Consider the following 72,089-nt stretch of genomic DNA (forward strand, 5'->3'; position numbering starts at 1 on the left):
AAAAGCATCAGTTCTTCGGTGCTCGACTTTCTTTATAGTCCAACTCTCACATCCACACATGACTATTAAGATGGAGATTTGTTGGCAAAGTAATGCCTCTGCTTTTTAATATGCTGTCTAGGTTTGTCATAACTTTTCTTCGAAGGAGCAAGTGTCTTTTAATTTCATGGCTGCAGTCACCATCTGTAGTGATTTTGGAGCCCAGAAAGTAAAGTCTCTCACTGTTTCCATTGTTTCCTCATCTATTTGCCATGAAGTTAATGGGACCGGATGCCATTCACACAGGAGATGCTAAATGGATGAAATGAGAAACTACAACAGAGCTGAATCAAACAATCGCTTCTTACACTTCAGCTTGTTCATATGCATTACCTGAACAAATTGTCAATATCATTTGTTTGTCAGATGTTAAGAGTATAACTTTCTAGTTCTTCATACAAGCACTGCTGCTGCTGCTGCTGCTGCTGCTGCTAAGTCGCTTCAGTCGTGTCCAACTCCGTGCGACCCCATAGACGGCAGCCCACCAGGCTCCCCCGTCCCTGGGATTCTCCAGGCAAGAACACTGGAGTGGGTCATACAAGCACTGAAACTGCTAATTACAGGATTTTCACATTTTTGAGGGAAATGCTATAATATGCAACATTTGTTGCATACAGCACAAACTCCAGATAGTCAGAGTGTCAACTTTGTATTTATGTAGCACCATTGTTGTTGTCCAGTCACTAAGTCATATCCAACTGTTTGTGACCCCATGGACTGCAGCACGCCAGGCTTCCCTGTCCTTCACTACTTCCCAGAGTTTGCTCAAACTCATGTTCATTGAGTCAGTGATGCCATCCAACCCAGAAGTAAAATTTCCACTGGTGAGAACTCAGTCACCAGGCCATACCTATCTGAAAGCAACTGGAAACTGAGGTTTTTAGCTGGGTAACTATGTCACCCAGGCAGAGGGAAAATTAATTTTGGAACACTGTGAGATGGAGAGAAAGTATTTTTGTATTTCTGCACTGTTCGGGTTTTCCAGGCAAATATTATGGCAACTTGAGATCCCAGACTCAAAGGAAGCTGTAGAAGATATTTTCCCACTACATAAGTAATAAGAGTTCAAAAGAGTTATCTAACTTTAGAGATAGATGTTAACATTTTAAGTTGGGGTGCCTCACCCCAACTGGGATTTGGAGACGTGTTTTGTAAAGCTGGAGACACTGAAATTACCTAATCCCCCGAGAGATTTACATTATAAAAGGCTTAAGAGTGAGAACCCAGTATCCAGAGGGTTTTTTTCCTCTCTCCTCTTAGAGGGGGAGAAAACAGCTGTCTTTTTTTTTTTCTGCATAAAAGCCTGGATTTCTTCTCTCATCTTTCCTCCCCCACATTACAGGCCCCAGTGCTAGGGTGACATCTGGTTCTCATTTCTCTCCAGGGGTAAGAATTGGAGCAAGAGGAACTAGCACAATTATGATTGATGTAAGTAATAATCATCTGTCTCTGATTCAAGAACCTCATGTGTCCATTCAGGATAAAATAGAGATGAATACTAAACTCCAATAAAGTCGATCAGAATCTCCACCACAGGTCCTATTATAAATGAAGCATAGGGCATGAGAAATTTTCACATATTGGAAATACAAAAAATGTAATTTGAAATATTGCTTCCTACTCCATAAAAGTTTTTTTTTTTCCCCTCCTGTCTAGAATATGTATCATGTTATAAATAACCTAACAGAGGAAATTTTCCTATTACAGCCCTTAGTAAAAGAAAATGATTTCCAGTTAAACAGTATTGAGGTACCAAAAGAATCACTTTTTTTTTTTTTCCTTTTGCCCTTCCCTCTAATGGAAACTACCATCCACTCTATTCTATTTTCCAGCCATCTTGGTTAATAAAACACTGTGCAGTTCTGCTATACTTTATCAAACATGTGGTACATGTTATCAAGAAAAAAATTTTTTTTGCTTAAATAAATTACAGCTTTTTAATTATCAAATAGAGTAAGTAATTTCTGCTATACCAGACCTTCTAGGTTTGGTTGTCAGACTTTATTTTTCTGGGCTCCAAAATCACTGCAGATGGTGACTGCAGCCATGAAATTAAAAGACGCTTACTCCTTGGAAGGAAAGTTATGACCAACCTAGATAGCATATTCAAAAGCAGAGACATTACTTTGCCAACAAAGGTCCGTCTAGTCAAGGCTATGGTTTTTCCTGTGGTCATGTATGGATGTGAGAGTTGGACTTTGAAGAAGGCTGAGTGCTGAAGAATTGATGCTTTTGAACTGTGGTGTTGGAGAAGACTCTTGAGAGTCCCTTGGACTGCAAGGAGATCCAACCAGTCCATTCTGAAGGAGATCAGCCCTGGGATTTCTTTGGAAGGAATGATGCTAAAGCTGAAACTCCAGTACTTTGGCCACCTCATGTAAGGAGTTGACTCATTGGAAAAGACTCTGATGCTGGGAGGGATTGGGGGCAGGAGGAGAAGGGGACGACAGAGGATGAGATGGCTGGATGGCATCACTGACTCGATGGATGTGAGTCTGAGTGAACTCCGGGAGTTGGTGATGGACAGGGAGGCCTGGCGTGCTGCGATTCATGGGGTCGCAAAGAGTCGGACACGACTGAGCAACTGATCTGATCTGATCTGATCTGAAGTGTAATAAAATTATTCTTCTGCCACAAGGTCATATATATTTTTATCCAATCCTAAACATGTAAATGAAATTCCTGAAAACAAGTCATTTTTAAGGGTGTTTCATGTGAGTTCCAGTGGGTAATAATCCATTATATTCTTTCAATTAATGTAAGATTTATTTGGAGAAGTATCATGGCATTTTCTATGTGGAAGAATCTTCAGGCCATCACTTGTTGACAGTGAAAATCTGGAACGATAATTAGTATTGACCTTATTGAGTTCTTTAACACAATATTTTCTCATACCTGTCAAAGTCCAATTAAAAATTGAACTATTTTTAATTGTTCAGAGGTCCAGTCTTATCATCAGTATACTTCTGTCCAACAGTGATAGTAACTTTTAAGAAATACATTTTTGGTTAATCCTCTTAGGAAAAAGGGGAAATTCGTACAAACTTCCTAGTCAAATAAATTTTTCTTAATAAATTCTTCACAGTAATGAACTAGATTCTTGATTTCAGAGTGCTTGGATCCCTATAAAGTTTTTCCCATCACGCCATAGCAGTGCCACAGATCATTTAAAGTTCTTAACAACTTATGGGCTTCCCTGATAGCTCAGTTGGTAAAGAATTCACCTACAATGCAGGAGACCCTGGTTCAATTCCTAGGTCAGGAAGATACCCTGGAGAAGGGAAAGGCTACCCACTCCAATATTCCGGCCTGGTAAATTCCATGGAGTAAAGTTTTCCCCATCAAGCCATAGCAGTTCCACAGATCTTTTAAAGTTCTTGACAGTAGTAATAGTAATATTTTAGTAAAAACAAGCACCTTGTTTCCCCTTTAAAATATATTCCATGAGCCAAACATTATTTTTTAAAGTTTGGTTTCCATTCAGATCAAAGAGCTTATTTACTACCTTTTAACTATTTAAAAAATTATGAAATATGACAAATATAGAAAGGCACATAAAACTCATATGTACAATTAAACAAATGATTAAAAATTAAAAATCTATGTAATCACCCATTTGGTCATATCATACTGTTTTCTAAAGTGTGGCCACACCAGTTTATGTGTCATTATCACTCTAACAGCATTTCTATTGCCCCATAGTCTCACTTAAATTTAGTATTGTCAGACTTTTTAATTCAATGGTCATGTAATAGTACCTCACGGTGGTTTCAATTTGTATTTCCTGATTACTGAGTTTAGTTAACTTTTTGTTTGTTAGCCATTTGCATTTCGTTTTCATGAAGTGCCTATCTTTTGCTTCAGGTTATTGATATGTAGGAGTTCTTCATGTATTCTGAGCACTGTGATGATTATGAGTTGCAAATATTCTCTCTCACTCTGTCTGTGGTTTGGCTTTTTTACTTTTCTGCATTTCTTTTGCTGAACTGAAATTCTTAATTTCAATGTAGTCCAATTTATTAACCCTTTCCCTTTTAATTGTGTCTATGTTTTGTTTAAGAAGCCCTTACCTATATCATGGATAAAATTATTCTAAAGTGCTTTAATTTCTTGCTTTTTCACCTTTATTTCTCTAATCTCTCTGAATTGGATCTAGACAGAGATTCATCGGAGTATTGAGGTTGGTTGTGCAAGGATTCTGTAATTATGGATATGTTCATGTCCTTTTCCCATGTCTATGCTTTGAGGGTACTTTTAATCTAATAAGAAAACTATTAGAAGTTTTATATAAAAAAATAAAGATGATAGAATGAAAGAGGTATTGCACAAAGAAGGAAGTGATTCTGTATCCTAACTCATCTGGTTCCCAACTGCTCCTTTACAAGGTGGAGATAGTAATTTTCTTCTGGACCAAGGACCAATGCTCAAAGATTCTCTGGCTGTCTCTGCTAAGGTCTTACTGCTCTCTGAGAAGTAGGAACAGATTAGATGAGACCATTCGAAACAAACCAGAAGCAAGCATGGCCAAAAAGGAAGAGAACAATAGCAAATAATCTAAATATAGAAGATGTCTGGAAGTTGGGATCATGGATATTTTGAAAGTAAAAAAGAAAGATAATTGTATATAAAGGAGAAAGGTGTACCAGGTCAAAGTGAAGTAGAGAAGTGAATTTATTGTCATCATACCATCATCATTATTATTCTTAAAATATTTTTCCATAAACCTGGTCAATGTAGAAAGTAATTTTTTAAATATGTCAACACAAGTAAAGGCCTCATACAAAGATTCATCATAGAAATGTCACAGTCAGTTGAGTGTTCTTTTCTAACAATTACAGTTTTCTCGGGGAAACCATGAACCACTAATCATATTTAATTGTCTTCTCTGAACAGGAAGGCATTCTGTACAGCATTTTAGTTGGCACTGGTCTGTTATGAAGCTTCATTCTGAGGAAGAAGGTGCTAATGTTTGCATTCTATTTTAAAGAATCTTTATTTAAGAGAAATGTACCATTTAGTGATTCTCAGACTTTTCTGAGGAAATATCATATTTTGCTTATTTATATCTTTATCTTTTTTCTTAATCTACCATATAGGTCTTTTCCAAACACTGGATTTGGGTTTGTTAATCTTGACTATTTTCTTTATCCCATCGCATGTCCTTGTCCTTATTCCATCTCCTTACGGGATGTCCTTATTATTTCATCTCCATGTCCTTGTTTTGAGCCTATCCCCCACTTTTTAGTGATTTGTTCTGCTTTTTCAGTTTCTTGAGTTGAATCCTTACTGTGTCTATTTTTAAATCTTCTTGTTTCCTCAAAAAACATATTAAAAGCTATAAATTTCCCTTTACAGACTATGGATGGAGATCATAGATATTCATAGGAAATGCTTTCATTATTATTAATTTTAACTTTAAAAATTATTTTTAAATTACTTCTTTTATAACTCAAACATTATTTTAAGCAAGGCAGTAGATATACTGGTATGACACTAAGTTTTGTTTTTTAAATGATGCATAGATATCATACGATGTTTGTTAGTATGTTTGACATATTTCATAGGAAAAAACTTATAAGAAAAGAAAGAAAATATGCTTCTAGACCAGAAAATTTATTTATAGACCCTATAGAAATCCTTGCACATGAGCAAAAGTAGACTGTATGATATATAATATTCTTTGCAACTTTGAAATATTTTGGGAAATAAAACCTAATCTATTAGTGAAGAATAGATAAATTGGGCTATATTTATGAAAACTAATAATACATAAATTAAAATGAAGTAAATTTACATGTATCAAGATGCAGAGATTTTTTTGGACATCTTTGGTCATAACTCTGGGCTGGTATCAATTATTATATCTAATCAAAAGAAGAACATTTTCTTATTCTAAGAATTTTAAATTACAAACTTTAATAAAACTAATTATCTAAAGTTTTATATATCAAATGAATATAGTATTTACACAATTATTTTCATAGCACTATCATTTTTTGTTGATTTTCTTATATATTTCTGTCAACAGTAAAATGCTATTTAATATTCTAACATATTTAAACTCAGTTTTTTAAAAGAGACAATTCTCTGAGGAAGAAAAGAGAGTGGCAATTTTAACCAGTCATTGTATTCCACATATATTGCTGTCACTTGTGACTAAATTTAGCTTTTCCAATAGTGTCTTTTGAACACACCATATTTAAAAAGAGGACATTACCACCTCAAGTAAATACACTCAAATGTGCCTATAGCCTTTTAAAATTAGGGTACAGGTATATTCAAGGGAAGCATTATATCTATAATGGCATTTTTTGGATCCCACACACTGCAATAAAGATCGAAGCTCCTGTGTGCCCAACAAAGATCCAGTGCAGCCAAATAAATAAATTTTAAGAAAAGAATAGGGACTTCCCTGGCAGTCCAGTGGTTTAGACTCCACACTACCACTACAGGAGGCCCAGTTTCAACCCTTGGTTGGGAAATTAAAATCCTGCATGCCTCGCAGAAAAATAAATAATTGGTTTATTTGAAATCTCTGTTTTCAAAAGATGAAACCTGTATTAAGTATAAAGAGAGAAAATTATTTCTAGGCGTTTTTTTTTTTTTTTTTTTTTCCATTTTTAAATTCCTAGGCTTTAAGGACTTTACCCTTTGGTTCATTAGCTATTTAGAGTTCATTTAGTACATCATGCAAAATGCCCCGCTGGATGAATCAAGATTCATTCACAAGCAGGAATCAAGATTGCTGGGAGAATATCAACAACCTCAGATACGCAGATGACACCACCCTAATGGCAGAAAGCGAAGAGGAACTGAAGAGCCTCTTGATGAAGGTGAAAGAGGAGAGTGAAAAAGCTGACTTAAAACTCAACATTCAAAAAACTAAGATCATGGCATCTGGTTCCATCACCCCATGGCTAATACATGGAGAAAAAATGGAAATGGTGACAGACTTTATTTTCTTGGGCTCCAAAATCACTGCAGATGGTGACTGCAGCCATGAAATTAAAAGACACTTGCTCCTTGGAATAAAAGCTATGACAAACCTAGACAGTGTATTAAAAAGCAGACACAATACTTTGTCAACAAAGGACAGTCTAGTCAAAGTTATGGTTTTTCGTGTAGTCATATACGGATGTGAGAGTTGGACCATAAAGAAGGATGAGCACTGAAGAATTGATGCTTTCAAACTGTGGTGCTGGAGAAGACTCTTGAGAGTTCCTTGGACTGCAAGATCAAACCAGTCAATCCTAAAGGAAATCAACCCTCAATATTCATTGGAAGGACTGATGCTGAAGCTCCAATACTTTGATAACCTGATGCAAAGAGCCTACTCATTGGAAAAGACCCTGATGCTGGGAAAGATTGAGGGCAGGAGAAGGGGGCAACAGAGGATGAGATGATGGGATGGCATCACCAATGGACATGAGCTTGGGGAGACTCTGGGAGATAGTGAAGGATAAGTTCTGCAGTCTTGGGGTTGCAAAGAGTTGGGCATGACTGAGTGAATGAACAACAGATTCATAAGGAGACCCTATTCAGATTTGAATTTTACTGACTGCATTGCTTATTTATGGTAATTATGGTTTTGAATTGGGATTTTTACAATGGATACTACCTGTGATTATTAGGTATTTAGATGAAAAATTGTGAAAACAAAATTAGACAGGATGTCTAATAACCTGGGGAACTGAATTAGAATTCAATGTGACCCTAAAAAATAGTACTAGTGAGGTGAAATTTATGTAAAATATACTTAACTGGAAAACTAAAACAGGAATAAGAATAGAGTAATTTGCTTACAGGGGCTTCCCTGGTAGCTCAGCTGGTAAAGAATCTGCCTGCAATGCAGGAGACCCTGGTTCAATTCCCAGGTCCAGAAGATCACCTGGACAAGGGCATGGCAACCCACTCCAGTACTCTTGCCTGAAAAATCCCCATGGACAGAGGAGCCTGGTGGGCTACAGTCCATGGGGTGGCAAAGAGTTGGACACAATTGAGCAGCAAAACACAAGAACAAGCACAATATGCTTCTGAAGGAAAAAAAGGTTTAGAGGAAAAAAATGAGGGGGAAATGCTATTGTATCACATCACTTGAAATATATTTTGGGTGATTCAGAGATCTTGTATAACCATGTTGAAGTAATGTGAAGTAAAAACCCATTTAATACTAAAAATATTGCTGTCATCATTCTAGATGCTAAGAACATAAGCCCAACAATATATCCATTATTCAAAGACAGCCACAATTAATGATGTAATACATTTCATCCCAATCTTTTTGTCTATTGATTTTATTTAAATAGCATAATACCATATATTCAACTTTTGGTTACCTGTGTATGATATATATATTTTCTGTATTATATACAGAAAAAAATTATCACAGTTCATGTTTTCTTTCATAATAAGCTAAGCTCTTAATTGTTATTTATCAAAAACTATAAATAATTTTAATTTACTTATAAATTACCTACAATCTTGCTGTGGCTTCTCCTTTGTCTTTAGACGTGGGGTATCTTTTTTTGGTGGGTTCCACCATTCTCCTGTCAATGGTTGTTCCACAGCTAGTTGCGATTTTGGTGTTCTCGAAGGAGGAGGTGAGCATGTCCTCCTGCTCCACCATCTTGAACCAGCAGCAGACTGCCTGCTTTTGTTTTGTTTTGTTTGTTTATTTTTGGCTGTGCTGGGTCTTCATTGCTGTGCATGGGCTTTCTCTAGCTGTGGTGGGAGCTTCTCTTCATTGTGGTGCATGGCTTCTCTTTCTTGTTGCAGAGCACAGGCTCTAGGCACGAGGGCTTCAGCAGTTGCAGGACACGGGCTCAGTAGTTGTGGCACAAGGGCTTAGCTGGTCTGCATCATGCATGATCCTCCCAGTTGCTGTTATTGTTCAGTCATTCAGTCGTGTCCAATTTTGTGACCCCATGGACTGCAGCACACCAGGCTTCCCTATCCATCACCAACTCCCAGAGCTTGCTCAAACTCATGTCCATCGAATCAGTGATTCCATCCAACCATCTCATCTTCTGTCATCCCCTTTTCTTCCTGCCTTCAATCTTTCCCAGCATCAGGGTATTTCCCAATGAGTCAGTTCTTTGCATCAGGTAGCCAAAGTATTGGAGCTTCAGCTTCAGCATCAGACCTTCCAGGAATATTCAGGACTCTCTTGGTATCTGAGGGACTCTCAACAGCCTTCTCCAGCACCACAGTTAGAAAGCATCATTTCTTCAGTGCTCATCCTTCTTTATGGTCCAACTCTCACATCTGTACGTGACTACTGGAAAAACTGTAACTCTGATTATACGGACCTTTGTCTGCAAATTAAGTATTAGTTGCTCAATTGTGTCTGACTCTTTGTGACCACTAGACTGTAGCCTGCTGGGCTCCTGCATCCATGGCAAGAACACTGGAGTGGGTTGCCAATACCTTCTCCAGGGGAACTTCCCGACACAGGGATCTAACCCAGATCTCCTGCATTGCAGGCAGACTCTACTGTCTGAGCCACCATGGAAGTTCTACAAAGTAATACCTCTGCTTTTTAATACGCTGTATAGGTTTGTCATAGCTTTTCTTCCAAGGAGCAAGCGTCTCTTAATTTCATAGCTGCAGTCATCATCTGCAGTGATTTTGGAGCCCAAGAAAATAAACTCTGCCACTGTTTCCATTTTTTTCCTCTATTTGCCATGGGGTGATGGAACCAGATGCCATGATCTTAATTTTTTGAATGTTGAGTTTTAAGCCAGCTTTTTCACTCTCCTCTTTCACTTTCATCAGGAGGCTCTTTAGTTCCTCTTTGCTTCTGTCATAAGGGTGGTGTCATCTGCATATCTGAGGTTGTTGATATTCTCCCAGAAATCTTGATTCCAGCTTGTGCTTCATCCAGCCTGGCATTTCTCATGATGTACTCTGCATATAAGTTAAAGAAGCAGGGTGACAATATACAGCCTTGACGTATTCCTTTCCAAATTTTAAAACAGTCCATTGTTCCATGTCTGGTTCTAATTGTTGCCTCTTGATTTGCATACAGGTTTCTCAGGAGGCAGCTAAGGTAGTCTGGTATTTCCATGTCTTTAAGAATTTTCGACAGTTTGTTGTGATCCACACAGTCAAAAGCTTCAGCATAGTCAATGAAGTAGATGTTTTTCTGGAATTATCTTGCTTTTTCTGTGGTCCAATTGATGTTGGCAATGTGATCTGTGGCTCCTTTGCCTTTTCAAAATCCAATTTGTACATCTGGAAGTTCTCCATTCACATACTGTAGAAGCCTAGCTTGAAGGATTTTGAGCATTCTCTTGCTAGCATGTAAAATGACTGCAATTGTGTGGTAGTTTGAACATTCTTTGGCATTGCCCTTCTTTGGGATTGGAGTAAAAACTGACCTTAGAAGAAATGGAGTAGCCCCATTTGTCAACAAGAGTCTGAAATGCAGTACTTGGGTGCAATGTCAGAAATGACTGAGTGATCTTGGTTTGTTTCCAATGCAAACCATTGAGTGTCACGGTAATCCTAGTCTATGCCCCAACCAATAATGCCAAAGAAGCTGAAGTTGAATGGTTCTTTGAAGATCTACAAGACCTTTTAGAACTAACACCAAAAAAAGATGTCCTTTTCATCATAAGGAACTGGAATACAAAAGTAGGAAGTCAATAGATACCTGGTGAGTAAGGCAAGTTTGGCCTTTAGAGTACAAAGTGAAGCAGGGCACATGCTAACAGAGTTTGGCCAAGAGAATGCACTGGTCATAGCAAACATCCTCTTCCAACAACTCTCCCCATGGAAACTTTCTCTAAATCCACTTTATTTATTTATTTATCCACATTATTCAGTTATAATGTTCTACCCAAAGTCTTAGTTTTCCTTAATTTATTGAAACTGAAACAGAAGTCTCCTACTAATCTATAGTCAGAAAGGCATGCACATTAAACTCTTCCGAAAGTAACTGGTGAAAAAGTGAGTTTTGCACGGCGACTTCCTTCCAAAGAATGAAAGGGTCAGAGGACAGTCACTTTCCAGTGGAGAAACCTGACTACAGTTTGATCCCTGCTCTGGGAGGATCATTTACCAGGGTCCAGCCCCGGCAGGATCCAGGGATACCCTCAGCAGGAACAGCATTGGTGAGAGAGGAAAGGTAAAGGGGAGAAAAAGAGGCTTGATCTTCCTTGGTTTACACAGAAAGCCAATAAAGTCCGTGACACGACTTGCTCTGTTCATGGAGGCCACAGGAGCCCTCTCGGTGGGGTGAAGACACAGGGCGTTCCCTCCCCTGAAGACGCTAGGCACCTTCCTGATCGAGTCTTAGAAGCCTGGGCAGATAAGTGAACTCAGAGAGCCTCTGTGCTCCAAAGAGTCATCCTGAAAAGAGCGAGAGAGAAAAAGAGAGAAAAGGGAAAAAAAGAATGACACGGAGAGACCAAGCTTCGGTGAGCAAGGCCCATAACTTTATTTTTAAAAGGAGCTTTTATACCCTCAGTTGTACATAGAGGATAATACAGAGTGTGGAGTCATGCAGGGTCAGCAGTCCTTGACCCTTATCGAGACCAGGCTTTCTTTCTGCAAACCTATCATATGCAAAAGGCTTTAGGTGATTTACATCATCTTCTGGCCAGGAGGCCTGTTAACATTTTTTCTCTGATAAAGGTTAGTTAGCCAAAAAACTTATTTTCTCTAAAGGTGATTTTTCTAAAGTTTGGCGCCACCCTCCGAAAGCACTAGATAAAGTTGCATTCCTATAGGACAAAGGTGCAGTGGGGGATAACAAGGAAAGAATTTATTAACTCAAGGGTCTAAGGTTAACATCAAGGCTACTACTTTTTTTCTCTATATACCGACTATATCAATTAATATACTCCCAGGGACACGGTAGGTAAGGGATATGGAAACTTGGCAGCAAGCATTGGCTCAACAATGAAATCCTTCACCAGTTCTAATAATTTTTAACTCCCTGAAAAGCTCTATATTGTTAGAATGTCTTAAGCTTTCCGTGCCTCTCGTGGTTGGGAGGCTGTAAACAATCACATGCTTAGTTGTAAGAGTCCGGATAAACCTGTCAGACAAGTTAGAAAGCCATCTGAGGGGTTTGAATTGGAACACTCCTATTATGCCCAGGAGACTTATTAACTAGAGCTCTAAGTTGATTTCCTTCAAAGAAAGACAGTCGGGGATAGCCCCTGTTAATGTCAGAAGAGTTGGTAAAAGGCATGATATAATAAACAGTAGACAGACAGATTTTGGTATCCGGGTAGATGCTCGAGCAGATCCAGGGAATCCCTCGAGTCCTGATCCGCCTTTGCCTGTCAGGTCTTCTCTGCATGACCTTTGTTATGGGTGGGATCTCCCGTGGTGGCTCCCGGCAATCATTCTTTGGCATTGCCCTTCTTTGGGATTGGAATGAAAACTGACTTCCCAGTCCTATGGCCATTGCTGAGCTTTCTAAATTTGTTGACATATTGAGTGCAACAGTTAAACAGCATCATCTTTTAGGATTTGAAATAGCTCAGCTGGAATTCCATCACCTCCACTAGCTTTCTTCATAGTAATGCTTCCTAAGGCCCACTTGACTTCACACTCCAGGATGTCTAGCTCTAGGTGAGTGATTATCTGGGTCATTAAGACTTTTCTTGTATAGTTCTTCTGTGCACTCTTGCCACTTCTTCTTAATATCTTCTGTTTCTGTTAGGTCCATACCACTTCTGTTCTTTATTGTGCCCATCTTTGCATGAAATGTTCCCTTGGTATCTCTGACTTTCTTGAACAGATTTCCAGTCTTTCTCATTCTATTGTTTTCCTCTATGTCTTTGCACTGTTCACTTAAGAAGCCTTTCTTATCTCTCCTTGCTATTCATTGGAACTGTGCATTCAGATGGTATATCTTTTCTTTTCTCCCTTGCCTTTCACTTCTCTTTTCTCAGCTATTTGTAAGTCCTCCTCAGATAACCATTTGCCTTTTTGCATTTCTTTTCCTTGGGGATGGTTCTGATCACCACCTCCTATACAATGTTATGAATCTCCATCCATAGTTCTGGCACTCTATTAGATCTAATCCCTTGAATCTACTTGTCACTTCCATTGTATAATCATAAAGAATTTGATTTAGGTCATACCTTAATTGTCCAATGGTTTTCCCTACTTTCTTCAACTAAAGTCGGAATTTTCAATAAGGAGTTCATGATCTGAGCCACAGGCAGTTCCCAGTCTTGTTTTTGCTGGTTGTACAGAGCTTCTCCGTCTTTGGCTGCAAAGAATATAATCAATCTTCTTTTGGTATTGATCATCTGGTGAAATTTATTGACTAATGCTATGGCCTATACATGATCAATTTTTGTACATGTTCCATGTGTGCTTGAGAATAATGTGCACTCTCATTGCTGGGTGCCAAATTCAGCTTAACCCTGCTGTTCAAGCCCATATTTCACTGATTTTCTGTTTTCTTGAACTAGCAATACTTGAGAGAGGTGTTGAAATCTCTCACCATGATGACAGTCTCATGCCTGAAAGTTTCATCACTTTTACATTTATCTTCTATTTATTTAGCCATTTAATTACTTGCATATATATTTTAAACTGTGATTGTCTTCTCGGTTCACTTTATGGTTACATAATGAACTCATCCCCTCTGATGGCTTTTATAACTACATAAACTGAACCAATAACTTCCAGATGTTCAAGCTCGATTTAGAAAAGGCAGAAGAACCAGAGATCAAACTGCAAACATCTATTGGATCATGTAAAAAGCAAGAGAATTCCAGAAAAACATCTACTTCTGCTTTATTGACTATGCTAAATCCGTTGACTGTAAGGATCACAACAAACTGTGGAAAATGCAGACTACCTGACCTGCCTCCTAAGAAATCTGTATGCAGGTCAAGAAGCAACAGTTAGAACTGGACATGGAACCTGGACTGGCTCCAAATTGGGAAAGGAGTACATCAAGGCTGTATATTGTCACCTTGCCTATTTTACTTATATGCAGAGTACATCATGTGAAATGCCAGGCTGAATGAAGCAAAAGCTGGAATCAAGATTACCAGGAGAAATATCAATAACCTCAGATATACAGATGACACCACCCTTATGGCAGAAAGCAACGAGAAACTAAAGAGCCTTTTGATGAAAGTGGAGAATGCAAAATCTGGCTTAAAACTCAACATTCAAAAAATGAAGATCATGGCATCTGGTCCCATCACTTCATGGTACATAGATGGGAAGTGACAGACTTTACTTTCTTGGGCTCCAAAATCACTGCAAAATCCTAACTGCATGCATGAAATTAAAAGACGCTTGCTTCTTGGAAGAAAAACTATGACAAAACTAGACAGCATATTAAAAAGCAGAGACATTACTTTACCAGCAAAGGACCGTCTAGACAAAGCTATGGTTTTTCCAGCAATGATGTATGGATATGAGAGTTGGACCATAAAGAAGGCCGAGTGCTGAAGAATTGATGCTTTTGAACTGTGGTGTTGGAAAAGACTCTTGAGAGTCGGAATGCAAGGAGATCAAACCAGTCAAATGTAAAGGAAATCAGTCCTGAATATTCATTGGAAGGTCATCACCTTCCAATGAGCTTCCACTGTAGCTGAAGCTCCAATACTTTGGCCACCTGATGTGAAGAACTGACTCATTGGAAAAAGACCCTGATGCTGGGAAAGACTGAAGGCGGGAGAAGGGGATGACAGAGGATGAGATGGTTTGGATGGCATCACTGACTCGATGGACATGACTTTCCACAAGCTCCAGTAATTGGTGAAGGACCGGGAAGCCACAAGTCAGATATGACTGAGCACCTGAATTGAAATGACTGAAGCTTTCTTTTGGTTAGTGTTTGCATTATTTATTTATTTATTTACTTACCCTTTTGATTTCAAACTGTCCAGATCCTTTTACTAACATCTTTTACAAAAAGCTTACTGGTTTTACTTTTTTTTTTTTTGCAGCACCCCATAACTAATAGTATCTTAGTTCCCTGACCGATGGGCAAACCACACACCTTGCAGTGGAAGTGCCGAGCCCTAACCACTGGGGTCTGCCAAGGAATTCTCGCTATTGTTTCAGTTTCAAACCCAATCAATTTCCTTTAATTGGCAAACTTAGTCTGTTTATATTTGTTTAGGGAGATATTTATATTTTATCTGTGATTTTTCTAGAGTACTTATAGTTTTTCTATTTTGATTTCTCTTTGGATATTATAACCTAGTTATTTAAAATTTTTATTTGTATAAAACTCTGCTGCTTGCCCAACAGGAAGAGGATTTTTTTTTTTTTTTTTTTTAAAGCACTGTAATGGGATGAGAGACAGTTATGTTTTGGTTCTGCCAGGTACCTGTATGTGACATAGGACAGTCTGACTTCTTTGCACTTTATTCGTCCCTATAAAATCATGAGCTTAAACCAACAGTCTGAAAGTCCTCCTAACTCTTGGATTCTCTATGCCCAAACTCGGCTCTTAGTGTATGAAAAGATTCTAGGACATCTCTAATCTGAATTTTGATGTTAGACTGCTTTTTAAAAAAAAAAATTTCCAGCTTTATTGAGTTATATCTGAGATGCAAGATAGCCTTCCTTTCTTCACAGCACTGGAAAATTTCAGATTAAAGTAGCATTATGGAAGAAACCCATGAAAACACAGTAATGAGTTTTCTTAAGTGTCCAGAATTGGCTGAACTATAAATTTCATTGAGTCAGGAGAGGGAATAGGATATGTTGACATAGTGTGAGTGGTTATTTTTTTCTAAAAGCCATTAGGAACATTTGTGATTCATGGCAAAGGCTCAAAATATCTACATTAACAGGAGTTTGGAAGTTGATTCCAATCCTCATGGATGACTTTGAGTGGTTCAAAACTTCAAGGGGTGGGGAGGGGAAGTAACTGCCAGTGTGTATAAACACCATGTGTGGAAAGAAGAGAAACAGAAGTGGAGCCTGGAGATGGGACTAAATCACTGAACTCTCATGATAAAATGTTGATGCAGAGTTGCTTCTTATGGATGAGGAAAAAGTGGTTTCCTTAGGTAGAATCTATTCCTAGTGATTACTCAAACCACAACCAAGCATTCAGAATTATTACCTAGTTGATAAAGCAGTGGCAGGGCTTGAGAAGACTGATTCCAACTTTAAAGAAATTTCACCGTGGGCTTCCCTGATACTTCAGTTGGTAAAGAATCCACCTGCAAAGCAGGAGATCCTGGTTTGATTCCTGTGTCAGGAAGATCTGCTGAAGAAGGGATAGGCTACCCACTCCAGTATTCTTGGGCCTCCCTTGTGGCTCAGCTGGTAAAAAATCCGCCTGCAGTGTGGGAGACCTGGATTCAATCATTGGGTCGGGAAGATCCCCTGGAGAAGGGAAAGGCTACCTTCCTTCAGAATAGTCCAGTATTCTGGCCTGGAGAATTCCATGCACATGGAATTGCAAAGAGTCAGATTCGACTGAGCAACTTTCACTTTTCAGAGTGCTACCAAACTTCCGTTGTCTTATTTTAAGAAATTGCCAAGGCCAGCCCAACCTTCAGCAACCACCACACTGATCAGTCAGCAGCCATCAACATTGCAGCAAGACCCTCCACCAGCAGATTATGACTCAGTAAAGATGCAGATGACGATGGTTAGCATTTTTCAGCAATTAAGTATTCTAAAATTAAGGTATTCACACTTTTTTTTTTTTTTGACATAATGCTACTGCACACGGCACTGGGGAAACAAAATTCATGTAACTTGCTGTGTTGCAGTTGCCTAGGAAGAACCTAAAATGTCTCTGAGGTCTGCCTGTAGTAGCTCTAGAAAGCCTTAGAGGTGGGAGGAATGGAGGACTGGGAAACGAAAAAAGGGTAAATACTGTACAAGCCCACTTACATGACAACTGTAGAGAAAATCAACTGAATCTAGTAACAGAGCAGATCAGTGGTTGGCAGGCGATGGGGTGGCAAAGGGACTGCCTAGGACAGAGGCCAAGAGAACTTTTTGGAATGATGGAAGTATCTTGGAGGGCTGGTTACGTGAGTACATAAACTTATCATATTCACTTAATTGTAAGAAGTGAAGTATTACTGTACTTCAGGAACTTCCCTGGTGGTCCAGGAAGACTCTGCGTTCTAAATGGGAGAGGCCCAGTTGTAATCCCTGGTCAGGGAACCAGATCCCACATGTTGCAACTCAAGATCACACATGCTGGTATAGCCAAATAAACATTTATATATGCACACACATATATATTATTGTACTTAAAACCATATCTCAATAAACTTGATTACAAAAAAGAGGTCAAAAACTAAACAAAAACCAGTAGTTTAAAATTCACTGAAATACATTTTTTGAGGTATTAAACAGTTGTCCTGAAAACCTGAAGAGGTGTCTATGAAATCTGAAAACACAGGGAATCAGGACTCTATTAAAATTGTTAAAATACAGGAGTCAGGTTTTCTAAGTTTATTTTAGAAAACAAAACTTAAAAACTCCTATAACCAGAAGCATAGCAATATTTTAAAAGTTTATTAAGCTTTTTGCATAGGAGATTATCAAGACTTTTAGGTGCAGAAAAATTAACCATATTCAATACACAATACAAGCCTTTAAAGAACATGTCAACAGAAAAGAGATGTCTTCCTTTCAAAATGTATACAGCTATACATATAAAAGCCAACATAAGACCTTTCTTTCCCTCCTGGAATAAATTTATTTTGAATGAAACACTTAAAACTATGTATGTAGCCTTCAACTACAGATGATCTTTGTAGTTAATTTCAGTTAAAACCTTGTATTTAATTGAAGTAGAAATGTGGGAGTAAAATACCTAAAATAAAGAAACAAAAAGATAACATGGTAAATAACTTAGAGAATTTATTTGCAAAGTAGGAAATAAAAAGCATGATTTTAACATTTATTTAGAATATGAACAAAACTAGAAAAAGTTAAACTATAGAAAAGAAGGTAGAGAGTACTTAAGTTGGCCAATTAATACAACAAGCAAAACCCAAGTTTCCTTCATGCAGATAAGACTTAAGGAAAAGAAAAAGGGAATGTTTATAGAACAGATCACAACAAATATTTTAAATTTTACATAAACTGTACATAAATGAAAAAATAAATTAGATGATTTACAAGAAATGTTTTATAGGTTACAATAGGCTATAACTTAGTTTATTATGAATAAAATTTGTAGCACATCATACATTTTTACATCACAGGTTCAGTGTTAGAATAATTTCAACATAACAGAGGTTAGACTTGGCAAGAACAATGCAATAGACAGAATAAGGCAACTGAAATGGAAATGGCTTGTATAATTAAACATATTCTAGGTATGATTCGACTCTGTAAGTGGACAGAATTAAGACAAGTACCATTCAACTTCAGTTAAAAAGTCAAATCACTATATCATTTCACTTTAGTTCAAATAAAAAGTCAGAGCACACAATGTATTTTTAAAAAATGACAAAACATCTTAACCTGACTTACATCCATATTCCATTAATTACATTTGGGACAAGGAGACCAGAATATGATGTTAGGTCTATATAGTTATCTTTTGTTTCTAAATGTTAACTAAAAAGGGCACCTCAGAAAAAAGCAGATTTCAAAATGGCTTAAAACCTGTGCTGACTACCTACTTTGCTAGGAATGAGATCCATGATTCAGATACGATGTATAGCTAAAATAATCTCAGACGATCTGCATTACTGATGTACATTCCACAAATTATACAAAACTGAAATGTTTTCTCTGAAAGCTACTGAAAACTGTAAGCACTGCAATGTATGGAAGATGTTAAGAAATAGAAAAAAAAAAAAAAAAACAGCAAATCTTGAAACGTAGTTGCATATTTATACAATTCAAAATCTTGAATTTTAACTATTCACTCCTTTGAAAAATATATTCTTCATTAGTTCTTTAAACACAAAATTAACGGCAGCTACAGCAAAAAAAGACTGAAAATCTAAAAAGAGAGATAACCTCTTGACTACAGAAAGAGCCAGAATGTTAAGACTTAGGGGGTTTTCTTAAGGAAAAAAAAATTGACTTCCTCTCAAACACATCATTCAGTACCAATTGTAGTACCTGAAGTCCCAAAATCAACTCACTGCTAAATGTATTAAGCTGGAAATGTCAGATAACATGCCCAGTCTGATTATTCTCAGGTAATCCAAAAGATAAAGGTATTTTAGGTCTTTATCAGATTTGATGTAGATAACTATAATCCATTATATTTCAACTCACAGGTTATTAACATTGCGTTTTATAAATCCCACTATGAATTGTGTTTGACAAAAGCAATAAATAATTCTAGGAGGGGTTTATCCCACATCTGTATCCACTCAAAATGATCAAAAATCTGGTGGCTCAGATGGTAAAGAATCTGCCTACAATGCAGGAGACTTGGGTTTGATCCCTGGGTCGGGAAGATCCTCTGGAAAAGGGAGTAACAGCCCACTCCAGTATGAATCCCATGGACAGAGAGGAGCCTAGTGGGCTATAGTCCAGGGGGTTGACACTAAAGAAAAGGATTACTGAAGAAAATCCCAAATGTATTTAACATTCAAACATCCATAAATTTAGTGGTATGTTTCTTTTTGTACAATGTAAAAGTTCTAATAATGCCCATATAATTTTGAAGTTATAGCACAATAAAATCCTAGATAGCTTTACAGATTAAAGCACACACACACATATACACACGTTTATATATATATATATATATATATATATATATATATAAAAAAAAACCCTTGATAGTACTTTAAGGTGTATCTATTACTTGGCCATTACAGGCAATAACAAAACTAATACCATTCTGTTAGTGAGAATCCAAAAGTTAGTATCTCTTAACAGATACAAATAAAACAAACTTTATAAAACATGATGCCACATAGCTGAACAATCTCAAATGCTGTCATCTCAAATGCTTCCATGAATGGAGCAACTAACTATCTTTCTCAGGATCCTGATGATTATCCAGTCATTCCCCAGTGTTAACAAATTAAACCTTCATTTCACAAATAAGATAACATTCAAAGATGTTACATCAGCTCCTGGTGCTATTTCTAATACAATGCCAAGTTATGATCCCACACCCACTGAAGACACGAGATAGATAACGCATTTAAACTTGTGGAAGTGGAACTCACTGAACATGTATATGTGTCTGACGTGTACCCCAATGTTCATCGCAGCACTGTTTATAATAGCCAGGGCATGGGAGCAACCTAGATGCCCATAAGCAGACAAATGGATAAGAAAGCTGTGGTACATACACACAATGGAGTATTACTCAGCCATTAAAAAGAATACATTTGAATCAGTTCTAATGAGGTGGATGAAACTGGAGCCGATTATACAGAGTGAAGTAAGCCAGAAAGAAAAACACCAATACACTATACTAACGCATATATATGGAATTTAGAAAGATGGTAATGATCACCCTGTATGTGAGACAGCAAAAGAGACACAGATGTAAAGAAGAGTCTTTTGGACTCGGTGGGATAAGGCGAGGGTGGGATGATTTGGGAGAATAGCATTTAAACATGTATATTACCATATGTGAAACAGATCGCCAGTCCAGGTTCAATGCATGAGACAGGGTGCTCAGGGCTGGTGCACTGGGATGACCCTGAGGGATGGGATGGGGAGGGAGGTGGAAGGTGGCATCAGGATGGGGGACACATGTACACCTGTGGTGGATTCAAGTCAATGTATGGCAAAAAACACCATAATATTGTAAAGTAATTAGCCTCCAATTACAATAAATTAAAACAAAATTATATGTCTGAAAAGATGGAGTGGTTTACTTTTCATGGAACCATTATTTTCAATAGGTTATTAAAATATCTTTAAAAAAATTACTCATTTTTTGAGGCCTTTGCTAATCTTTTACTAGGCTCAGTAGAAATATAAAGCAACTGTCTCAAATACTGAAAACAGGCAGTAATATAGATAAAGCACATTACTTTCTGAGATTATTATCTCATGACAGAAACACAGTTGGCTGAATTCCTTCCATATTACAATAAAACACCCTAATCAACCTTATTGGGAAAATAGGACATCAGAGACATTTCATGAAAATCACGTTAAATTAAGGTCAAAAGTATTATTACAAAAATGCAGTACATTTCTAATATTTTGCTTATACATACCACAAAACAAATAAGTTAAATACAAAATAATACATACTCATTTTTCTAGTGATTATCCTTTATCGGTTTTTACATGGCTTTTAGAAGAGAAAAACTTTCTAAACCACTCTCAAATGCAACAGACTAAAAAGCATAAAGTGCTCAACAGAAAAAAAATAAACAAGATATAAAAAACTTTGCATATAATCAGCAGAGTGGTTATAAAGGACATTTGCAAACTATTGCCTCGCTAAGCTTTCCACCCAAGAATGTAATCTTAGAAATCAAGGCAAGATGTGGTGGACTGCTCTTAGAAGGCAAGAGTACCACTGAACATAGAAGAAACCTCTTCCCTCTGAGCTACATAATTTTTCTTACAGAAATGGTCTTTTAGGAACTGGTACTTAAAGTACAACAAACACATTTGCACGCAAAGGTAAAAAAATTCAGGAATCTTTATAAAGTCTAACATTTGGCAAACAATCTGAACCTCTAGAAGGACTGTCAAGACACCACATGTATCACTGGCGATGGCACTAACTTTATCTAAACTAACAGTCCACCTATTTAAACTACAGCAGCTGAGTAGGGGACACCCATGTCAAGAAACAAGGAGGTCTACAAGTACGCTGTCTTGGGAGAAGTTAGGGTGTAGAACAGAAGGCCATTAATTCTCCAAGTCGAGTTAAAAGGTAATCTTCTATGGGAAGGGATGGTGGTAGTGGTGGTGGAAGGTTCAAGACCTTGTGCTCTTCACGCAGCCCCAAAACAAGCTGGCAGTGCCCCCTGCATTTGAAAATGTTACTGCCGGGGTTTAAAAACGAAAATCAAAGACAAAGTTATAAACACGATTCTCTTTGTGTGTACGGAACTCAATGAAGAACTAAAAGGGTCCGTTTTTAGTTCTTTAGAATTGGCTTCTCAAAGTTCAGTTAGACAAGATGTCAGGGGTGGCGGGGGGGCGGGGGGAGTTTAAGACACTGGAATCATCACATTTACTTCAGTGAAGGAAATACATATTTTGACAGACTGATGAGGATGGCAGGCATGTGTCTTGGGTAATTTTATTAGTATCATTAGAAGACTGATACATACTATAATGAGATGGCAGGATACAATGTAAGATAATTTTTGGAATGGTCAGAAATACAGCCTGAGTAAAATAAACTAGGCCAAACAAGGTACTTCTTTTCCCTCTTTTTGTTTTTTAAAAATTAGGTTCCCATATTCATAGTTCTAAGAGCTAGTTCCAGAAACTACACTAGTACAATAACCACTACTCAAATGTGGTTACTGAAAACTTGAAATAGGTTAAACTGAGTTGTGCTATAAGTGTGAAGTATATGCTGACTTTGAAGACTAAGTAGCAACAATCCTTTAAAAAACTCCTAGGTAACTTTTTAAATGTATTACATGTTGAAATGGTAACATACACTGCATTAAATAAAAATATTTAATTTAAAAGAATCTCATCTGTTTCTTTTTATTTTTTAAATGTGTCTACTAGACATTGATTTCTCATATTGATTTCTATTAGCACTGTTCAAGTACTTAGGAGCTCTGCAGCATTAAGTTGACTGGGATTAGAACCAAACCTATTTACCACTGTATGCTTACAAGCATTTTCTTGGGATTGTAATAAAAAACTAGAATCTTGGCAGCCTTCATCACAACTCTATGTTCTTATTAGAAATACTTATTAGTTATTCCAGTCATTCTAGACTATACAAGAGAAAAGCCAAGTCGTTCACTTTATATGCATTTTAGAAGGCAGAGCTTCAGGTTCAAAAGACAAGAAGTATGAATCATAGTCCCAAATTAACCAAAGTATTGATCAAATTAAATTTTATATACTTTTACCATTCCGTTTCTTTTAAAGACAGCCCCAAACCTGTAACTGCTAACATACGATTTGTCACAAGTATAAAACTTAAAGCTATCATTTTAAAGCAAAATCTTTTTGTACAGATACCCAAATCACAAAATTCTAAAATAAACAGATAGCTTTTGGCTGAAACATCTAGTCACAAAATGGAAACGTTTAAGCAGAAAATGTTTAATCATTATAGATTTTCAAAATGACCACTGACTGAAATGAATTCAAAGTTCCAAACATTCTAAATTCTAAAAAATTACCTTCACATGCTTTCCCCTCTGAACATTACTCTTATTCATATGTTCATGTCTACAGAGAAAGAAAAACTGAATTTTAAGTATTTGAATGCAAAACTTGAGAAATATCTTTATCAAGCAGCTCTTGAGAGTCAACTGAAAATTGTTCTTTATGGAGCAAAACTGTACTGTAAAAACACACTGTAACATTTCTTCCTTTCTGTAAACAAGTTTTAAACTCTTCAAAGTACATCCAGATTTTCAAAATACATCCAGATTACATCCAGATGTAATTTAAGGAAGTGAATTATTTTTTCCTAATTTCCCCAAGTCTTTCAACTACCTAAAATCATCACTAACAGTCTCAGAAAACTTCGCTGAACTATTATTGGATCTCCAAAACGTTACTGCAAAAGTAAACATCTGAAAAAATTTATAGCATTATTTAAAAATGACTTCAAAATATAGAATTCCAAGGCAAATGGATATACAAATTTTGGAACTATGTTTTTATTACCAGAATATACAATGATCCTTTCATAATTCTGCAATACTGCCTCAGATTCCCAGTTTCAAAACCATTGACCTTTAGATTTCCTTAACATCCATTTAGAATAAATGATTTTGTTGCTGCTCATAAAAGAAGAAAGTCTTTAGCTTTGATGCTTCAGACGTAAGTAAACAGAAATGGCTAACTCTGGGCCTAAGATAGATGTGGTGTAGAAAGAGCACAGAACCCTACCAATACACATAAACTAACTACGCCCCATTTGAAGCATTCTGGAACCTCAACGAACAGATTTTCAAGTAAGTAATTAAGCCTCCAATTAAAAATCATTTTTAAATGTACTGATAAACATATATATGTACTGATAATCAAAATACAAAAAATGCAGTATCACCAATTATGTGGTGATTTCCTAGGGTTCACTCTGAAATTCCAGGTAATGTTTAACAATAGTATTTCTATTAAATTATGGCATTTGAAAGAGCTTATACTTCTGGGGGTAGATCACATAAACACACTTTTTGGGAGAAGATATGTTTGGAAAACAATAATGAATAATTAATATTTCTTTAACATTTCTAAAATCACATAAAAATGATCATTTCTAATTGCCATTTCAGTAAGATTCCACACAGGGTATGTTACTATCCATGTATTAGTAACCAAAACACACAGAACAGATTTGTAACAAATATTCAGAATCAATTATTTTCATGAGTGAAACATTTCTGAGACTTTAAGATTCATGTTTGAACATACAGTACTGCAATGCTGGCTACATAAAATAAATAGAAAGTCTTTTTGAGAGGAAGCTCAATCATCAGAGGCTGTATTGCATTTAAGGATTTAACACTGGCTATATACAGAAAGAAAAGCAATCCAATTAGAAATATTTCATGTTACTGGAGCTCTCTTTTTAACATGGCAACATTTAGCAGCTTACCATTCTGACATTTAAAAATCAACAGGAAGAGTGCTACTCTTTTATCCTTTGGTTCCCAGTGAAAAATAACTCAGTAATAATGCCTCTGGTTTTCAGATCCTCTTGAACGACATTAGCAGAGATAAACCTGATACTTTAGCTGAAATTTGGCAGACCAAGAAGTGCACCGACTGCTCCAAAATATCCCTGTATAATTTAAAAACAATTATTCATGTAGTGCAGCTTTAAATTAGCATGTACTATTAACCGTTATTATAAACACATATTTGGTATAATCTATTTAAGAACATCAATTCAGAAAGGATGGCTTCCTCGGGGTGTGAAGAAAGGTAGTGGCTATAATGCAAGGAACAAGGGGTTTTAAGCAAAGGTGTATGTTCTGTTATCCTGAAGATTTCAAGGGCATTTATGACAGTAATCAAACATCTTAACAGCTGACAGGCAGCTGGATGGATGCTTGGGATAAAAGAACAGACAACTTATTTTTTTTAAAGCTTATTTACTGGCTGCTGCTCCACAGCTTGTGGGATCCCAGTTCCTGTAGCAAACCCGTGCCTGTAGCAATGGAAGCTCAGAAGCCTAACCACTGAACCACCAGGGAATTCCCCAACTTTCTAACAAATGTTTATACACTTAAAGAAAAAAATTAAAGAAAAAAAAAGAAGAAAGCTACCAATCTGTTATCAGCTACTGAAAAAAAATTTTTCTTAAAGCCTGTATTCTCAAGATATAGACCTCTGAAATATATAAACAGTGACTTCTAGTTATTAAAGCTTCCTGGACTATTATGGCAATTCTGTGCTCTCCTTGCTTTTCCTGAACAAAGTTCCTGGGGCTCTGCTTGCCAACAGCACAGGGCATGCCAGGTGGACCTGCACAGGAGTGCCCGTTCTCACGTGTACAGCAAGAGCTACGGCAACAACACATGGGAGCTCGTGAGAGCAGAACAGACACTCAGAATCTGTATTATGAAGATGATTAATAAAGTATCTAACTGATCAGAAACAAACTAATTCAAGGTACGTTTACATAATTCAAAACATTTTGTGAACTGGTATTTGGCCAGGTCAGAAAGTAACTGGGTATAGTGAAAGAAAAAAAAAAAAATCTTAAAGAATGAACTCCAAAAATGTCAACAGTGGTTGAGGTTACCTCTGGAGGTAGGGGTGAGGTTGTGGTGGGAGGGATAAAGAGATTTTCATTACTAAATTATATATGTATTTTTACTGTTCATATTTAACATTTGTTCTCTCAGGGAGAAAAAAACAAAACAATTTAACAAATCCACTAAGTATAAAAGCAGTCCCAGAATTTAATGAGCTCCCAGATCTGACACTGCTCTCTCTTGGTCAGAACTGTGACATTCTCATCCTAAAGGGAAGCCTGCAAGGTGTCAGTGACCCCCACCCCCGAACGCAACTGAAGTGCGGGAACCATACACTGTTCAGGTAAATCACATTTTTATACTTTACTTTAAAAGTACCAGGCAAAGAACAATATATGAAACCTGTATACAAAAGCATGCTATTAAAATTCACAAAACTTGGTTCTTCCTATCATACCTCATGCTCCAGAAATAACGCTTTCAGTTGACCTTTTGACCAATAGTCCAGTGCATATGCCAGAAGTTTCATTGAGAGAGTATTGACACGCAAAAAGTTTCCAACAAAGACAACTCTGTTTATTTTCTAAAAGAAAAGAAGGAGGAAAATAACTTGAAAAAAGAATTATCAGGTAGATTTTACAATACAATACAGATGAGTATTTACATCTATTTACAAATATAAACAATTACTACCTTTTATTAGTGCCTTCTACATTCCTGCTATATGCCTTCATCATCCTGAACACTTAAAAAATTATTTCAGGACAAGTCACTACACTTGTCAAAATTCACAGAATATACACTAAGAGTGACCTCAGAAGTGAACCATGGACTCTCAGTGAGGTTCACCAACTGCAACAAACGGACCAAACTGGGCTGGACACTGAGAGCGGGGGAGGCTGTGCATCCGCGGGGTCAAGGCTGCACGCGAACTCTGGGCTTTCCACTCGGTTTTGCTGTGAACCTAAACCTGCTCTAAAAACTAAAGCCTAATCAAAACAGAAATGGTTTAGAAAGTCTCTAGCTAAATGATCTAGAGACAGACTTGTTATTGAAAATGGCTATAAATAATACATCTAGCAAAGAAAGTAATTTGGAGAAACATTACTGATGAGACAAAAGGAGACAAACCAAAGAAAGTATTTCAGAGGTGTTTAATTTTTTAAAAAAGCTGTAAACTGGTCAGCATGTTGCAGCTTATGCTCAGCAATAATATGAGAACTTTAGCACTGGAGATAACACGGACTGGAATTCTGGCATAGCCATCCAATTCCCAGGGTTCCAGCATTCTCTGTACCCGGCCTAACCCATCAAGTCACTCTTTAATTTGGTTCCTTAGGTACCTCTAAGATTAGAAAATCACTGATGGAGAAAGCAATGTTTGAATTTCCAGAAAATCTGTATCTACTGTCACAATAATAGAGTATACATTTTTGCATACTGAATTTGTGAATAGTGAAAACTATGCCCTTGACTGGCTTCCCCAATGGCTCAGTACAGTCTCTATACAGTCAGCAAAAACAAGACCAGGAAATGACTGTGGCTCAGATCATGAACTCCTTATTGCCAAATTCAGACTTAAATTGAAGAAAGTAGGGAAAACCACTAGACCATTCAGGTATGACCTAAATCAAATCCCTTATGATTATACTGTAGAAGTGAAAAATAGATATAAGAGACTAGATCTGATAGACAGACTGCCTGATGAACTATAGATGGAGGTTCATGACACTGTACAGGAGACAGGGATCAGATCATCCCCAAGAAAAAGAAATGCAAAAAAGCAAAATGGCTATCTGAGGAGGCCTTACAAATAGCTGTGAAAAGAAGCGAAGCGAAAAGCAAAAGACAAAAGGAAAGATATACCCATTTGAATGCAGAGTTCCAAAGAATAGCAAGGAGATAAGAAAGCCTTCCTCAGTGATCAGTGCAAAGAACTGATCAGAAGAAAACAATAGAATGGGCAAACTAGAGATCTCTTCAAAAAAATTAGAGATATCAAGGGAACATTTCATGCAAAGATGGGCTCAAGAAAGGACAGAAATGGTATGGACCTAACAGAAGCAGAAGATATTAAGAAGAGGTGGCAAGAATACACAGAACTGTACAAAAAGATCTTCATGACCCAGAAAATCACAATGGTATGATCACTCACCTAGAGACAGACATCCTGGAATGTGAAGTCAAGTGGGCCTAATGAACCATCACTACGAACAAACCTAGTGGAGGTGATGGAATTCCAGTGGAGCTATTTCAAATCCTAAAAGATGATGCTGTGAAAGTGCTGCACTCAATATGCCAGCAAATCTAGAAAACTCAGCAGTGGCCAGAAGACTGGAAAAGGTCAGTTTTCATTCCAATCCCTAAGAAAGGCAATGCCAAAGAATGCTCAAACTACCGGACAGTAGCACTCATCTCACACGCTAGTAAAGTAATGCTCAAAATTCTCCAAGCCAGGCTTCAACAATACGTGAACTGTGAACTTCCAGATGTTCAAGCTGGATTTAGAAAAGGCAGAGGAACCAGAGATCCAATTGCCAACATCCAATAGATCATTGAAAAAGCACGAGAGTTCCAGAAAAACATCTATTTCTGCTTTATTGACTATGCCAAAGCCTTTGACTGTGTGATCACTATCAACTGTGGAAAATTCTGAAAGAGATGGGAATATCAGACCACCTGACCTGCTTCTTGAGAAACGTATATGCAGGTCAGGAAGCAACAGTTAGAACTGGACATGAACAACAGACTGGTTCCAAATAGGTAAAGGAGCACGTCAAGGCTGTATATTGTCACCCTGCTTATTTAACTTGTTTGCAGAGTACACCGTAAGAAATCCTGGGCTGAAGAAGCACAAGGTGGAATCAACATGGCCGGGAGAAATATTAATAACCTCAGATATGCAGATGACACCACCCTTACGGCAGAAAGTGAAGAAGAACTAAAGAACCTCTTGATGAAAGTGAAAGAGGAGAGTGAAAATGTTGGCTTAAAGCTCAACATTCAGAAAATTAAGATCATGGCATCCAGTCGCATAACTTCATGGCGAAACAGTGGCTGACTTTATTTTTGGGGGCTCCAAAAATCACTGCAGATGGTGATTGCAGCCATGAAATTAAAAGACACTCATTCCTTGGAAGGAAAGTTATGACCAACCTAGACAGCATATTCAAAAGCAGAGACATTACTTTGCCAACAAAGCTTCGTCTAGTCAAGGCTATGGTTTTTCCAGTGGTCATGTATGAATGTGAGAGTTGTGCTATACAGAAAGCTGAGCGCCAAAGAATTGATGCTTTTAAACTGTGGTTTTGGAGAAGACTCTTGAGAGTCCCTTGAACTGCAAGGAGATCCAACCAGTCCATCCTAAAGGAGCTCAGTCCTGAGTGTTCATTGGAAGGACTGATGTCGAAGCTGAAACTCCAATACTTTGGCCACCTGATACGAAGAACTGACTCAATGGAAAAGACCCTGATGCTAGGAAAGATTGAGGGCAGGAGGAGAAGGGGACGACAGAGGATGAGATGGCTGGATGGCATCACCGACTCAATGGAGATGAGTGTGAGTAAACTCCAGGAGTCGGTGATGGACAGGGAGGTGTGGTATGCCACAGTCCACGGGGTCACAAAGAGTCGGACACGACTAAGCGACTGAACTGAACTCAGTAGTAAAGTGGTAAATGGCTCAGTGGTAAAGAATCTGCCTATAATGCAGGAGATGAGGGTTTAAGCCCTGGGTCAGAAATGGCAACCCACTCCAATATTCTTGCCTGAAAATCCCATGGACAGAGGAGCTGGTGGGCTATAGGCCATGGGGTCACAGGAGTTGGATGTAACAGAGCAACTAAACACAGTATTTCGGAACCTGTGACTTGGTGTCTTGTGGTGTATGGCCTTAATTACTGTTAATTCGTCAGTAAAAATGGACCTGAAAGAGCTAATAAAAAAGGTCCCAGATTACTGTCAGCCCCTCAAAGTGAAATATTTCCCAACTTTAGGTTAAAACACCTGCTAGTAGCTCCCTCAACTAACTTACTACACTGTTATAAAGAAACTTAAACGACAGAATTCTGATTTTAAATTTGGAATAATTCAGAGCATTAATTCAAGCTTTTGCATAGTTGTTCTCTCTCTTGGAGCCTCCCTATCCCCCAAGATCTGCACCCATGATTCTCTCACCTTATTCAAATCTTTGCCTAAGAGTCACATTTTCAACAAAGGCTTCCTTTAACTACCTAATTACTTAATTTGTCCTCTGCCAATCTTTGGTCTACTCACAATTCTGTTTAATTTGTTTAATTTTCTCTCTCTCTTTTTTTTTTTTTTGCTGCACCTGGCATATAGGATCTTAGTTCCCTGACCAGGGATTGAACCCACACTCCCTGCAATGGAAGCTCAGAGTCTTAACTACCTGACCCGCCAGGAAAGTCTGTAATTTTCCCTTTTTAAAAAATAGCATTTCCTACCTAATACTAAACAATTTGCTTATTTACTGTATCACTAGAACAGCTGTAAGCTTCACAAAGTCAGGGATTTTTGTTTTCTTCACTAATTTACCTCAAGTGCCCAGAATAATACCTGGCAAATGATACTCTGCAAATATTTATTCAATGAATAAACGAAAGAGTGAACAAATGAAGAAGTCCTTCATAAAGTACGATTTCCAACTATATTTACAACAACTAAATGGGCACATACACCTACCACATGAAGGCAGAACTGTACGATCTTCTTTAACAAACATAACCAATTATGAGGTAAACCCAGCAGTACATGCTTTCTGTACGTGTCCACCACTCAAGTGTCATGTGCAGAGCAGCCTCAGCGCCTTCATAGCCCTGTACAATGCTGCTTGATCCATATGCAACAAGGCAGCACTGTAAAGAAGCCGAGGGCAGCAAGGAACCTCCAAGTTCTCATCAAGTGCAACATTAACAGGAAGAAAAAACACAAAGCACCCACACTTTCAGGATTTAGTTACCTCAAAATGTTTTACTGTTTAGGGGGAATCTCTCTTTTACGATTTCAAGATATTTAGGCCATACATTTCCGAAAAGGTTGCTGGATAAATGTAAATATCTCTTTGTCCTAATTTCCGATTTGAATGATCTGCTCCTTTAAATGAAGTATCACAGTTGGGCAGGTAACATATATATTAGTGTACCTTGGGATTTAATGGATTAAGAGATCTAAATCCTAGAGGCCTCCTTAAGAATCCTGCTACATGTACAGAAAACTCCAACTCACATTTTTCATGTAATTAAAAAAACTTACCTCATTAACAGCACACATTCGTGCTATAGAACCAATGTTATTGGTGATAGTAACTAAAGTAGCTCTTGCTAGATCTTCTTTACTAACAGATTCTCGCTTCTCCTTATAAATCATATTCCCAAAACTGCAGAGAAATGAAAAACAAAATCAAACCTGCTGATTAACAAGCAACAGCTCATACATTTTGGAACTATAGCCTACAGATAAATCTACACATGTGCAAAATAAGGTATACATGTGCAAAGTTACTTAATGACCCAAGGACCTGCACATAGCAGACACTGGGAACAACCCAAACATACATCAAACTGATCGTCACACAATGAAACACCATGAAGCTATTCATGAAAGAGAGAGAAGAAGGAGGGGACGCAGAAAAGGGAGGACAAAGAGGAAGACGGAGGCGGAAAAAGAGAGAGAGAGGTAAGGGAGCAGGCAAACAGACTAGGAAATACTGCTGTTCCAGACGACACAACCACCCCTCTTATCCATGAAGGACTGGCTCCAGGACCCTCCTTGGACACCAACATCAATAGATGCTCAGGTCCCTTGTACAAAATGATGTAGTATTTCCATATAACCTATATATATATATATATATATATATATACATCATCTCCATATTACTTAATACAATATAAGCACTATGTAAATAGCTGCCCAGGCACAGCAGATTCAAATTTTGCTTTTGCAACTTTCGGGACATATTTTTAATCTGAGGATGGCTGATTGTGTAGGTGCAGGACCATGGTAAGGGGAGCGAACTGTATACTGTATGCTATAAAATGCTATATAATGGCATTTTAACGTTATCTTCTAAAAGTTACCTTTTAGAAGAGGAGGATAAGGATATGTATTTGTATTTGCATAGAGAAACACTAGACGGATACTCAAGAACGAATAGAAGTTTCCTACAGCGCACTGAGGGGAGACTTCGTAATGTAAATTTAATTTTGAAATCACACAGATATTCAAAACTTATAAATGAACTGGGTAAAAGGAAGCCCCCTTACAACTTCCTGATACACTGCTTTCTAAAACCTAAGTAAGCAAGCTTAATTACAGTGTAAATGTTAAATTTACCTAGATGCCACGGCCCAGCCAGGCAGACCAAATCTTTCATAATCTCCCCCGTAAATATCACGGACGAGTTTGTCAGCTTGCGTGCTGTCACCTTTCGATGCCATTTCAAGAGCCTCTTCAAAACTTTCACAGCCAGTCAACAAGCTACATAAACCCAGAAAGGTACCCCCTCCAAGGCTAAAGAAAACAAACAAAATGTGGTAAGTTGCATTTACACACTGCATTCTTTCTCCAATGTAAAAGGATGGAGCACTCACTTATTCAGTTAAACACATGAATAGAAAACATTTACTAAACCTAAGAAAAATGCAAAGCAAAACCAAACTTATCAGATCAAAGAATAAACCAAAGGAAAAAAATCCTGTTGTGGAAACAACATGACACGGGAGACCTTCTGTGTCTCTGTCTTCACCTGGTACTGCACACTGTAACTGCTGAAAACGCACGTCATTGTGTGCGTGAAAAACGAGTGTTTAAAAAAAAGTTAGCACCACACAAATTAAAAGGAAAATTGTAACTCTAAGTCAACACATAAACATTTACATGACTCTGAAATGAATACAGTGAGATCATTTACAGACAGAAATTAACTTGGTTTTAATACTCTTTGAATATGCTCATAAAATGAAATCGTGTTTCTCTAATCCTTAAAATCAAAACCTTTGCTCCTTTAATCTCACCTGAATTTCTAACAGATTCTACTCCTGAATCACTGTTGGAATCTAGTTAACAGACTGAATTTCTATCTTTTTGAATTGGCTTAAGTAGGTAATACTTCCCTGTAATTCTCTGGCATAGAGTTACAATGGAGGTAGATTTTCAGTCACCATAGAAATAGAATACTAATTAAATTTAAGTACCATTCAAATAGGCGTACTATATTGAAATTACAAGTTTTTCTGGGGACTTCCCTGGCAGTCAAGTGGTTAAGACTCTGTGCTGCCAAAGCAGGGGCCGTGGGTTTGTTCCCTGGTCTAGGAGCTAAGATTTCACGTTACACCAAGAGGCCAAAAAATAAAGTGTTTTCCACTCCCACACCCTCGCTGCCACAAAACAACCTAATTTAAGAATCCTAAAATCTATCTTCGTCAAGTTTCCTTAAAAGTTGATGAAGTACATATTAGAATCATAAGGTAAATTTAAAAATCTCATTTCACATCTATATTTCAGGTATTATAGAAAAAAAGAAAGTTGCTCAGTCATGTCTGACTCTGTGACCCTGTGGACTGTACCCTACCAGGCTCCTCTGTCCATGGAATTCTCCAGCAAAGAATACTGAAGTGGGTAGCCATTCCCTTCTCCAGGGGATTTTTCCCAACCCAGGGATTGAACTGGTTCTTCTAAATTGCATTGCAGGCGGATTCTTCACTATCTGAGCCACCAGGTAAGAACTCATGTTAAATTCATCCTATTGAATTAATTACAAGGTTGCTAAATACTTCAACTTAAAAAAAAAAAACACTATTATTTTCAGCTACACTGGGTCTGTGTTGCTGCATGGGCAACACCACAGAGGGGACGGCGGGCTCCACTCTCCAGTTGTGGCACACAGGCTGTTCACAGTGCTGGCTTCTCCTGATGCGGGGCACCGGCTCTAGTGCGCAGGCTTCGGCAACTGTGGCTCCCAAGCTCTAGAGCACAGGTTCAATAATGTGGTGCATGGGCTTAGTTGCTCAGCAGTATGTGGGATTTTCCCAGATCAGGGATCAAACCCACGTTTCCTGCATTGGCAGGTGGATTCTTTACCACAGAGCCATTAGGGAAACCCCAAATACTCTGCACTTTATTATGAATCAAATAGCAGGTGGTAAGCTTTAGGCTTAAATATATCTATATAAAAATGAGAAAAATGTTTTGGAAAATGGAAGTATTATTGGAATCATTCCAGATAAAAATTCATGCTTCATTATGGAAATTTTAATGACAACTGACACTAACCAATACAAACATTTCATGATTTTAGTTTGAGTCTACACACATGCCTTATAAAACAGTACTATCTGCAACACTACAACTTTTACTCTACATTTCTAGCTATTGCATAATACACTTTTTCTGATGAAGCTACCATATAGATAGATAAATTTCACAATTTCTAAGAATAAAACAATATGAATGCTGCTCTAAGAACAAAAATGCTACCACCTTGTTCCGGTTACTCGTTTATAGTTGTCTTTGGAATGGACTGCTAAAATACTAACTCCCGAACCAATGTTCACTACCAGGAGCGGATAGGGATCGTCCAGGTTAAAAGGCATCTTTTGGCACCTCTCAGGTTCTGAGGCATTAGCAAAATAATAGCACTCTGCTTGTCCATTGAAACTGACAGAGTCTATGTACAGCAAGCCCTTCACAAGGCAGTCAAGTTCATCCAGTTTGTGCAGGTGGAGGTTTCCAATCTGTAAACAAACCCCAAAACAAGTTTTATAAAGTGAACAAAGAACAGCACTCAAAATACTTAAGTATATAATTTTCATGTACTTCACAAAACTTCAAAACCAGCTACAACCCCTGCATTTTTACTTGCTTTCTTTTGTAAGAGATTTTGAAGCCCCAAAATCTCTTAGGGGCTTCATTTAGTCCAGTGGTTCTCAGGAGTGGTAGTATTACTTCTAGAGGCATTCTGAAAACCTGTCGGGACATTTTAGTTTTCATCAAGATGGGGAGGAGGGAAGAATCAAACTAACATTTAGTGGGCAGGGACTTGGGTGGGGTACCAGATATCTGGAGTGGGCGGGCAGTTGTGCAAAACAAAGAATTAACCCTTTTTCTGCATTATCTTTGAACATTCTGACAGATATTTTTGTTCCGACAGTAGTAGGAAAATGTTTTTAATAACCTGAGCCTATGTAAACAAGTGTTTTATCTATCTATGTGTATAAATACAAGGTATTTTTTACACGGTTTTAAATACATCCTAAATTTACAAGGAATGCAACCGTCATATAAACTAAGAAGTGTTGCACTTTTGTTTGGAACTTTATCTTGTATAATATCACAATAGCAACACCACTTACATATTTGATTCTCCAATAAAATTTACTGTATCGATCTAGCATGTGTGGCTTTAGAAATTAAGATCTATGTACACACGTAAGTGGGTGCTCAGGTGCTCAGTCCTGTCCGACTCTTTGTGATGCCACAGACTACAACCCGCCAGGCTCCTCTATCCAGGGAATTTTCCAGGTGAGAATACTGGAGTGGGTGGCCATTACCTTCTCCAAGAGATCTTCCCGAACCAGGGATCAAACCTGTGTCTTCTGCGTCTCCTGCACTGGCAGGATTCTTTACCACTGAGCCACCTGGAAAGCCCTAATCTATGTCCATACAAGCATCTAAATCTAACTACTTCATTATGCCCTCCCGTGTGACCCTACCAGAGAATCTACCTACTTCTACTTACTGATATACAAAATTAATCAGTTATACCTTAATTTCCTATGTTTATATTATAGTTTCAGTACTAATGTGAAATTATTAAATTCATTTTTGGTTAGTAAAGAGTAGATTATATTTGCTATAAAAGATCTGAGCTTTGATAATGCTTTCCCATTCTCTAAGGACTTATGAGGTATCACTCCTGAGGATACTTATCAGGTATCCTCCTTGAGTTCCCATGGCATCTCTTTTCATAGCAATAGTATTAATCATAATGCACTGTACTTCTATTTGTAATTCACTTAACCATGTGGTCTAGGAAACTGTACTCTTTGACACCTAGTCTGTGTCTTATTCCTAGCTGAGTTCTCAGTGTCTAGCACAATAACCTAATAAATACTACATGCTCAAATATTAACTTAATAAATGACTGAACACCAACAAAAACAAATATTATAAAACCTCATCACTAGAAAATACTTATATTTCTTTTAAGAAAAATTAGAACTCTCCAATTTGAATACCAGTATTTCCAATGGCTTGACAAGAGGTGGCTTCAAGGACACTCCTTTTGGCAAGAACACTGGCAACCATTAAGTATCACACATCCAAACAAACTGGTTTCAAATTCATGTAATTTATGGTCAGATTACTCAATAAACTGAATACAAATCAGTACTACTCATCATTTTTTTTTACTAAAAAAAAAAATTTTTAGTAAAAATTTATAGACTTTTAAGCTACCCCAAATTACAAGGTATTCACTTCTGTGAGCCATATAAGTGATCATTTATGCTCTATTAATAGATTTTTCTTACATGACTTTGAGAAATTCACAGGCATATTTAAATGGTCCTCTTTCACTTTTCACTTTCATGCATTGGAGAAGGAAATGGCAACCTACTCCAGTGTTCTTGACTGGAGAATCCCAGGGACAGGGGAACCTGGTGGGCTGCTGTCTATGAGGTCGCATAGTCGGACACGACTGAAGCGACTTAGCAGCAGCAGCAGCGTGCATATTTTCAAGAAAAACAAATTTCAGTAAATCTAAGTATCAACTTGTTAATCTTTGTTCTAATGGGAAGGACTGGAATCTTGGCAAACCCCTACCAGCACAGAAATCAATACTTGCATAATCCTCTTGCCACATCCAAATGACCCCCTCCCCCCACTTCAAGATTCAAATTTGGTGGGGTTGATGATATAAAACCCAAGAAAAAAAGGGGTAACAGGAACTTCATTCAGGTGTCTATTAATCAAAACATACAGACTTTAGCTGGAGTCTGGGAAGATGGGTGTCCTTAGGAGAGATGACTAGATCAATACTCAAAAAACCAGGCAAACACAGAATAACAATATGCAAATATTTCAAGCCCCATTTATATCTGGCTTTGCACACTACCAAATTCACTGGAGTCTATGTCTACTGTAACTTTGTAGCAGTTCCTAAACTTACCAGACTTTACCAAATATTATGTATAACAGGCCCAACTCTGGCCAATTTTTACTCACTGTATAAAGGTTTTTAAATGGTTCAATCAAAAGTTAAGTCACGTAGATGAATGGATAAATTAAGTTGTACATATTTACAATGGAATATTACTCAGCCACAAGGAGGAAAGAATTTGATCAGTGGAGGAAGCACAAGCTGGAATCAAGATTGCCAGGAGAAATATCAATAACCTCAGATATGCAGATGATACTACCCATATGGCAGAAAGTGAAGAGGAACTAAAGAGCCTCTTGATGAAAGTAAAGAGTAGAATGAAAAAGTTGGCTTAAAGCTCAACATTCAGAAAACTAAGATCACGGCATCTGGTCCCATCACTTCATGGGAAACAGATGGGGAAACAGCAGCTAACTTTATTTTTCTGGGCTCCAAAATCACTGCAGATGGTGATTGCAGCCATGTCCTTGGAAGGAAAGTTATGACCAACCTAAACAGCATATTGAAAAGCACTTTGTCAACAAAGGTCCGCCTAGTCAAGGCTATGGTTTTTCCAGTGGTCATGTATGGATGTGAGCGTTGGACAAAAAGAAAGCTGAGCACCAAAGAATTGATGCTTTTGAACCGTGGTGTTGGAGAAGACTCTTGAGAGTCCCTTGGACTGTAAGGAGATCCAATCAGTCCATTCTAAAGGAGATCAGTCCTGGGTGTTTATTGGAAGGACGGATGTTGAAGCTGAAACTCTAATACTTTGGCCACTTGATGTGAAGAGCTGACTCGTTGGAAAAGACCCTGATGCTGGGAAAGATTTAGGGCAGGAGGAGAAGGGGATGACAGAGGGTGAGATGGTTGGATGGCATCACCAACTCAATGGACACGGAAGTTGGTGATGGACAGGGAAGCCTGGCGTGCTGCAGTTCATGGGGTCGCAAAGAGTCGGAAACGACTGAGCGACTGAACTGAACTGAGTGAGGCAGATGAACCTAGAGCCTGTTTTACAGAGTGAACTAAGTCAAAAAGAGAAAGACAAATATCATGTATTAACACATATATATGGAATCGAGAAAAATGGTACTGATGTATCTGTTTGCAGGGTAGCAATACAGACACAGATAGAGCAGACTTGTGCACACAGCTGGGGAAGGAGAGGGTGGGAAGAACTGAGAGAGCTCCAATGAAACACGTGCACTGTGTGTGTGTTGTCGCCTCTGACTCTGCAGCTCTATGGACCATAGCCTGCCAGGCTTCTGTCCCCGGGATTTTCCAGGCAAGAATACTGGAGTGGGTTGCCATTTCCTACTCCAGGGGATCTTCCCAACCCAGGGACTGAACCCATATCTCTTGCATCACTTCCACTGGCAGGCGGATTCTTTACCTTGCCAATGTAAAATAGATAGCCAGCGGGAATTTGCTGTACAACATGAGGAGCTCAACCTGGTGCTCTGTGACAACCTAGAGGGGTGGGAGGGAGGCTCAAGAAGGAGTGGACATATGTACACCTATGGGGAATCAATGCTGATGTATGGCAGAAAACAACACAACACTGTAAAGCAAATATCCTAATACAAATTTAAAAAAAAAAAGGGGGGGGGGGGCAAGTCAATAATATATACTTCCTCTGTATCAGCACAGAGGACCAGTCCAAGGAACATACCAGACAGAAACCAGGCCCCATATTTTAAAAATTGAAGAGAACGGGTATCAATTTTTGCCTCTGAGTGAAATACCTACTGTGCGAAAATCTTTTTCAAACTTGTAAGCACCACCTCCTGTAGCACATAGCACCGTGTGTAATGTTGAGAAGTTTTTATCTCTTCCCATTTGGATAAAAGTAGGCAGGTCCTGGGTTGGAAATCTGATAAAGTGCAAGTTCCCTCTCCGGCCAAAAAGTGTTAAATCTTTCAGTTCAAGGTGTACATCCCGAATACCAGTGGATCCATATGCTACATTAGAAGTCAAATATTTCCGGATACTTTTTAAGCTCTCAACTTCTTCTTGTTCTTCCTCTGCTGTGATATCAATAGGTTCAAAATATGATAGCTTTACCAGAGTTCCCCCGATGTCCATGCCAAACCACGGGAAAGCTGTGGATAAAAAATTAAAATATATATCTTGATTTTGGAAATACAAATGAGGAACTAGTTAATTAACCACAAACTTTATTTACTGTGAACCATGCACTCAGTCAACTTATGAGGTAAGACACATCTTCCATGTGCAACTCACCCTTCAAAGTGTTACTCTGTGCATTTTCTAAAAACCCTGAAACCTAGGATTCCTGGATCCCAAGGACCTTTTAATTCTTGCTCTGTGACAATCTAGAGGGGTGGGAGGGAGGCTCAAGAGGGAGTGGACATATGTATATCTATGGATAATCCATGCTGATGTATGGCAGAAACCATACATCACACACCTGTCACAAGTAGGCATTTCTTTTCATTTACTATATACTTATCATGTGCTCCAGGAGATTAAGACAAAAAATAGGACCAATTTTGTCTTAATAGTAGTATGTCATCACCTTTTGAAAATGTTTCTAAAAAGATTTTAATGTAATAAAATTGGTCTAGAATCATGTCAAGTAACCCAAGAGAAAAGAACCTCCTTATAAGAAACTTTTTCCTTTGCCCATTAAACTTACTAGGCTTCTTTAAGGGCCTCTGGTTAATAAAAATTAGCTGTTGATAACGTTGAAGGTAAACCTACCTGGAGATAGGCACACTCGGGTAGGGAGCATCATCTGGACTTGGGACTTGGTACTCTTACTAACTGGGCTGTTTGACACTGGAGAAACCACTAACCTGTCAAAACCTTAGTTTCCTTAAGGTCTCTTTCTCTTCTCTGGGATCTTAATCATCATGACAGTGAATGAAAACTAATTTCATAGTTAAGATACATAGATTACAAAATGCCTAACAGCAGGTATTTAACAGTTCATTACGCATAAGTTGTCAAGGATAAGTAGTTCCCTCTAAAATTCCACTCTGTTTCTTCAGCATTTATATTTACTTGGTATGAGTGTACCGTTAGAAACTGGGAACATCAACTCAATGAGAAAGGATTCTGTACATTTCTCTGTTCAGGCACTATGCTCTTGTCACCTATAGATTTGTATAAACAACTAAGATGCTGAAGAAACTAAATTTTCTCTGTTTTGTCAGGTGGCTAGCAATGGAGGCCATCTTAAATCAGTAAAAAAAATAGAGTTAGCTCTTAAAGGAGGGGTAACTGGAGACGCTATAATGCAGAACATGATGTTTTAGTAACCATAACATACAAACTAGAACATGATAGCTCCCTGCTTTCTTGCAGAGATCCCTTCAGTTCAGCAGAGTTCTAGAATTTATTTCCTTATGCCAGAGAATCAATCACCATTCAAAAAGTATGGAGGAGGCCATCAGAATACAGAAAATACATGTTCTTAATTATGATCCACTCCTTTCATTCTAGCAAGTGATCTAACTGCCATTGCCATTAAAGCAAATATTTAAGCTGGTTACTTTGTCATTAACCAAAGGGAGAGGGAGAATGGCCACGAAATTAAAGTTTATTTACTTACAATAAAACTACAAAGTTAAGTACAACCACAGGCCTACTGATAGCTCAAGAGGTAAGAAAAATATCACTTTCTAAAGAAATCAGGCAAATCTATCAATAGCTTTGTTGCTTCTAGCCTAGGGACAGGTTAAAAGTAGGTTACAGTACAAAAGCATCCTACTTCCTACATATAGCCTAAGCATTTCTCATTCTTTTGGGAATAACTCTCTCCACTGTCAAGGTGGGGGGAAAAAAAAGAACCAAAATACACATCTAATGAACAAAATACACAATCTATAAATATAAATAACTCCTCTGATGATGGCAAATAAACATTACCTTCTCCAGTCTTTTGAGCATTTCCTAGAATCTCTCAAGATCTGTTTATGTGACCCTCCAAAAAACAGGAGCTTCTACTCTATTTCTGACCTAAGCCCAAGAGAACTGCTCTATCAGTCCCCCATAAGTAACAAAAATATCCAGAACCACCTTAAGCAGAGTGCTACCTACCAGGCAGATTATGTATGCAAAAGAAGAAAACTGAATGTCTTTTCAGATAATTAAACAGAAGATATTCTAGCCACAAGGGCAGACTGTTCATTTCCAAACAAGCTGTGCAGGAGTTTCCTAGTGGCCTACTGGTTAGGATCCCCAGCTTTCACTGCCATGGTCAGGGTTCAATTCCTGGTTGGGGAACCAAGCAAAGCAAAAAGCTGCTTGGTGTGGCCAAAACTAACTAACTAAATAAAAGTTTGGTCTTTCCTTAAGTGTTGGTAAGGGTAGGGGAGAAGCATTAAAAAGCTATTTAATTGAGACTGGCCCCATGTAGATTTTTGCCCAAAGGGATACTATGCCAAACTAGATTTAATTGTTCTTTAGCAGAAAGAGAAGGCAAAAGCTGAAAATGTTCAAAACATTAGTGGATTATTTTAAGGAACAAAATTCTAAACTGGACACGTGCACTAGTTAATTCCAGATATGGCTCAAGTTCTTGAATAAAAGGCATTTCACTCTTCCCAAGAATCATTCCAAATAAAAGTGCTGTTTTCAGACAGACTAAGAAAATAAACCATTTTCACACCTTCAGTATTATAATTCCTCAGACAAGCTTCAGAAGATATCCCCCATTTTGATAAATTAGTTACATCTCAGGGGATATCAGAAACTATCACCTTCAACTGCACCTTACCATCCATTTGAAGTGATTCTTCCTAAGTAGTGACTCAGTTTATAAACAGGCCAAATTACACAGAAGCAAACAGCACACATATGCTACATACCCCTCTCTGGTCTTGACAGAACCTTCAGGTATCTGACTGCTTGGATCAGCAAAGCACGCATACAAGCCTATACCGCACCACATTATAATATGCATATAAACGGGGCAGGGGCGGGGGGATGTACTGTACGGGGTCTTCACAGCGGGGTGTGGGATTAGTTGTCCTGCAGCAGGTGGGCTCTTAAGTTCCCCAACCAGGGACAGAACCTGGGCCCACAGCAGTGAAAGCCCAGAATCTTAACCACTGGACAGCCAGGGAATTCCTTTATATATAAAACTTTTATTATCACCTTGTTAATCATGTTGCATGCCATACAGGTAACCAAAACAAAGGCTGACCCTTAACTTAGAAAGTCACATGAGCTGAGATACAGAGGACCACCACTGTTGAGACCTTTATTACCTATTATTTAAGTAGAGTGAAGAACACAAGTAAAGGTAAAGCAAATATTGCCATCGTTTTGGTTTTAGCAAAAAACTTGCATTAATGTTTCACTTCATCCTTCCCCTGGAGTTAAATACACAATTTCAAATGCTCACCCTTTAGTTATACAATCTACAGGATGAATTCCTTTTCTTCTTTTCTGCTTAAATACATGCATGTGGTTTATAAGCTGGTATATTATTAGTGATGCATCAAAAAACCCAATGTTTTCTAACACTTATCTGTTAAGGAAGTGTGCCACACCAAAGTCACTTGCTTACCTAGTATGAGACACACTCTGAGTTATTAGTGCCCCTCTAAGGAGTAAACAACGCAACGCATGGACACATGCCTTACGTACCAGGTGCTCACTAAAGTTATAATCAAAGAAAGAAGCCCTACACAAGAACTCAAAACAAAACAAAATAAATATTTCTTTAGCTAACCCGAGTGATTTGAAACATCAGAAATACTGTCCAGGGATTTCCCTGGCAGTCCAGTGCTTAAGACTCAAAGCTCCCAATGCAGGAGGCAAGGGTTCCATCTCTGGTCTGGGAACTACGATTCCACATGCTGCGCAGCTTGGGCCAAAAAACAAAGAAAAGAAATAATACTTTCCAGATATATATATATATATATATGTATGTATGTATGTATGTATGTATGTATCCACAACAGTTCATAGTTGAAATACTTTCTTTACCACGGCACAAAAACAAGACGTTCTTTATATTTATTGTAAAGAACTGAGTAGACCTAAAGTCATCTTCTGCATATTAGAAACTGGCAATGTTATTTCAGGCTTCTAAATCATATTAACTGACTTTTTCAGCATAATTAATGGTCTCACAACGTACCACAATGTAGTAATAAGTAAATTACTTCTAAAAAACTAGGTGATCTTATGGTTGCCAGGGAAGGGGGAGAGGGATTCCTAGGGAGTTTGGGATGGACACATACACATTGCTGTATTTAAAATGGATAACCAACAAGGATCTACTGTATAGGGCATGGAATTCTGCTCAACGTTATGCAGCAGCCTAGATGGGAGGTGGGTTTGGGGGAGAATGGCCGAGCTGCTCTGCTGTGCACCAGAAACTACCACAACTTTGTCAGAGGGTTATACCCCACTACAAAAAGTTAAAAGATAAAAAAATAAACATATAAAAATAGGTTATTAGTCCTCAAACCTGTTTATTTTATAAACTCTAAATTATCATCTTTGCTAAATATGAAACACCTTTGACAGAGATGGTATCCACACCTGATTACAAGTTTGCCCAATCTAAGTAATCAAACTGTTGTGGCAAAAATAAAATACCACGGGGTCAGAATATATGCTTGTCAAGGTTCAACTCACTTTCCTAAATGGAAATTCTAAAACAGGCTGAGAAAACGTATGTGTTGAAGGAAGATGTCCAACTGTTCTACTTTACAGCATCTGTTTAAGATTCATTTGATTTAGCAAATGTTAAATTAGAAGTGTTTCTATATTACTGTCATTAAAGCCTTCACATCACTATTGTATACACTGATGAAGGAGAACTCTTTATCTACCATTCTTTTAAAAAAAATCATTGTTTAAAAAATGTTTTAGGGGACTTCGCTGGTGGCTCAGTGGTTAAGACTCTGCACCCACAATGCAGCAGGCCAGGGTCCAACCAGTGGTTGGGAAACTTGAGACCCAGCTGCAATGATGACCCAGAGCAGCCAAATAAACATTAAAAAAAAAAAAAAAAAAAAAAAACGTGTTTTAGTTGGCAGATAAAACCACCAGATCAGAAAGGTTTGTGCTTCCTTAAGTATTCAGACTATGCCCTACAGGTGCAAAACAAAAAACAAAAAACAAAAAAACGAAGGACTATGAGTCAGGAGCCCGAGGAAAGTTACTCTGGTGCCCAGTAAGTTCAATTTCCTCAGCATTAAATTAAAACTAAATTATCTCACATTTAAATGACAATAAGCAGATTTCAGAGAGCTTTGGTATGTTGACTCTCCACGGAGGTTTTCAAAAAACCGGAGGGGCGGTAAAAGGCAAGATCGCGCTCCGTTTTTACAGCAAGAGATTTCCTAGAACTGTTAGGAGAATCAAATGACACTGTAAAGTGGCAAAATACCAATACATTTCTAAGACAGAAGCATGCATCCCGTATTCCTAGTGGCCCTGAAGAATGGATTTCAAGTATGACAATGGCTGAGTGATTAAATAAGGCATTTATAGAAGTTTTAAATAGTCTAAAAATAAAAGGAAGCAAATAAAAGCGACCTACTCTCTTTAAATATAGGGGAAAAAATTTTACGTACATGCTCTATAGTCTTAAAAAAATCTGTATATGAGTAGTCACCAAAACATTCTTAGAGGTCTGCTCTGAGTGGCGGGAATACCGGTAGTTTTGCTCTTTTAACAACGAAGAACTATTTGTCATTCTAAATAAAAACACACTATGGTAATCACCCACCGGCAGGTTACACGCACGTGTGTTTAAAAGCTCTAATTGTAACAACAGTGACAACTCCCGGGAACCGTGGATTTCAAGGACACAAGCAAAAAACTCAAAGATTAAAAAAAAAAAAAGTTATGAATGTCCCCGCGCAATTTGACAGCCGTGACCACCAGTTTGCAGCTTTACTTCAGAGGAAACTGGGAACGCGGACTGGTAGCTCTAATCTTGCCTGCCAAACCCCGAAACAAAAATTCCCGCTTGCACCTCCCAGATCTCAGGGAGGAAGTGCGAGAAAAGGCCAGGGGGGGCGGCAAGTGCTCGCCAGCCGAGCTTAGGGGGATGGGAAGAGAGCCTGGAACCTGGTGCTGAAAACGTCCCTCCGCCCCCATCCCGCGCGGTGCCGGCGGGAGCAACCCGTTTCGAAGCAGGCCGCCCGGCCAAGGGCTTTCGAGACGCGGCCTGACGTGCTCTCCCAACCCGACGAACCCAAACCCCCATCTTACAGGGTTTCTTGGCATCCTTGATCTTCATGGCGTCTGCCTGAGGGGCGAGGGGTAGCCTCTAGTCCGGCGCGCGGAGGGCAGTAGCTACGACTCCAGAGGTGGCTCTGGGCCGCGCGGGGAGGCCGGGCCAGTTCCTCCCCTCGGGCCGGGCTGGGCGGGCCAAGGGCGGGGCGGCGGCGCCTAAAGCTAGGCCCGGCCCAAGGGGCGGCCCCCCACCCCCTCGAGGGGCGGCCGGGACCGAGCAAGTAGGGGCAGGCCGCCGGCCTCGCCGATCCGGGGCCCCCGCCGCCGCTCCAAACAAAAGGCCCCGGTCCCCTGAGCCGCCGCCGCCGCACGGAGAACCAGCCCGCCCAGGCCCAGCTCCCACGTGATGCAAGCCCCCACTCCCTCCGCTCTCCGCCCTGCTGCTGGGGATTGTAGTTTCCCGAGTGGCGAGGACCCACTCTCAGGCTACAGTCCTGTAGATGTACTACAAAACCCAGGATGCATCGCGGGCCCTCCTCCGAGGCCCCTGCCCTTCCGGAGGTGGCCTCAGAGTGGTCCCAGAGAGAAGGGGGCGGGGCTTTAATCACGCCAGCGATGAGGCAACCAATGGAGACTGATGTGGGCGGGCTTCGGAAGTCCAGCTCGCTAGCCTCGCCCGGCAGGGGAGAGAGAAGGGGAAGGAACTCTTTGCTGGTGCTGTCATGGCTGTCCTGCAAGTTGCAGACTTCCCCTGGAGGCAGAAAATGTGGTCAGTGTGCCAGAAAAAACGCTATAAGTACAGGGCTCTAGAGTCGCTCTTTAAAAAATACCGCTGAATACATTTGTAAATTAAAGTTATTCACGAAGAAATCCGCTGGCTTAATAGACACTTCGAATGCTGGAGTTGGGATGATGATGGGAGTCATAGTAATGGCAATAACAATAATAAGTACCATTTACTGAATGTTTACCATTCAGTAACCATTCTACCAACAGTCATGCGCACTCTGCTAAGCACTTTGGGGGAATTATTTAATTCATTATCTTTGTGAAGTGTGTGCAATTATTTACCACTCATTTTGAAGAAGAGACAGGATCTGAGAAGTTGTCACTTGCAGAGAAGGCGCCCTTTGCTGTGGTTCCATGTCCCCTCAGCTCCCTTCTTCCAAAGGGAAGACTAACTCCCAGAGAAAAAAATGCCCTTGTTTGCACTCCTTCCCCTGTGCCTTCTAGGTTCTGAGTCCTCTGGAATGGGAAGGGACAGCTTGCGGGGGAGGGTCTTCTCCTGGCCTCCCCTCCCCCAATTAGCTGATCAGGAATTTAGTGATTGTGGCAGTAAATGATTTGAGAGTTGGCAATGGAGGACTGAGCCTTACTGCACCTTCTTTGTGGAGATTATGACAAGGATTGTGAATAAGAACTGGAAGGGACACAAACCATCATTTAGGGAGCAGATACGAAGAGATAGCACTTTACAAGTTGCTTTTCTTAAATTTTAACTTAAGTTTAATCCTTATCACCCTTTGAAATATAATGATTAAAAATTCAAACTTGTTCACTTCTTGGTTCTACAAATTGATTATAAATGTGGACAAATTACTTCATCTCTTTGATTCTCCTTGGGAATGCTGCTGCTGCTGCTAAGTTGCTTCAGTTGTGTCCGACTCTGTGCGACCCCCTAGACGGCAGCCCACCAGGCTCCCCCGTCCCTGGGATTCTCCAGGCAAGAACACTGGAGTGGGTTGCCATTTCCTTCTCCAATGCATGAAAGTGAAAAGTGAAAGTGAAGTCGCTCAGTCGTGTCCGACTGTTAGCGACCCCATGGACTGCAGCCCACCAGGCTCCCCTGTCCATGGGATTTTCCAGGCAAGAGTACTGGAGTGGGGTGCCAGTGCCTTCTCCGCTCCTTGGGAATAATGATGCCTAAAAAATAGGATAGGGATGAGGGCTGAGATGGAAGAAGGCATGTAAAATGCTTACCTCATTATCTGTCCAATAGGAAGTGATCAGCAAAGGATGACTGTGTTTTTATTGCCATCATTATGCTTATTGTAAAGATAAGGGAGAAAGGTTAAATATCTAGACTCTTTGTCCAAGGTAATTACTTAGAATTGGATTCCAGGTCTGATTGGTGCTTTGCAGTTCCTTATCTTTTGTTATTTTGATCCCTGTTTCCACGTTTATTACTTAGAAATATATTTTTATGTGTATTTTTAGTAGATACATTTTTCTGAGCTCCCAGATATGTGACCTGGTAACTTAGAACCTTGAGTAGTAGACTTTAACCTCCCCCACCCCCCATTACACACACACACCCCTGAGGTGATCTTCCCTAATAATTCAGCTTGTAAAGAATCCACTTGCAATGCAGAATTCTATACAGAATAGTCCTGTTTTCCCACTTTTTTTTTTTTTTTTGAGTGAGAGCCATGACTTCTGGTTTGACATGGTTCCAAGGAGTGTTCACTATCTAATATGATTCACTGTCTGCTTAAGCCTAGTGTGCATACTGTTGTCTACCAACAGACGTCTTTCGTTGGTTCGGGCCTTATTTTGTGGCATCAGCTTGGAAGTCAAAGGGGAAGTGACACCTTTGCCTTGTGATAGGCTACCCATGGACCAGAAGGAAAGTGAGCTGGAAATGAGAGTCATAGGAATTTGGATACAGGCTTTTGCTAGTTTCTGTGGCCATACGTGGATGGCTTAGTTTAATTTAGCTTTAACATTAGGCTTACATTTGTGATGTCACGTGTGAGAAAAACACTTGACTTTCAAATACAAGTAGAATTCTAGTCTTAGATCAGCCTTGGAATTTCTGTATGACCCTGGGAAAGTCCTTGCTCCTCTCTGGGTTCAAGTTACTCATCTGTAAAATGAAACAATTGTTTGAGATTTCTTCCCTCTCTGAATTAAAGTTCATTAACATATATCCCTTTTTTAGGACTAATAGGAGGTAAGTTCCACTATGTTTTTCTTTTAAGTTTTCTCCAGTGTTACTGAAACTGAAAGGTCATGTTGCTTCAGTTTCTGGCCAGAATCTTCTGCAGCCCCTTCGGCTGTTGGCCCCAATCCCTCCCTCGGGCTGTCGGGTTCACTGCATTTTCTCTTTTCCCTAGCGTGTCCTCAGCACCCATCCTGGCAGAGTAAGTGCAGGAGCTGCAAGGAAAATCTAAAGGGTCCAAGAGAAGTTCTTGTTTTTTAATATTTGTTTATTTAATTTGGCTGTGCTGGGTCTTTGTTGCTCTGAGCAGGTTTTCTGTAGTTGTGGCAAGCAGGGGCTACTCTTTACTTATGTTTCACAGGCTTCTCATTGTGGTGGCTTCTCTTGTTGCAGAGCACAGGCTGTAGTGCTCATGGGTTTCAGTAGTTGTGGCTCCCGGGCTCCAGAGCCTGGGCTCAATAATTGTGGAACAAGGGCTCAGTTGCCCTGCAGCATGTGGGATATTCCCAGACCAGGGATTAAGCCGGTGTCCGCTACATTACAAGGCGGATTCTTAATCACTGGACCACCAGGGAAGACCCCAAGAGAAGTTCTTGACTTGAGTACTTCCTGTCTCAATATGTATATGTGTCCCGAAAACAATCCACCCCATCATGCAGCGTGATAGAGGAGACCTGACACACCCTCATCCTGCTTTAATGAGTGTGTCTCCATGGAGACAGGTGGTAGGTGGTACCTAGTGATGATTATGGGGTCTCCTGGTATGAAGAAAACACACACACACACAAATACACACACATTCTAGCTGCAAAGCCCAGACCAAGCTTGTAACAATGGATTCTGTCTCTAATTAGATGGTTAAGAACAAGCTCCAGTCAGTCCTTGAATCTACAGAATCAAACCAGCGTCTCCCTATGCGGAGCATCATTTGTATGAGCGTCATCGGCATCACCATAATCACCATCATGATAGTGGAAACACAGTTCTGTCCAACAAATATTAATTGAGTTTTGACTATGTTCCGAATACTGCAGTACATGCTGGCTGAGGGGGAGGTAAGAAAGAGAGAAACAATAAGTTAAATCAGTAAACAGGAATATGCTGTGATAAGTGATGTGAAGGAAGTAACCAGGATAATGTGCTGGAGGGTGCCTGGGGTTTCAGGAGAAGAGGAGGGCTGCATTTTAGTTCGGATGGTCAGAGAAGGCTTCTCTGAGGAGATGGCATATGAGCTGAGATTCCTGTAAACTGCTCGGGAGGACAGAGTTGTAGATGCTGCTAAAGATAGTTTTGGTTGGAGAGACAGAAGCAGAATGTGGGGAGTAGAGAGCAAGAAGTAAAGTGATCAGAAGTGGAGTTGGAGACATGGGTGTGCTGGGCCTGGAGGACCTCTGGAGGACTTTAAGCAGGGGAGTGACATGACCTATGATTATAGAAGGCTACTCTGAGGGCTGCTTTGTGAAAAATGGGTGGATTGGAGACGTGCCATGACTTGTAAAGACTGGTCACCTCAAGCTTCTGGAATCATGGAATCAGTTACCAAGTCTATAGTGGAGTGGGGAGCTCCCAGAGCACTCTGGGAACCGTAGGGGAGGATAAGCTTGAATCTGTGGTGGCAGCAAAGAGGGAGAGAAGTGCTCCAATCAAGAACTTCATTTAACCAATGCTTATGGAGCTCCTACAGTGTGCCAGGCACAGTTCTAGCAGTGAGGGATACAGTGAAGATCAGGACAAAGCCCCCACTGTCCTGGAGCTTATACTCTACTGAGGGACATAGACGGTAAACAAGGAGGTTGCTATATAGTAGTATGTTCATGAATATAACTTTGAAAGTATATTTAAATAGTATGGATCTTCCCTGATAATTCAGCTTGTAAAGAATCCACTTGCAATGCAGGAGACTCTGGTTCAGGGGTCTCCAGATTTCCCTGGGTCAGGGAAATCTGCCAAAGAAGGGATAGGCCAACCCACTTCAGTACTCTTGGGCTTCTCTGGTGGCTCAGATGGTAAAGAATCCGCCTAGAATGTGGGAGACCTGGATTGGACCCCTGGGTTGGGAAGATACCTTGGAGAAGGATATGGCTACCCACTCCAGTATTCTGGCCTGGAGAAATCCATGGACTGTGTAGAGTTGGACATGACTGAGTGACTTTCATTTTAGATAGTATAAATGCTATGAAGATACTAACACAGTATGAGGGATCGAGAATGATGGGCTGTTTGAGACAGAGTGGTAGTTGAGGATAAATTAGATGAAGTGGATAGGGAGAAGGAAAAGGGAGGCTTGAAGGGCTCTGGGGTGTATGGTAGTGTCACTTTCAAAGAAAGGGGTCATGAGGAGTAAATGGATGAAAAATTAGGAGTTCTGCCTTGGCCCTATTGATCCTCCAGGATCATCCTCTCCTCAGATGGGAGATGTAATGCAGGCTTTGTCATAGGTTTTAGTAGTTGATGGTTTGCATTTTAGAGGCTTCCCCAGCTAGGGTGTCACATACTCCTGCCCTGCCCAGGTACAGGTCCTCCTGGGTATTTCCTTGTGGGAACAGGGAAGTGCCTTTCTCTGGAGCTCTGCTCTGCCTGCTGATCCCCACCCCCTGGCTCATTAACCTCAACAAGTTCAGATAGGAGCTCGTGATCCTCCTACCACCTCCTTTCTTGCCTGTTCACTTTCCTGAAGGCCCTGCCTCAGTCAGTGATACCAGCTTCCACCTGCTCGCCCAACACAGAGAGTTGGGAGTCATCCTGGACTCCTCTCTCCCCCGCACAGTCCGCATCAGCCAGTCACCCCATCCTTTTGCTGTTATCCTCATATCTATTCCTTCCTGTCTAACCTCACTGCTCTCGCCTGAGCACCAGCCTCTGCGTCTCACATTTATACTCTTAAAGGTCCTTCCTGCCTCTTGGCTGGCTTTATCCCATCTGCCCTCCTTAGAGATGCCAGAATGAGTTTTCTCCAAAGCACACCAGACAGTTTTATTTTCGGGGCTTAGAACCTTGCCTGTCCCATGGTGCATTCCTCTGGATAAAATCCTATCCTAGGACATAAGACGCATTGTGATGCTGGGAACCTCTTTAGCTGTATCTCTTGCATCTGCGCAACCCTCACTATATACTCTGATAAGACAAAACTGCTTGTAGCAAACCGAGTACATGCTGCTGCTCGACGCTCTGCATGTATAGCCTCTCTTCTTGAGTTCCTATTGACCACCTATTTATACTTTAAAACCCAACCCAGAAATCCCCTCCTTTGGAAAGACTTCCTCTTTGCTACTTCCAGTCTCTGTACAGGCTTCAGTACAATAATACAGTGATCCATTTACTCTCCTGTCTATTTAATGCCTGATGAACTCTTCAAGGGCTTGGGTTGTGGCTTATCCTGCTTAGTATCCACAAGCCTAGCATGGAGTCTCATCCAGAAAGTTGGCTCACAAATAATTAGACTGGATGAGTTTGGGTTTAAGTCCTTCAGATGCAACCTGGGAACTCTCATTCTTCTAGAAACTTCCAGCAACCAAGAATTATTGGCAACAAAGGCAATTTAGTAGGAGTGAATCATTGTACTTTATGAGGGAGAAGAACATATGGCCTGGGAGCCATCATGTATTTCCTAACACTGTGTTTAATCAGGGCCAACTCTAATTACAGATGGGTCTCTTCCAGGCCTGGGACACCTACGCAGGGGTTTTCATCAAAGCTTTTTCAAAATTAGAGCAGAGTGCAATGGTTAAAATCTAGATATCACAATCCAACAGGGCTAGGTCCTGATCTCTAATTGGTTGTGAAACTTGGGAGTGGCAGTTTTTCCTCTCTATGTCTTGGTTTCCTCATCTGTAAAATGAGGATAAAAATGACTCTCAAATCTCTGGATTAGGACTCCGCTGCCCTTTTACTGTCAGAGGTGCAGGTTCAATCCCTGGTCAGGGAACTAAGATCCCACAAGCTGGGAGGCAAGCCCCAAAATAAATGGTTCTTCAGCCTTTGTGAAAATGAAGTGACTTTCTACATCTAAAGTGCTTGACACAGGAGAGCTTTGTTGGTGACTATTAGAAGGACAGAGCATTCATGCTGATAGTTAAGTCTTTGTTTAAATGTCTCTTCTGGCTTCCCAGGTGGCCTAGTGGTAAAGAATATGCCCACTAAAGCAGAAGACATAAGAGACTCGGGTTCGATCCCTGGGTCAGGAAGATCCCCTGGAGGAGGGCATGGCAACCCATTTTGGTATTCTTGCCTGGAGAATCCCATGGATAGGGGAGCCTGGTAAGCTATAGTCTGTAGGGTCGCCAAGAGTCGGAAACAACTGTGGTTTAGCAGTCACATTGCTCTTATTGGTGAACACAAGCAGACTAGACTAGGGTGCCTGTTTGGCTATCTTAGAAAACTTTAGGACTTTTGTTCATAGCATTCATCATGATACTATTTGTGTCATATTTCATCTGACTTCCTCACTCAGCTCAGAAAGATCCCAGAGGGCAAGGACTATATCTTTTAATCCTTAAGACGGTTCCTCACACAGAGGAAGCTCTCACTGAATATTTGAATGAGAACATCTTTCTTACTGGCACGCTACCTTGGCGTGGAGTGTGTGTGTATGTGTGTGTGTGTGTTTTAGAAGAGAAAGCATGGGTAGAAAGTCCACAGTGATCAAGAGGAGGGGCAGGCTCTGGTTAGGGAGCTCTGCACCAGTATAATGAGAGACTAAGAGCACTTAAGGACAGGCCCCAGCATCACAAGATTTTTAAAGCTGTCACTGCCTTAGACTGTGAGGCCAGTGTGTATAATAAGAATAGTTTGCACAGTTCTGCTTCAGAAATCAGAGCTCTGACTGAGAGCTTAGCCAGCTAGCCAGCAAGAATAGCTTTCTGAAGATTGGAGCCTCGTGAAAATTCCAAAACTGGGGAATTATTAAAAAAAAAAAAAAAGGTTTATTTGCTGTCTTTGAAAAGCAGGATTAAAAAAAGAAAGAAAGAAAAAACCTTCTCAATATTGTCTTCATCTGCAATACAAATGATCAGGCACTTCCTGTGCACAAGCCCACAGATGAGAGGAAGCAGGAGCAAGGAATAAACCAGGTGCTTCATAGGAAGTTATTGGCTAAGACATGAAGAGTAAGGAGTTCAGTGTGGTCACCAGACTAATGCTAATCTAAGTGTGGGGCGCAGGTGGGTGCCAGTCCCATCTGTCTGTGATGAATTCCCAATGTGATAGGAGCTTACTGCAGAATGTACATCAACTACACTGCTAGGCACACTGTTTCTGGTTCAGTGGATATTTTTTTTCATAGCAAGACATGCTCAACATGCTTCCCTGATGGCTCCATGGCAAAGAATCTGCCGGCAATGCAGGAGACACAGGAGATGTGGGTTCCATCCCTAGGTCGAGAAGATTCTCTGGAGGAGGGAATGGCAAACCACTCCGGTATTCTTGCCTGAAGAATCCCATGGACAGAGGAACCTGGAAGGCTACAGTGCAGAGAGTTGCAAAGAGTCAGACATGACTGAGCGACTGAACAATCACGCACAAGCTTGATGAAGGTAGCATTGTACTGTTCCCCATTTGGGCACAATCTGTCACTGCCTTAGGCTTATACCAGTAACAAGTTGTTTGTTGACCTGCTGCTTTGAACAGCACTGGTCTAGATCCTGGATTTCAAAATCAGACTTGGCTCACTGCTGCTTTAAGTGAATCTCCTAAGCTGTCTGATTCCAAGTCTGGAAAATGGAAATTCATTCATGCCCAACAAAATTTTTGAGCACATACTCTATGCTAAGCACTGTTCCCTGAGTTGAGGATAACGCAGTGACCCTGACTGATAGGATTCCTGCATTCATGGGGCCTGCAGATAAAGAAGTGAGATAATTACAGCTTATAATAAGTGCTTTCGATACTGAGTCCAATTTCACTCTGCTCGCTGCACCACAAGCCAGTGAATCCAAGAGGTGAGCTGTTGAGACAAAGAATATGACTTTATTCAGAAAGCCTGCTGACCAAGAAGATGGCAGACTAATGTCTCAGAGTAACCATCTTGTTGGGGTCTGGATACTAGTTTCTGTTACAGAGTCTGAGAGAGAAAAGCAATGAGGAACCAAAGTGAAAAGGCAGAATAGAGAGGGAGAAACAGTGAAGAAGTAAAGTAAAAAGGGTCTTTAGTCTTGCAAAACATCTCTAAGAAGGGTTAGCCATTGAAAGGGGTGTGTTAATCTCTTTTTTTGTTGTTGTAGCTGTACACAGGTGGGTAGGGTAAGATTATCTCTCTAAGCACTTCAGTTTACAGTCAGGCAAAGGGGCAGGGTCCTTTGAGGCAAGCCATTATGTAGGATTACAGTAACAAATGTGATGAAAAGCAAGTCCAAGAAACAGTTTCCAACATGGAGTCATAATTGTCTTCTCTGGAGCAGAGTCAGAAATGGCTCCTATGCAACACAGTTAAGAAAGTCAGCTGACTCTTTGATGTGTGTGTAACAGATTGCGTGGTTCGGAAGGTTTAAGAAGGAATCAGCTATGCAAAGAACTCAAGAAAAAGTTCTCTAAGCAGAGATGAGAGCCAGTGCAAAGGCTCTGAGGCATGTTAGGGAAAGAAGATGGTCAGTGTGTCTGGAATTGAATGAGGGAGGGGAGAAAGAATGTGGGGAGAGGTGAGGTCAGAGAGGATCCAGTTCATTTGGGACCTGGTAGGATGCAGGGACGGAGAGGGCAATGGCACCCCACTCCAGTACTCTTGCCTGGAAAATCCCATGGGCGGAGGAGCCTGGTGGGCTGCAGTCCATGGGGTCGCTAGGAGTCAAACACGACTGAGTGACTTCACTTTCACTTTTCACTTTCATGCATTGGAGAAGGAAATGGCAACCCACTCCAGTGTTCTTGCCTGGAGAATCCCAGGGACGGGGGAGCCTGGTGGGCTGCCATCTATGGGGTCGCACAGAGTTGGACACGACTGACGCGACTTAGCAGCAGCAGCAGCAGGATGCAGGGACAGAGAAGGTGATGGCACCCCACTCCAGTACTCTTGCCTGGAAAATCCCATGGATGGAGGAGCCTGGTGGGCTGCAGTCCATGGGGTCGCTAGGAGTCGGACACAACTGAGTGACTTCACTTTCACTTTTCACTTTCATGCTTTGGAGAAGGAAATGGCAACCCACTCCAGTGTTCTTGCCTGGAGAATCCCAGGGACGGTGGAGCCTGGTGGGCTGCCGTCTGTGGGGTCGCACAGAGTCGGAGACGACTGAAGTGACTTAGCAGGGTGCTGGGAAGAATTTGGATTCCATTCTAGAAGCAAGGGCTTCCCCAGTGGCTCAGCAGTAAAGAATCCACCCGCCATACAGGAGACACAGGAGATGTGAGTTTGATCTCTGGGTTAGAAAGTTCACCTGAAGAGGGGCATGACAACTCACTCCAGTATTCTTGCCTTGGAAATCCCATGGACAGAGGAGCCTGGCAGGCTACAGTCCATGGGGCCAAAAAGAGTCTGACTCCACTTAGCAACTGAACACACAAACACATACTCAAAGCAATGTGATACCATTGGAGGGTTTGAAGCCCAGACTGTAAAGTTTTTTTTCTGAACTGTCTTAAAGAGTTTGGACTTTGTCCAAAAAACAGGGACCCACCAGAGATTTAAAAGCTTGGGAGTGTCAGGATTAGAATCATATTTTATAAACTCTACTTGGGCAGAGGTAAAGGTAACAGCTTAGGTGGGACTTGAGACAAAGAAACCAGCGAGGGAACACATTCTGGAAGTGGAATGAGTGAAGAAATGTTAAGAATGACTAAATTAACATCGAACTGGATCGTATGCTTCCTTATGTTATGAGCCCCACTGTCTCTTGCTTTGGATGTTCTGTGACATAAACTTTAGGACTTTGTGAAAATTCAATATTTAATTGAAGTTCTACTAGCTTGTTTCAGGAAAGAGCCAATTATGACTCCCTGTTGGAATGGTTTCTTTGACTTGCTTTTCTAATTTAAGCATACATAATGGTACACATCAGAGAATCCTGCCCCTTTGCCTGACTGTTAAGCTAAAGTGCCTTTGTTCATAACCCTGTCCACTGTAGACAGCAGGAAAGGAGAAATTAACACATCCCCTGCCTGAAGCTCCCCTGGTGGCTCAGATGGTAAAGAATCTGCCTGCAGTCGTGGGAGACCTGGGTTTGATCCCTGGGTCAGGAAGATCTCCTGAAGAAGGAAATGGCAACCCACTCCAGTATTCTTGCCTGGAAAATTGCATGGACAGAGGAGCCTGGCATGCTGCAGTCCATGGGGTCTCAAAGAGTCTAGTACAACTGAGTGACTAACACTATACACTGCCTGAGGCCTGCCATTCTGAGATATTTGCAAGATTAATGGCTTTTTACTTTATTTCCTTACCTCCCTGCATCTCTGATCAATAAAAGAACCTGGCATCCAGACCCCATAGGACGGTTATTTTGAGACATTAGTCTACCATCTTCTTGGTTAGCTGGATTCATCTCCTCAGCACCTCATTTCTGATTTATTGGCCTGTCGTGAAGCAAGCAGGGTGAGCTTGGACTCAGTGACAGCTGAATTGGGTAGCTAATGTAAAATCACACTAGATCCTCCATCTGCTCTTCAGAAACTGACTCCATTTGTACAGTGTTGATCTTGTCTGTGGTATAAAAGTCTGTCTCCTTTACCTTGCTCGCTTCTCACCTGTTTACTTTCATACCCACCAATGCTCAAGTACAGAAAGTGTGTCTATTTCCAGTAGTAACTGTTCAGGAGTGATTTCCATCTGGACCCAAACAAATGCCTAAGCCCTGTTTGGACTGTGTATTTCCAGAGTCTTCCAACCAGTGTTGCACAAGGCAAATTGGCACTTGGCCAGCCCACTTAAAAGAATTGTTAGACACATATGAAGTTCTTTGGGAGAGAGTTCCTACAGAACAGGTATCCAAGTATTAATAGCATTGTTAAAGCATCAAAACTAAGTAGAAATAAAATACATTCTATTAGCAGAAAAAAAAAAAAAAAAAAGAATTGTTAGAGCTCTTATATGAGAGAAGGCCTGTTCACTATGTCAACTGAAAAAGATGCACAACTTGAGAATTGTTAAGTTTTATTTGGGGAAAAATGAGGACTGCAGCCCAGGAGGCAGCACCTGAGAGAGTTCTGAGAGACTGCTCTGAAAAGGTAGTGGGGGGAAGTCAATATATAAGGTTTTGGTGAAGGGGAATGTCAGTGCAATCAAGCATTTATGTTACAAGAGGTTTTCTCCTAGTCACAAGGATCTGATGTCACCATGAAGAATCCCTTCATCCTTTAGTGCTGTTCTAGATATGAGGAGATGCAGGGATTGGGATCATAAAATCTTTCCCTAAAAATATCCAACTATCTAAGACCTGTCCCACCATATTCCCTGGGTCACAGAGTGCCTCACTCCACCCTCAACTCCCTCAGGGGTGCTGAAGGTCAACAGCTGCAGAACACAGGGTTCAGTCTCCACAGAGGCAAATGGCAAATCCCTTGTTGTTCAGTCATTGACAATGTTCTTGGCAAGTGCCAGTTTGTAGTTGACAATTACCAGAGGCCTATATATCCATCATGTTGGTAACAATGGTGATATTCCCAGTGAATGTAAGGTTCTTTCTTTGTGGAAAGGAATTCAGAGACAGTGCAGAGAGGTTAAGAAAGTAAAGTGGAAAAAAAAAGAGAAAGTGAGAGCTTATTTAAGCAAAGATAACACTCTCAGAGGTAGAGTGGGCAGACATGTGAGGAGCTGCCATCCTGTTTCTTTTGCAAACTGGTTATGAAGGGCATACAAATGAAGGGGTAAAATATTCCTGGGGAAGGAGGAGTTTGGGGGTCATCTTCCTTGATTTTCATCCCAGCTCCATTTTTCCAAGGGGAAGAGGGATTTTTGTCCTTATTTAGCTTAAATCAGAAGTGTCATGGCCTTGGTGCATGATGGGTACTTCTGTCCTGAAGGCTTGTTGTTGTTGTTCAGTCTCAGTCGTGTTCGACTCTTTGCGACCCCATGGACTGCAGCACGCCAGGCTTCCCTGTCCTTCCGCATCTCCCAGAGCTTGCACAAACTCATGTCAATCGAGTCAGTGATGCCATCCAACTATCTCCTCCTCTGTCATCCCCTTCTCCTCTCGCCTTCAATCTTTCCCAGCATCTGGGTCTTTTCCAATGAGTCAGTTCTTTGCATCAGGTGGCCAAAGTATTGGAGTTTCAGCTTCAGCATCAGTCCTTCCAATGAATATTTGGGACTAATTTCCTTTAGGATTGACTGGTTTGATCTCCTTTGCATTCCAAGGGACTCTTAAGAGTCTTGTCCAACACCACAGTTCAAAAGCACCAATTCTTTAGTGCTCAGCTTTCTTTATAGTCCAACTCTCACATCCATACATGACTACTGGAAACACCATAGCTTTGACTAGATGGACCTTTGTTGACAAAGTAATGTCTCTGCTTTTTAATATGCTATCTAGGTTGGTCATAGGTTTTCTTCCAAGGAGTAAGCGTCTTTTAATTTCATGGCTGCAGTCACCATCTGCAGTGATTTTGGAGCCCAAGGAAATAAAGTCTGTTACTGTTCTCATTGTTAGCTTGTAAGGCTAATCTTACGGTAGTAAAAGCACAGTGAGCAAAAGGTTGTATTTGGATGCAGGGAATTCCCACCTTCCCCTACGTTTCTTTGTCTGCTACTCTTATCACCCTTTGTTGTTGTTGTTGAGTCCCTCAGTCCTGCCCATCATCTTTGCAGCCCCATGGGCTGCAGCACTCCAGGCTTCCCTGTCCTTCACTATCTCCCAGAGTTTGCTCAAACTCATGTCCATTGAGTCCGTGATGCCATCCAACCATCTCAACCTCTGTCATCCCCTTCTCCTCTTGCCTTATCACACAAAATGTATGGTTTCCTGTCAGTTTAAAAGTTTCTGCTTTCATTTGTTTGCCTAAGGACCTCCCCCTCCCCCTTACAAGATGTGTGCTTTCCTGCAGCCTGGTCTCTGCCCCCATTTCTCTGTTCATACCTAGCTACCTGCCTACTGTAAATAGCTGTGTATTGAGCAACTATGTACCAGATACTGGGCTAAGGGATTTACCTTTATTCTCTGATTTTAAAGCTCACAATGACCTTAGACAATAGGTGTTCTTGTTTTAAACTATTTTAATGAGAAAGAAACTGGAAATCATAGAGGCTAAGTAACTTATCTAATGTTATACGTCTAACAGGATGCCAACTAAGATTTTTTTTTAAGTAATTTTATTTACTTATTTATTTTTGGCTGTGCTGGGTCTTTGTTGCTGTGTGGACTGTTCTCTAGTTGCTGTGTTGTGGGTGCTTCTCATTGTGGTGGTTTTGATCTCAGATGGCTCCAGCATGCAACAGCTGGTGGGGGGCTGGGGAGGCTTGAATTCCCAACCAGAGATTGGGCTGGGTCACAGTGGTGAAAGCACCAGATCCTAGCCACTAGACCAGTGGTCAGTGAGAAGGGCCCTGGCCCTGGGCTTTGCAGAAAAGAATTTCCACAAGGACGAAAAGTAGTGAAATAAGTAAAGTATTTATTAACAGAAAAAAGGTGCAGTAAGTGTAGATAGGCACATGGGCAGACTCAGGGAGAGAAAGAGAGAGTCACTGAGTCACACCCTCATGGCAGTTCAATTACTTTTATGGGGTATTTCTTCTGGTTTTCCTTTGGCCGATCATTTTGATTTGCCTAGTTCACAATCCGTATTTGGTGTATCTCAGGATCCTCCCATGTGTGTGCATGCATCTCTTAGCCAAGATGGATTTTACTGAAAAGGAGTCTAGGTAGAACATAATAACCCCCTTTTGGCATCCAAGGTGCTTTTCTGCGCATGCGTGGTCAGCGAGGTCTTCCTGACTTCAAGAATGAAAAATATGTGGTCCTGGCAGGGCCCAGCCTCCTCTCCTTAATTGTCCTGCTGTTCTCCCCTTGGAGTTTCAGTCCATAGGGAATGAATCTCTAATCACTTTGCCCTGGTGGGCCCATCTACCTCCTGCCTTGGTTTCTCCTGTGGAGCACGGGCTCTGTGGCACATGGCTGTAAGGCACACGGGCTGCAGAAGTTGACACCTGTGGGCTCATCAGTTGCAGCTCCTGGGCTCTGGAGCATAGGCTCGGTAGTTGAGGCGCATGGGCTTAGTTGCTCCACAGCATGTGGGATCTCGGATCGGGGATCAAGCCTGTGTCTCCTGCATTGGCTGGCAAATTCTTTACCACTGAGCCACCAGGGAAGCCTGCCAACCAAGATTTGAACCTAATTCTTTCTGATTCCAAAGCGTATCATTTTAGTACATTTTAATTTAGTTTTTAGTGACTTCTTATAATTTTTAAAGTTATTTATGCTCATTGTCACACATTCAAAAATTTGATATTATATAAACTACTGAAATTATTTGTTCTGGTTATAGATTGTTACTGTTGTTCACTTGCTAAGTTGTGTCTGACTCTTTGTGACTCCATGAACTGCAGCACACCAGACTCCCCTGTCCTTCACTATCTCCTGGAGTGTGCTCAAATTCATATCCATTGAGGCAGTAATGCCATCCAACCATCTCATCCTCTGTTGCCCGCTTCTCCTCCTACCCTCAATCTTTCCCAGCATCAGGGTCTTTTCCAATGAATCACCTGTTTGCACCAAGTGGCCAAAGTATTAGAGCTTCAGCTTCAGCATTAGTCCTTCCAGTGGGTATTTAAGGGGTGATTTCCTTTAGGATTGACTGGTTTGATATCCTTGCTGTGTAACAAATCACTCCAAGCTTAGTGGCTTAAAAACACTCATTTAGTTCTTACCTCACATATTTTGGGGTCCTAACTGGGCTTAGCTAGTTGTGTCTCTCTCATTTTCTGTCATCTGGTTATGATTGGATATCAACTGGGCTGGAATCATCTTAAAGCCTTCTTACTTTCATGTCTAGCCCCTGATGCTGACTGAGATCTTACTTGGGGTATCTGCTGTAAGATACACTTGACTTCTCCCTGTGGCCTGGGGCTTCCTCTAAATCTGATGTGTGGGATCTAAAAGGAAACAGAAACAAGTAGAAGCTGTTCATTTCTTAAGATCTGGGCTGAAAACTGACCCAGGGCCACTTCTGCTATGTTCAGTTGATCAAGCCAAAACTGAGGAGAAGGAGCGAATGCCAGGAATGTCAAAGATTTTGAAAGTCATATTTAAAACTGCCACAATCTGCTTCTGACCGTGTGGCCATTCCATCCCGAGATTCTCACAATCATCTCATGCCATTCGGGTTCAGGCTTGAAGTCCAGGATTTTGTCTTTGGCTTCCAGGTATGACTGAGATGCATTGCCTGTGCTTTCTTAGTTACAGCTATTTAAGAATGAGTCTTCTTAAAGAATGAGTCTTCTCGATCTGAGTATCTGTGGATTAAAAAGACAATCTACCTGTCTTCCACATCCAATATCCAACTGTGGGCTAGGCATCTGAACACTGCAGTAAATGTATTGAGGGTTCCTTGATCAGGGTCTAGTTCTATTCAGTGTTTCTTTGCAGCTCTGCCTGTTATCTGAAATCTGGGTTTACTTCATAGTGAGTGTGGAAACCAAATGACATACCCAAATCAAAGAGTGGGAGAAGGAAAGACTTATTACTTGCAGCAGCAAGGAGAACACCAGGAATCTTCCCCAAAGCAAAACTGGGGAAGTTTTAAGCTTAGGGTACATGCATATTCATGAAGGGGCTTGAGCAGAGTATTGGGGCAGAGGTTGACAGAGCTCAAGTTTTGGTTGATTGAAGTCACAAGAGTCAGGGAAAGTCAGTATTCCTTAGGTTCTGACCAGTCTGGGATCTTAGCATCCCGTTACCATCCTCCACCTGAGTGGCTGCCTTAATTCCTACAGAACTCAAAGATACAGATCAGATTGTTATGTGTATTGTTGCTACTGCTAAGTTGCATCAGTCGTGTCTGACTCTGTGCGACCCCATAGACGGCAGCCCACCAGGTTCCCCCGTCCCTGGGATTCTCCAGGCAAGAACACTGGAGTGGGTTGCCATTTCCTTCTCCAATGCATGAAAGTGAAAAGTGAAAGTGAAGTCGCTCAGTCATATCTGACTCTTAGCGACCCCATGGACTGCAGCCTACCAGGCTCCCGTCCATGGGATTTTCCAGGCAAGAGTACTGGAGTGGGGTGCCATTGCCTTCTCCGATGTATATTGTTATGTATCTCCTTTTTTCCCCTTCAAACTGATTCTAAAAATAGGATTTTTAAATGATTTCCTAGAGTTCCTTACATGGGGGAAAAAGCCATGGCCACAGAACTCTTTGGCCCCTGTAAGTCCTTGTCTACCATGAATGCCTTTTCAGGCTGCCCTTAAGAATCTTAGACGTCTTTTTTCTAAGAGGTTTTCTAAATAATAGCAAAAAAAAAAAAAGCGATCTTTTTTTCTTACTGTTTATGAAGAGAGATAGGGAGATACAGCATAATGCTCTTTAGAAGCATTTTATCTGTTTGGAACCGTTAGCTAGGTGCCTTCTTAGACATTTCTGAGCTCTTAATGAAAGACACTGTGCTCATCCTTTGCTGGAAAGCCATTTTAATTTGAGAATATTTTGCCCTATGGAGAAGCTAAGAGTGAGAAGTACTTTTATTTTCAAACCCAGAAAACTCTGGCTCTTTTACGTACCCTCTACATTTTAACTGAAAGCCAAAAATGTTCCTTTTTTAGCTGCTCTCTCTTCTATGCATTGGGGTCACAAAGAGTCAGGCACGACTTTGCAACGGAGCAATAACAATAGGCAGGTTGGTCAGATCATCATGTAACAGGGAAGAGCAAATTCTGACTCCATGGTGGATCTGTTTCTTTTTACTTTAACCTTTGCTTTTCTTTGCTTTTATTATTATAATCTCTGTCTATAGCTGTGAGCATACAAAATGGCCTGCCACAGGGAACCGTCACCTGTGAATGGCTGCAGAAAAGAAATGAACACATCCCTTCCCTGATGCTGGCTAATAAAGGAGATAGTTTGCAAGATCATTGACCGCTTTACCTTATTTTCTCACCACCGCTCCCCCTCAGATTGTATAAAATAAACCAGCATCCAAACCCAATAAGATTTTTTTTTTTGGGGAGACACTAGTCTGCCATTTTCTCAGTCTGCTGGGCTTTCCAAATAGTCATGTTCCTTGCCTCACCACCTCGCCTCTCAGTTTATTGACCTGTCTTGGGGCGAGCAGAGCAAACTTGGACTTGGTAACAATCGTGTTTAAGAAATATGTTTCCTACTTTTCTATATTACAACAGACAGTAGTGTCTCCAAACTTTCCACCACCTGTAAGGTCCCCTTTTCTCCAGCTCCCACTAGCATTTTCCTCTCTAAAGCCACTTTAGATGATCACTGACGTGCTCTTTGTGGCCCCTCCAGCTTCTGCCTGCTGATCAAACCCAAGGATGATTGTGATACCGTGATTTATAATGAGAAATCTGTGTTTGGTCTTTAGATGTTGGGAACAGAATTGTAATGATGTTTAGGTTTTTGTCATAGCAGCAACTTGCTTCCAATACCAAAATATGTTCCAATTATTGCTGTGTAATAAGTCACCCAAACATAATAGCTTAAAACAGGATTAATTATTTTTTATTGCTTATGGAGCTCAGGCTTGATCTCATTTAGCCAGTTCTCAATCCTGGTCTCTCAGGCAATTGCAGTTGTCTGGCTGTAGCCAAAGTCAGCTTGAATACTAGCCCAGGCTACATGCATCTAATCCATCTGGGAATCACTGGGTTGTTGTCAGATGAAGCCAATTAATTAAGGGCAGTCAAGCTGAAAGGCCATGGGGAGTTTTAGAGTCCAAGTGGAGCTGAGACTAGTATATTGGACCATATGCAAGATAGTCATGAAGAAAGGCATTTGTTGGGAGAGAAAACTGGGATGTAGAGATGGCTGAGAACACTGGGCACACTGACTCCTGGTGGCTTTCTTTATTTTTTAAATTAAAGGTCGTTGTTTTTTTTTTTTTTTAATTTGGCTGCACCAGGTTTTAATTGCAACATGCGAACTCTTAGTTGTGGCATGTGGGATCTAGTTCCCTGCCCAGGGCTCAGACCTGGGCCCCCTGCATTGGAAGTGTGTGCTTAGTTGCTCAGTTGTGTCCGACTCTTTTGCATCCCCATGGACTGTAGCCCACCAGGCTTCTCTGTCCCTTGGATTCTCCAGGCAAGAATACTGGAGTGGGTAGTCATTTCCTTCTCCAGGGGATCTTCATGACCCAGGGATCAAACCCAGGGCCCCTGCTTGCAGGCGGAGTCTTTAGCACTAAGCCACCAGGGAAGCCCTACATTGGGAGTGCAGAGTCTTAACCACTGAACCACCAGGAAAGTCCCCCTGGTGACTTTCTAAACCTATACATTGTGTGTTTCTGTTAGAGAATCCAAGCTCAGTCTGCTTGCCTCACTGCTGCTACTGCTAAGTCGCTTCAGTCGTGTCCGACTCTGTGCAAACCCATAGACAGCAGCCCACCAGGCTCCTCTGTCTCTGGGATTCTCCAGGCAAGAATACTGGAATGGGTTGCCATTCCTTCTCCAAAGCATGCATGCATGCTCAGTCGCTTCAGTCATGTTCAACTCTGTGTGACCCTATGGACAGCAGCCCACCAGGCTCCTCTGACCACGGGATTCTCCAGGCAAGAATACTGGAGTGGGTTGCCATTTCCTTCTCCTGCCTGCCTCACAACAGGCCAATAATCAAGAGAAGAGGTGTTGAAGCAAGGAACAGCAACTTCATCTGAAAAGCTGGGGCTTGGAGAAGATGGAGGGCTAGTACCCTAGAGTACCAAGTACCATCCTATCAGGGTCTGGATGCTAGTTTCATTTACTGAGTAGGGGAGGAGGTGAGGAAGTAAAGTAAAAAGGCCATTGTTGTTCAGTTGGTCAGTTGTGTCTGACTCTTTGCTCCCCCATGGACTGCACTATGTCAGGCTTCCCTGTCCTTCACTAAAACTCATGTCCATTGAGTTGATGATGCCATCCAACTATCTCATCCTCTATCACTCCTTCTCCTTCTGCCCTCAATCTTTCCCAGCATCAGATCTTTTTCAGTAAGTTGGCTCTTTGTATCAGGAGGCCAGAAGTCTTGCAAAATATCTCTTGGCTAGTCCAGCATTGAGGAGGGGGTGTGTTAATTTCTTCTTTTCTGCAGCCATTCACAGGTGGGCAGGGTCATAAAGTCTCCCTGTGAGTTGAACAAAGGCACTTTAACATTCAGGCAGAAAGGCAGCTTCCCTGAGGCAGGCCATTATGTATGCTTCCAGCTATGGATAGCATCTGTTTAGTGATTATAATAACAAAAGCAAGGAAAGACGAAGGTTAAAGTGTAAGAGGTAGATCCCAGAGGAGTCAGGTTTTGCTCCTCCCCATTACACTTTCCGTAATACCTTTGCATTCTCTCCATAAACTTCCATTTTGACTTGATTTAGCCTGGGGATATTGCTGTTTCCAACAGGTGACATACTGCCCTAACAGGTAGCCTGGAGGGATATGGTGAGGTTCTTCATTGTCAGTGGGAAGAATCCAGTGTGTGCTTCAGGGCCCTTAACTCCAAGGTTCATTTGTGCTCAGTCATGTACAACCCTTTGTGACCCCCTGGACTTGGCTTTTCTGTCCATGGGATTTCACTGTGGCTCAGGTGGTAAAGAAATCCTTTCAGTTCAGTTCAGTCGCTCAGTCATATCCGACTCTTTGCGACCCCATGAACTGCAGCATGCCAGGCCTCCCTGTCCATTACCAACTCCCGAAGTCCACTGAAACCCATGTCCATTGAGTCAGTGATGCCATCCAACCATCTCATCCTCTGTCGTCCCCTTCTCCTCCTGCCCTCAATCTTTCCCAGCACCAGGGTCTTTTCAGCTTCAACATCAGTCCTTCCAATGAACTCAGAGTTGGCATTTTGGGCTGGATGTTTCTTTGTGGAAGGCATTGTAGGATGCCTTTCTGATTTCTACCTAGCAGTATCCCTGATTTCTACTTAAAATATGGTAGTAGTGAAACCGTTTACCACAGATTGGAACTCGAACCCATGTGGCTGTGTCTCAAACCCAGCAAAAACTCTGCTTGGTACTTGAACCCACGTGGCTGGGACTCAAACCCAGTCAAAACCCTGCTTTGGACTTGAACCCACGTGGCTGGGACTCAAACTCTGCCAAAATCCATGGTACCTGGTTTCAGGACCTAACGAAGCTCAGGTTCTTGATATCTCATTGAATAAAGAATTCAGTGAGAGACAAAGTGGTAGGTAAGAAGTAGATTTATTCAGATTTGGAGAGAAGCACACTCCACAGACAGAGTGTGGGCCATCACAGAGGGTGTTTGAGGCCTGAAATTTGGCAAGGTTAGTTTTTATAGGCTGGGTAATTTCATATGCTAATGAGTGGGAAGATTATTCCAACTATTTTGGGGAAGGGGCAAAGAATTCCAGGATTTGGGCCACTGCCCATTCCTTGGTCTTGTAACAATGCCTTGGAACTGTCATGGCACCCCTGGGTATGTCACTTCACTTGCTGATTGAGGATCAATGTCTAGGCTTGTCTGCCATCTCAGTCCCATTTGATTCTAATTGGTTTATGTTGTATCCTTGGGCTATGTCATTCTTTCAAAAGTTGTGCCCCGAGCCCAGGCAGATTGGGGTGGGAAAAATTGCTCCCACTTGAAAATCACCACTTAATTTTTTTTTAATAATATATATCCATTTTTATCTGTGCTGGGTCTTCATTGCTGAATATAGACTTTCTGTAGTTGCAGTGAGTGGGGCCTACTCTCTAGTTGCTGTGCTCAGGCTTCTCATTGGTTCAGTTCAGTTGATCAGGCATGTCCGACTCTTTGTAACCCCGTGAACCACAGCACACCAGGCCTCCCTGTCCTTCACCAACTCCCGGAGCCTGCTCAAACTCATGTCCATCACGTCGGTGATGCCATCCAACCATCTTATCCTCTGTTGTCCCCTTCTCCTCCTGTCCTCAATCTTTCCCAGCATCAGGGTCTTTTCCAGTGAGTCAGCTCTTTGCATCAGGTAGCCAAAGTTTTAGAGTATCAGCTTCAACATCAGTCCTTCCAGTGAACAACCAGGACTGATCTTTAGGATGGACTGGTTGGATCTCCTTGCAGTCCAAGGGACTCTCAAGAGTCTTCTCCAACACCACAGTTCAAAAGCATCAATTCTTTGGCACTCAGCTTTCTTCACAGTCCAACTCTCACATCCATACATGACTACTGGAAAAACCATAGCCTTGACTAGATGGACCTTTGTTAGCAAAGTAATGTCTCTGCTTTTGAATATGCTGTCTAGGTTGTTCATAACTTTCCTTCCAAGGAGTAAGTGTCTTTTAATTTCATGCCTGCAATCACCATCTGCAGTGATTTTGGAGCCCCCAAAAATAAAGTCTGACACTGTTTCCACTGTTTCCCTATCTATTTCCCATGAAGCGATGGGACCAGATGCCATGATCTTAGTTTTCTGAATGTTGAGCTTTAAGCCAACATTTTCACTCTCCTCTTTCACTTTCATCAATAGACTCTTTAGTTCCTCTTCACTTTCTGCCATAAGGATGGTGTCATCTGCATGTCTGAGGTTATTGATATTTCTCCTGGCAATCTTGATTCCAGCTTGTGCTTCTTCTGGCCCAGCGTTTCTCATGATGTACTCTGCAAACAAGTTAAATAAGCAGGGTAACAATATACAGCTTTGACGTACTCCTTTTCCTATTTGGAACCAGTCTGTTGTTCTATGTCCAGTTCTAACTGTTGCTTCCTGACCTGCATATAGGTTTCTCAAGAGGCAGGTCAGGTGCTCTGGTATTCCCATCTCTTGAAGATTTTTCCACAATTTATTGTGATCCACACAGTCAAAGGCTTTGACATAGTCAACAAAGCAGAAATAGATGTTTTTCTGGAACTCTCTTGCTTTTTCCATGATCCAGCAGATGTTGGCAATTTGGTCTCTGGTTCCTCTGCCTTTTCTAAAACCAGCTTGAACATCTGGAAGTTCACGGTTCACGATTGCTGAAGCCTGGCTTGGAGAATTTTGAGCATTACTTTACTAGCATGTGAGATGAGTGCAATTGTGCGGTAGTTTGAGCATTCTTTGGCATTGCCTTTCTTTGGGATTGGAATGAAAACTGACCTTTTCCAGTCCTGTGGCTACTGCTGAGTTTTCCAAATTTGCTGGCATATTGAGTGCAGCACTTTCACAGCATCATCTTTCAGGATTTGAAAGAGCTCAACTGGAATTCCATCACCTCCACTAGCTTTGTTCGTAGTGATGCTTTCTAAGGCCCACTTGACTTCACATTCCAGGATGTCTGGCTCTAGGTGAGTGATCACACCATCATGATTATCTGGGTCGTGAAGCTCTTTTTTGTACAGTTCTTCTGTGTATTATTGCCACCTCTTCTTAATATATTCTACTGGGGATCAGCAGAGAAATAACTCCAGAAAGAATGAAGAGATGGAGCCAAAGCAAAAACAACACCCAATTGTAGCTGTGACTGGTGATAGAAGCAAGGTCCCACGCTATAAACAGCAATATTGCATAGGAACTTGGACTGTTAGGTCCATGAATCAAGGCAAATTGGAAGTGGTCAAACAGGAGATGGCAAGAGTGAGCATTGACATTTTAGGAATCAGTGAACTAAAATGGACCGGAATGGGTGAATTTAACTCAGATGACCATCATATCTAAGATTGTGGGAAAGAATACCTTAGAAGAAATGGAGTAGCCATCATAGTCAACAAAAGAGTCTGAAATGCAGTACTTGGATGCAATCTCAAAAACAACAGAATGATCTCTGTTCATTTCCAAGGCAAACAGTTCAATATCACGGTAATCCAAGTCTATGTCCCAAGCAGTAATGCTGAAGAAGCTGAAGTTGAACGGTTCTATGAAGACGTACAAGACCTTTTAGAACTAACACCCAAAAAGATGTCCTTTTCATTACAGGGGATTGGAATGCAAAAGTAGGAAGACAAGAAACACCTGGAGTAACAGGCAAATTTGGCCTTGGAGTACAGAATGAAGCAGGGCAAAGGCTAACAGAGTTTTGCCAAGAGGACGCACTAGTCATAGCAAAAACCCTCTTCCAACAACACAAGAACAGACTCTACACATGGACATCACTAGACGGTCACTACTAAAATCAGATTGATTATATTCTTTGCAGCCAAAGATGGAGAAGCTCTGTATAGTCAGCAGAAAGAAGACCGGGAGCTGACTGTGCCTCAGATCATGACCTCCTTATTGCCAAATTCAGATTTAAATTGAAGAAAGTAGGGAAAACCACTAGACCATTCAGGTACGACCTAAATCAAATCCCTTAGCATTATACAATGGAAGTGACAAATAGATTCAAGGGATTAGATCTGATAGACAGTGTGCCTGGAGAAATATGGACAGAGGTTTGTGACATTGTACAGGAGGCAGTGATCAAGACCATCCCCCCAAAAAAGAAAAGCAGAAAGGCAAACTGGTTGTCTGAGGAGGCCTTGCAAATGGCTGAGAAAAGAGAAGCTAAAGGCAGAGGAGAAAAGGAAAAATATACCCGTTTGAATGCAGGGTTCCAAAGAATAGCAAGGAGAGATAAGAAAGCCTTCCTCAGTGATCAATGCAAAGAAATAGAGGAAAACAATAGAATAGGAAAGGCTAGAGATCTCTTCAAGAAAGTTAGAGATACCAAGGGAATATTTCAAGCAAAGATGATCACAATAAAGGACGGAAATAGTATGGGCCTAACAGAAGGAGAAGATATAAAGAAGAGTGGCAAGAATACACAGAAGAACTGTACAAAAAAGGTAACCATGATAACCAGATAACCATGATGGTGTGATCTGTCCCTAGAGCCAGACATCCTGGAATGTGAAGTCATGTGGGCCTTAGAAAGCATCACTACAATAAAAACTAGTGGAGGTGATGTAATTCCAGCTGAGCTATTTCAAATCTAAAAGATGATGCTGTGAAAGTGCTGCACTCAACATACCAGAAAATCTGGAAAACTCAGCAGCGGCCACAGGACTGGAAAAGGTCAGTTGTCATTCCAATCCCAAAGAAAGGCAATGCCAAAGAATGCTCAAACTACCACACAATTGCATTCATCTCACAGGTTAGCAAAGTAATGCTCAAAATTCTCCAAGCCAGGCTTCAACAGTATGTGAACCATGAACTTCCAGATGTTCAAGCTGGTTTTAGAAAAGGCAGAGGATCCAGAGATAAAATTACCAACATCCTCTGGATCATCAAAAAAGCAAGCGAGTTCCAGAAAAACATACACTTCTCCTTTGTTGACTACGCCAAAGCCTTTGACTGTGTGGATCACAACAAACTGTGGAAAATTCTTAAAGAGATGGGAATACCAGACCATCTGACCTGCCTCCTGAGAAATCTGTGTGTAGGTCAAGAAGCAACAGTTAGAACTGGACATGGAACAACAGACTGGTTCCAAATCGGGAAAGGAGTACGTCAAGGCTGTATATTGTCACCCTGCTTATTTAGCTTATATGTATGTGAAATGCTGGGCTGGAAGACGCACAAGCTGGAATGAAGATTGCCAGGAGAAATATCAGTAACCTCAGATATACAGATGACACCATCCTTATGGCAGAAAGTGAAGAAGAACTAAAGAGCCTATTGATGAAAGTGAAAGAGGAGAGTGAAAAAGTTGGCTTAAAGCTCAACATTCAGAAAGCTAAGATCATGGCATCTAGTCCCATCACTTCATGGGAATTAGATGGGGAAACAATGGAAACAGTGACAGACTTTATTTTGGGAGGCTCCCAAATTACAGCAGATGGTGACTGCAGCCATGAAATTAAAAGACACTTGCTCCTTGGAAGAAAAACTATGAACAAACTAGACAGCATGTTAAAAAGCAGAGACATTACTTTGCCGACAAAGGTCTATCTGGTCAAAGCTACGTTTTTTCCAGTAGTCATGTCTGGATGTGAGAGTTGGATTATAAAGAAAGCTGAGCTCTGAAGAATTAATGCTTTTGAACTGTGGTGTTGCAAAAGACTCTTGAGAGTCCCTTGGACTGTGAGGGATCCAACCAGTCCATCCTAAAGGAAATCAGTCCTGAATATTCATTGGAAGGACTGATACTGAAGTAAACTTCAATACTTTGGCCACCTGATGCAAAGAACTGACTCACTGGAAAAGACCCTGATGCTGGGAAATATTGAAGGCAAGAGGAGAAGGGGACGACAGAGGATGAGATGTTTGGATGGCATCACCAACGTGATGGACATGAGTTTGAGTAAGCCCCAGGAGTTGGTGATGGTCAGGGAGGCCTGACGTGCTACAGTCCATGGGGTTGCAGAGAGTCAGACATGAGTGAGCGACTGCACTGAAATGATACTGCCCTTTGGAACTCAGAGAAGGTCATGGAGACAGGAGTCCTGCCTACAAGTAATGGGGGACAGAAACATCTCCATGTCCTGGAGTGCCACAGGGCCCTGCTTGACATCAGTGGCTTTTCTTACTGTGGAGCACAGGCCCTAGGGCTCATGTGCTACAGTCGTTGTGCATGGGCTCTGTTGCCCCATGGGATGTTGGATCTTCCCAGACCAGGGATCGAACTCATGTCTCCTGCATTGTAAAGTGAATTACCAGGGCAGCCCTTGTTGCCTAAAAAGATGTGCAACTTGAGAGTTGTGAGTTAATTTTTATTTGCGACCAAATGAGGACTGCAGCTGGGGAGGCAGCACTTCTGATAGCTCTGAGAGACTGCTCCAATGAGACAGTCAGGGAAGGTCAATATATAAGATATAGTAAAGTGCGAGTTCAGTGCGATCAAGTGCCTACATTACAAGAGGTTTTCTGCTGGTCACCAGTATATGGTGTCATCATGAAGGGATTTAGTGCTTTTATGGATATGAGGAGATGCAAGGATTGGGATCATAAAATCTGTTCCTGAAAATATCCAACTATCTAAAGATTTTTCCCACCAGATTCCCTGGAGCACAGAGTGCCTCACTCCACCCTGCACTCCCTTAGTGGGTGTTGAAGGTCAACAGCTGCATCAGCAG

The 72,089-nt window shown here is 40.7% G+C and overlaps 1 protein-coding gene across 1 annotated transcript; it reads right to left on the reverse strand.

Moving 5' to 3' along the window:
- Positions 1-17,848: 17,848 nt before the first annotated feature.
- PANK3 (pantothenate kinase 3) lies at positions 17,849-45,518 on the reverse strand. The gene is made up of 7 exons (XM_019982902.2): positions 45,174-45,518; positions 38,718-39,070; positions 34,307-34,560; positions 32,162-32,338; positions 31,079-31,202; positions 26,266-26,391; positions 17,849-24,889 (listed from the first exon to the last, which is right to left on the reverse strand). The coding sequence occupies exons 1-7, from the start codon at positions 45,199-45,201 to the stop codon at positions 24,839-24,841; spliced, it is 1,113 nt and encodes a 370-aa protein (XP_019838461.1). The 5' UTR covers positions 45,202-45,518; the 3' UTR covers positions 17,849-24,838.
- Positions 45,519-72,089: the final 26,571 nt, after the last annotated feature.

Source organism: Bos indicus, chromosome 20 (assembly GCF_029378745.1).
Source record: "Bos indicus isolate NIAB-ARS_2022 breed Sahiwal x Tharparkar chromosome 20, NIAB-ARS_B.indTharparkar_mat_pri_1.0, whole genome shotgun sequence".
NCBI lineage: Eukaryota > Metazoa > Chordata > Mammalia > Artiodactyla > Bovidae > Bos > Bos indicus.

What these genes read in the sequence shown, in the direction of transcription:
- PANK3 (XM_019982902.2), bottom strand. Translation starts at nt 45,201, where the DNA reads ATGAAGATCAAGGATGCCAAGAAACCCT. An exon ending in TTGAAAAAGATTTTCGCACA is followed by an intron (nt 34,561 to 38,717) that starts GTAGGTATTTCA and finishes GTTTGTTTACAG; the next exon opens with ATTGGAAACCTCCACCTGCA. An exon ending in AAACGAGTAACCGGAACAAG is followed by an intron (nt 32,339 to 34,306) that starts GTGGTAGCATTT and finishes TGTTTTCTTTAG; the next exon opens with CCTTGGAGGGGGTACCTTTC.